General features: G+C 40.0%; 3 protein-coding genes across 4 annotated transcripts in view; 1 reads left to right on the forward strand and 2 right to left on the reverse strand.

Annotated features, from left to right (window-relative positions):
* galnt2 (UDP-N-acetyl-alpha-D-galactosamine:polypeptide N-acetylgalactosaminyltransferase 2) overlaps nt 1-11361 on the reverse strand; it is a 175233-nt gene extending 163872 nt beyond the window's left edge. Inside the window, exon 1 of the mRNA XM_062025962.1 lies at nt 10776-11361. Within this exon, the coding sequence (XP_061881946.1) occupies nt 10776-10871 (96 nt within the window). The 5' untranslated portion in view covers nt 10872-11361. The remainder of the gene's footprint in view (nt 1-10775) is intronic.
* Nucleotides 11362-14504: 3143 nt separating this feature from the next.
* urb2 (URB2 ribosome biogenesis homolog) lies at nt 14505-59040 on the reverse strand. The gene is made up of 12 exons (XM_062025930.1): nt 58784-59040; nt 57495-57650; nt 57240-57416; nt 44203-45239; nt 43976-44114; nt 37277-39569; nt 36902-37062; nt 33114-33224; nt 29594-29836; nt 26575-26674; nt 18622-18755; nt 14505-15728 (listed from the first exon to the last, which is right to left on the reverse strand). Exons 2-12 carry the CDS (start codon nt 57618-57620, stop codon nt 15531-15533), a joined length of 4719 nt encoding a protein of 1572 aa, XP_061881914.1. The 5' UTR covers nt 57621-57650; nt 58784-59040; the 3' UTR covers nt 14505-15530.
* Nucleotides 59041-71568: 12528 nt separating this feature from the next.
* The window catches only part of abcb10 (ATP-binding cassette, sub-family B (MDR/TAP), member 10), a 40797-nt gene continuing 40276 nt past the window's right edge, over nt 71569-72089 (forward strand). For both annotated transcript variants that reach the window (XM_062025932.1, XM_062025931.1), the window contains exon 1: nt 71569-72089. This exon is cut by the window's right edge and continues 300 nt beyond it. In XM_062025932.1, coding sequence (XP_061881916.1) covers nt 71990-72089 — 100 coding nt within the window. In that variant the 5' untranslated portion in view covers nt 71569-71989.

Raw genomic sequence — 72089 nt, forward strand, 5'->3', positions numbered from 1 at the left:
GAAGTCTGAGGTGTACAGGGTGAACAGGAAAGGAGACAGGACGGTCCCCTGTGGAGCACCTACACCACTGACCACAGTATCCGACACAGAGCTCCCCAGTCGCACAAACTGGGGCCTGTCAGACAAGTAATCAGTGATCCAGGAGACAATGGATGAACTGACACCCATCCTGAGCAACTTGTCACTCATCAGAATTGGCTGAATGGTGTTAAAGGCACTGGAGAAATCAAAAAACATGATCCTCACAGTGCCCTTCCCACCATCCAGGTGAGAGTGAGCATGATGCAGCAGGTAGATAACAGCATCGTCCACTCCTACATGGGGCTGATATGCAAACTGTAGAGGATCCAGGGAAGGAGCCACCAGTGGCCTCAGCTGATCCAGCACAAGTCTCTCGAGGACCTTCATGACCTGGGACGTCAGGGCAACAGGTCTGAAGTCATTTGAGCTTGATGGGATGGGCTTCTTGGGCACCGGCACTATGCAGGATGTTTTCCATAGCACTGGTATCCGTTCTAGCTTCAGACTCAGGTTGAAGATGAAGTGCAGGATCCCAGTTAGCTGAGCAGCGCAAGTCTTCAGGACCCAGGGGTGGACTCGGTCAGGGCCTGCTGACTTAGCTGGATTGACTTTCTCCAGCTGCCGTCTTACAAGTCCAGGTGTCAGACACACCGGGCTGGCTTTCTCAATGGGGGTGGAAGTGGGGGAGGGGAGAGGGGGGGAAAAAACGGCTGTGGCAGGTAAAAGAGAAGGAGGGGGAGGTGTAGGTGTGAGAACAGGAGTAGTGGGGGGAGGGCCAGTAAGGGGTGCGTTGCTAAAGAGTCCAGAGAAACATGATTAAAGTCACCCGAAATGAGAATGAGGGCATCGGGATGTTTGGTCTGTTGCTTAGCAACAGCGGCGTGAATGGTGTCACAAGCAGCAGTTTCGTCAGCAGAAGGAGGAACATACACTCCGATGAAGATTACAGAAGTAAATTCCCTTGGCAAATAATATGGCCGAATTCCAACAGCCAGAAGTTCAATGTCCGGCGTACAAACACACTCCTTTACAGTAATATGAGCACGATTAATGGGGTAATCGTCACTTTCTCGGTCCGAATCTCTCTCGCTCCATTGTAAACAATGGGGAATTGTGAGGAATACTAGCTCCTGTGACGTCACGCTACTTCCGGTACAGGCAAGGCTTTTTTTTTCATCAGCGAGCAAAAGTTGCGAACTTTATCGTCGATTTTCTCTACTAAATCCTTTCAGCAAAAATATGGCAATATCGCGAAATGATCAAGTATGACACATAGAATGGATCTGCTATTCCCGTTTAAATTTAAAAAAAACATTTCAGTAGGCCTTTAAATGTCCACTGTAGAAGACCCTGATTCGCTGGAATATACGACAAAAGACTAAAAGTGAAAGGAAACATCTGGCCCCCCGGTCCTCAGCTTTCTGAAAATATGGCCCCCAAAACGATTTAGATAAATATCCCTGATATGGGACTAGGGTTGCAAAATTCCGGGAATATTCAAAGTTGGAAACTTTCCATGGGAATTAACGGGAATATATGGGAATTAACGGTAATTAACGGTAAAAGAATGGGAATAAACATTGAATGCAATATGCTAGATCTTGCAGCATGACTATTAGCTAAAACAACCTCATTTAATGCAAATTCAGTAGAATTTCAACCGTGCATTGTGCATTCCTCCATCACATGTGCAGTGCATTCTTTCATCACATGCACAGATAATTCCCAGCATGCTGCACACCACAGCAGGGCTATTGAGGCCACACTAATATTTGAGCACAAGGACTTCATCCAGTCAGGTAAGTTTTGATGATTTTACTGGGGTAAATATATTTGATCTATGGTATTTAAGTTTAATAGAGGTGTAATTGCTTGTTACTGTATGACTGTAGACTACTCCTGCAGACTTCCACTCAAGCTAGCTAGCTTTTCCTGTACTTGTTAAATGATTTTGGGGCCAATATCTCTAGCTTGCTAGCTTTATGTACCACCACCAGTCTCATAATGAACCGAAAATATTTCTCCATTAGCCGTGATGCTAATTTTCTCTATGTTAAATCCCATTCATTTATGCTAACAATGTTAGCGATCCGAATTTACCTTTTTTGTGATCTGTAAAGTTCAACTAGCAAATACTAAATCAAAACGAGTAGTTTCCTCTGCCTTCTGTTCTGCTAGCCATTCTGTTGTCATACAAGAATGTAGGTTATAGTTTGATTTAGCATGCAGATTGAGTGTTCATTTATTCATTTAGCCCAGGGGTCGGCAACCTTTACCACTCAAAGGGCCATTTTGGAAAGTTTCACAAATTAAAGAAAACAATGGGAGCCACAAAAACATTTTGAAAATTTAAAATGAAAAACACCACATACAAAGCTTAAATTTAAGGCTGCAGCTAACGATTATTTTTCTATCGATTAATCTATAGATTATTTTTTTCGATTAATCGGTTTATCTATATATATTATTTTTTTTCGATTAATCTATAGATTATTTTTCCTTTTACCGATTATTTTTTTATTCACAATGAAGATGAAAAAATTAATGTAGGCCCGTTTTTTCAAAAGGCATGGCTTTTATTTACAAAAAAAAAGAAGTATGGCCACTTAGTCAACATTGACAACAACATGACTAAATATTCTGTAACAATGTAAACATTTAAAACTTTTAACATTTAACAAAATTAAAAGTAGTTTATTTGCTTTTTAATGTGCAAATATAAAAGTCAACATCCAGTGCAAATCTTAATATTCTGCAATAGTATAAGCATTTCAAAAGTAAAAGTATTGCTTATTTTGCTTTAAAATGTGCAAAAATAAAGATAAACATCCAATACAAAAAAGTGCAAAACGAAATATTCTGTAACAACAGTGTAAACATTTCAACAAAAGTGAAAGTATTGCTTATTTGCTAAAATGTGCAAAAATAAAGATAAACATCCAATACAAAAAAGTGCCAATCTAAATATTCTGGAGCACTGTAAACATTAAGTATTGCTTTTAAAATGTGCAAAACAAACATCCAGTCCAACACAGTACACAATAACCACTTCTACTCATTCCAGTGAGTGACTAACAGTTGTAATGAAGAAAGGTTAGCATGTGTACATGCTCTGGTTCTTTTCTTGTTTACAATATTCCCAGCAGCTGAAAATAGGCGCTCAGAAGGGGTCGATGTGGCTGGAACTGAGAGGTATTAGCCTTCACCTCAAGCCAGGACTGCGAGTGAGCTGAGCTGCAGTTTAAGTTTCTAGAAGGTCAACGGGCTCATAGTGATGTTACTAGTAGTTGACTGGGAAGTGTTTATTATCATTTGGGGAGAGTCCGCTGCCTGATGCTCACCTGCTAAATAACCTATCTGCTCCACGCTGAAGCGGTGACTACATGCGCTCTGAATACACACTGCTGATTGGCTGATAATGCTTTGTGTGTACCAATCAGATGGTTGTGTGGGTGGGACAATGCTGCGTGTGTACCAATCAGATGGTTGTGTGGGTGGGACAATGCTGTGTGCTGAGACAGAGGCAGAGGAGCGAAGCAGCTTGTTAAGACTTTAGCAGCTAAAGTTAGCTTTAGCTTAGAAACTCGTTCGGTACACCCCCGTACCGAACCGAAAGCCCCGTACCGAAACGGTTCAATACAAAACACGTACCGTTACACCCCTAGCAGATACAAATGACACATTCATGTTTTTTTGTAATGATGACAACGTATGCTCGCGCGGACGATTGACTAGTTGATGGTTTTCTTTTCAAATGTTCGTTCATAGCCGTTGTGCTGCTATGATAGGCCATTTCCGCTCGACACAGTGTGCATACAACAACATTATTAGGCCGTTTATTGAAATACTCCCACACTTTTGACCACTTTTGGCATGCTTTTCCCCCCTCGCTCGCATCGTCCGCTTTGATCGTCTGCTTTGCGCTTCGCCATGACGGTAGTGTGACGTAAATATGCGACGCGTCGACGCACAAAAACGGCGTCGACGTATTTACGTAACCGATGACGTCGACGCGTCGTTTCAGCCTTACTTAAATTGCTTTGCGCTATGTTAACCAGGGGTCTCTGACACACGCACCGGCACGCATCTCTATATGGAAATTCAATGTTAGTGCAGCCCGCGACTTTTAATTGAACGGCGCTTGATAGTGTCTTTCTTGCCAACCCTCTCAATTTTCCGGGAGACTCCCAAATTTCAGGACGTGCTGGCACTGCTTTTAGCGCCCTCTACAGTCTGCCCAAACAGCGTACCTGCTTGGCCACATGATGAATGCAGCTTTTGCTTGCACACGTAAGTGCCAGCAAGGCATACTTGTTCAACAGCCACACAGCTTACACTGACGGTAGTCGTACAAAAACAACTTTAACACTGTTACGTTACAAATATGCGCCACACTTTGAACCCACACCAAAAAAGAATGACAAACACATTTCTGGAGAACATCTGCACTGTAACACAACATAAACACAACACAACAAATACCCAGAATCCCATGCAGCCCTAACTCTTCCGCTCAACCGACGCACGGAGAGGGGGGGGGGGGGGGGGGGGTTGATGTGTGGGGGGGTTGATGTGTGGGGGGGTTTGGTGGTAGCGGGGGTGTATAATGTAGACCGGAAGAGTTAGGGCTGCATGGGATTCTGGGTATTTGTTGTGTTGTGTTACGGTGCGGATGTTCGTTAAGTATACTGGGAAAACCGGGAGGGTCGGCAAGTATGCAGCTGAGCCGCATCAGAGTGGTCAAAGAGCCGCATGCGGCTCCGGAGCCGCGGGTTGCCGACCCCTGATCTAGCCTATTCCTATTCATTTGTCCATCAGTAAAATATTTTTAAAGACTACTCCAATTGTTTAGCTGACTATTTATATCTGTGAGGGGCATTGCATTTGTGTTTTACAAGAATAAATAAATACAAACAGAATAATGCCACGTACACCATCTAATGCAGACCTGGGAATTCTGCGGCCCGCGGGCCACATCCGGCCCTTTGTACGTCCCTGTCCGGCCAGCGTGAAGCCAATTATAAATTACAAAATAAATTTTAAAAAGTATCTATGTCGAGTGTGCAATACAACGGTGCTGCTTTTGTTTTGAAAAGCTTTATTTGTATTACTTCCGTGTGGACGTATGTGTGTGCGTGATTGTGAGTAAATGTGAACAGCTGCAATCACAAATTACAAAAAAAGTTAAAAAAACATCTATGTCGTGCGCGCAATACAACTGTGCTGCTTTTATTTTGAAAAGTGTTATTTATGGGCGTATGTCCGTGTGTAACCTGTGAGTGAAGGTGCACAGCGACAAGTGATGCACGGTTTACACCAGAGACGCTAAAAAGAGAAAAGTTGATGACGAATGGCGTGTTTTCAACAAGACATGGACTGCCAAGCAACGTTCCCTCTAAGGTGCGCACCTGCGCAATTGCGCACTGCTCAAGCATCCTCTGCGCACAGCAAATATATGCCGCGCACCAAATCAAACCCATCTGAATTCTAAACAAAATAAACACATTTATTCTGTGTAATTTTGCAATGCAACTTTTAGTGACAGTGACAACAAGCAGCCCTAACGGTGTTTGTCAACACCGTTCAATTGAACACTGTTCAATTATTGTAACGTCTATCGAGATGCTTCGAGGCAAGGAATTTTATTGATCACTTTATTCAGCAAAACTGTTTATATTCGGCCATAACCACACCAAAAACATGAGTGAAACACTTCTATCTCGAAAAACTAGTCATTTTTTGCCATACAAACTAGGCCAAAACCAACTTGTCATCTGTCACCAACACGCATACCACTAAACCACTGGTGCGTTTATGGCCACACAAAAAGTCGGACAACTCAAACACCACACAAAGTTACACTATGACTCCTCAGTCATACGTGTGCTTATTTAACTGTCATTTATTATTAATGTTAATTTATTTATATTAATCATGGAATGCTGTTACTAGAGAAAGTTACAGGAATGCACACTTTATCCTATGCTTACATTTCATTGTGCAACATGAGGATGTTTAAGGGGAACTAAATGTGATCTCTGAAAGGGGTACAAATGATTTCCAAAGCAGTGCTTTTGGTATAAAGTTAAGTTAGGTTAAATGAAAGTTATTAAATTATTAATTATTATTATTATTATTATTATTATTATTTATCTTACGGTATATATCAAAAATAATATTGAGAAAAATTTAATTGAAATATTGTCGATGTGGCCCTCCAGCAGTGCTCGGGTTGCTCATGCGGCCCCCGGTAAAAATGAATTGCCCACCCCTGATGCTGGAGACATTTCACCCCAACCAATGTAGGCGGAAAGGCTGTGTACATTTGCAAATACTGTGCAAAGAGCTATGTCAAAAATGCCACAAAGATGCAGCAGTATATAGACAAGTGCCCAATAATATATCATTATTGTAATTCTCCATTCTTTAGACTTAGACTTAGACAAACTAATGATCCACAAGGGAAATCGTTCAACACAGTAGCTCAGTTACAATCATGGAAAGTGTAAGGATGGAAAGGACAATGCAGGTATAAATAGACTGATATAGCGATAAAAAATCTAACATACATACGAATATATACATAATATGTGTACAGTATATTATATATACAGATATATTATATTATGTCTATAACATATATACAATATATACCAATGACCATGTACAATATTACAGTATATGTGACAGCAGCAGCATAAAATAGAGAGTAGATCCAGCAGAAAATAGAAAATAGACATTAAAAACAAAGAGAAGTAGCTGACATGTCAGGTGTCAGGTAATAGGCAGATATCATCTATTGCTGTATGGCGAGTGATTATACAGCTCTTGAAGTTCTTGAATCGCACAGTGCGGGAAAGAGGCTGAAGTAGCCTGTTGGAGTATGAACTCCGCTGTCCCTTAATTGTCAGGTGGAGTGGGTGGGCAGGATTGTCCATGATGGCCAGCAGTTTGTCCAGTGTCCTCCTGTCCCTCACTGACACAAACGTCTCCAACTGCGTGCCAATAGTTTGGCCGGCTTTCCAGATCAGATTATCAATCCGGTTTGAGTCCCTTTTGCTGGTGCTGCTCCCTCAACAAATCACTGCAAAGTACAGGGCACTGGCCACATTGGCCATATGCTCATTCCCATATATACCCATTAATTCCCATGGACGGTGTCCAACTTTGAATAATCAAAAAATGGTCAATATTTCCAAACTTCTTGAGCTTCACTTTCCGTGGTAAATTTCCGGCAAGTTTGCGGAAATTTACCGGAAACTTTCCACCCCCTTGAAACCCTATATGGGACAACACAAATTATTAAATTATTTATTATGGGGGAAGCGCAGAAGATCTAAAAAAAATTTAGAAAACCATGTTGTTTTTCTAAACCAGCTACAACAACATTAGTTATGTCACAGTAAAAATGAATTGATTTTTAGTTTCTCCAGTGAAGAGAGTTTGGTGTGACCGGGGAACGCCGCAAAATATGCTCCAGAAAATCAGTTTTTCAGAGGGAGTGCGGGCTACAAATGTGATATAATCTGAGATAAAGCTCAGTGGGTCAACATTTTGAAGACCTCTAGTTTATAGGTTTGCATCAGCTTACAGATAAAGTGGCCAACCATTAACCAGGATGCAGTTTGTAGGTGACTGCTTCAAGTAGGAAACCTCTAATTGCTCCTAATGAACAGATTAGCATATTGCATGACAACCTCCACCTGTTCTTGTCCAAGTGTAATGATGGCTTACGTTAATGTAGCCTTGATTAGGTCCACATGCTGTAGTTCTTGTTGGCGTTATTGATTATTGATGGTGAGTTCAAGGGCCAGTGCACTGTGCTGTTAAATAGAGTTGGTTAGTTGATAGTATAGCGGAGTCATTTGTTTGGATGTTTGTCCCTAGAGGGAGGTTTTACTTGCCTCTGTCGCCAAAGTGTATGCTCAGTTGTTTTTTAGTGTGATTCTAGACCTGCCTTGAGGTAACATCTGTTGTGAAGAGGCACTATAAAAAAAACTAAACTTTCTAGGTTGACTTCATACACCTTCCACTGGTGGTACGCCAATGAATCACTCAATTAAATATTATACTAATGTGACTCGAGCTGTTATCAAATGTTTATAAGCCTTCAACGGAAGTTGTTACAATCAGACTATTGTAAGCCGTAGTCATATTCATCACAGTGTTACGGTTCAAACTGTGCTTAATGTTGCAGAGGCCAAAAATATAAAATATACTTGTCAAAAAAAAAAACTGTCTTGTTTTAAAAAATACTTAGGCCTACTACACTACTGTATTTTTCTGTTGGTCAGTATGGTGGTATGGAGAGCCAAGTGTTTTCTGAGGTGGTGCTTGGTGGAAAAAAGTTTGACCACCACTAATTTAGTATATTCTCAGTGTCTGTAAAAGCTGACACACTCCAACAATAAGCAAACACAAATTAACGTAACTAAATAAAAACATGGTCCCAGTTTATTTCTGTGGGAGATTAAAAAAATGAAAAATAATATTTGAACATGAATTATTTAGTATAGTGATTCTCAAACTGTGGTATACCTTCTACTGGTGGCACGCCAAATAGTCACTCAACTAAATATTGTACTGACATGACTCGAGCGGTTATCAAAGTTGTATAAGCCTTCAATGGAACTTTTTACAATCAGACTATTGTAAGCCGTAGTCAACACCAGAAAAAAACTTGGACACAAACAAATCTGTATTACTCAGTCATATTTGTCACAGTGTTACTGTTCAAACAGTGTTTAATGTTGCAGTGGCCAAAAATATAAAATATACTTGTCAAATAAAACCTCTGTCTTGTTTTTAAAGAATACTTAGGCCTACTAAGCTACTGTATTTTTATGTTGGTCAGTATGGTGGTATGGAGAGCCAAGTGTTTTCTGAGGTGGTGCTTGGTGAAAAAAGTTTGACAAACACTAATTTAGTATATTCTCAGTGTCTATAAAAGCGACCACACTCCAACATTAAGCAAACAAAAATGAACTAACTAACTAAATTAACTAAATAAAAACATGGTCCCAGTTTTTTTCCGCGGGTTATTAAAAAAATGAAAAATAATATTTGAACATGAATTATTTAGTACAGTGATTCTCAAACTGTGGTACACCTTCCACTGGTGGTACGCCAAAAAAAATCACTCAATTAAATATTGTACTGACGTGACTCGAGCTGTTATCAAATGTTTATAAGCCTTCAATAGAAGTTGTTACAATCTGACTATTGTAAGCCGTAGTCAACACCAAAAAAATACTTGGGACAGAAACAAATCTGTATTACTCAGTCATATTTATCACAGTGTTACTGTTCAAACTGTGTTTAATGTTGCAGTGGCCAAAAATATAAAATATACTTGTCATAATTTTATTGCATGATTTTTGTATCCCTTTAATTTAGATAGCCAGGGACTGCAGATGGAAATTAGCTATTTAGCTATAATCTGGTACAGAACATATCTGTCTTTGAGCTTAATGTTTCTGTACATTGTCCCTTCAAATAAGGACTAAACAAAAACAAAATAAAACCTGTCTTTTTTTTTTTAAGAATACTTAGGCCTACTAAGCTACTGTATTTTTCTGTTGGTCAGTATGGTGGTATGGAGAGCCAAGTGTTTTCTGAGGTGGTGCTTGTTGAAAAAAAGTTTGACAAACATTAATTTAGTATATTCTCAGTGTCTGTAAAAGCGGCCACGCTCCAACAATAAGCAAACAAAAATTAACGTAACTAAATAAAACTTGGTCCCAGTTTTTTTCCACGAGAGATTAAAAAAATGAAAAATAATATTTCAACATGAATTATTTAGTACAGTGATTCTCAAACTGTGGTACACCTTCCACTGGTGGTACGCCAAAATATCACTCAATTAAATATTGTACTGACGTGACTCGAGCTGTTATCAAAAGTGTATAAGCCTTCAATAGAAGTTGTTACAATCCGACTATTGTAAACCGTAGTCAACACCAAAAAAATACTTTGACAGAAACAAAACTGTATTACTCAGTCATATTTATCACAGTGTTACTGTTCAAACTGTGTTTAATGTTGCAGTGGCCAAAAATATATAATATACTTGTCAAATAAAACCTCTGTCTTGTTTTTAAAGAATGCTTAGGCCTACTGCGCTACGGTATTTTTTATGTTGTGTTTTCTGAGGTGGAGCTTGGTGAAAAAAGTTTGACCACCACTAATTTAGTATATTTCTCAGTGTCTGTAAAAGCTGACACACTCCAACAAAAAGCAAACAAAAATTAACGTAACTAAATAAAAACATGGTCCCAGTTTATTTCCGCGGAAGATTAAAAAATTAAAAATAATATTTTACGCCATATAAGTGTTGCCTTCACTTACTGCTCGCTGCTTATGTGCTGACGTGCTCCACACCGCAGGCGAGCCCCCCCGGCCCTGTGATCCAGGCCGGCAGCCTCAAATCAATAACCCGCCTTCTCCATCGACTACTCCGCTCTCACGTCCGCCGGCCCAGGAGGACACACTCCGTGGCGTTGACGTGAGTCTCCCCCGCTGCCACTGGCAGTATAACCAGCGGGAGGTCGGTGCAAGTTCACCGGCCAGTTCCGCGACACTGCCCCCCCCCCCCCCAACCATTGGAACCAAATCTACGCTTTTTATATGGCAACTACCGGGGCCTCCACGCCTAAAAGAGGGAGAGAAGCATCGCGTCCGCCACTCCATCGACTCTTTGTCCCCTGGAAGAACACCGGCGCGGAGCAGTGAGCTAAAAAAGAAGCCAGTCTTACCTTTCGCCCCAACGCCGTCCCGGAGTAGAAGTAGTAGGCTATCCCCAGCACCCACAGCACCGCAAAACATAACAATATCCTCGATTTTCTCCGCATGGTTCTCTTTTTCTCCCCGTGTCTTGTTCGCCTGCCGACTGTTCGGTGGCTCGGCTCAGCTAAGCTCTGCTCAGAGTTCGCTGGTGGCGGCTCGTCCCGGTCCTCCTGTGTCCGCACTGGGCGCTTCGCCGAGCGGCTTCGGCAGGCGTAGTTGCTCCGTGAATCTGTCGGTTCCTTACGAGGGAGGTGGAGGGGGCGAGGGGGAGGGGGAGGGGGGGGGGTATGGGGAGCAGGAAGCAGCTAGCCAAAAATCAAAGAGGTTAGAGGGCAAAGGCTAACTCGCTGTAATCCAATCAAAACATCGGATGACACCGTTCTGGATGGACGTTCGTTGCTGCATTGTTAAAGTAGACAGTGAAATAAATAAATAATGACGGAGAGGCCGATCATTGCATGTCATGTTTAGTTATAGAGCAGCAGCAAGCCAAGATAACTGCTATCCATGCTACAGGCTGCATGTTGCTATACTACAGTAGTACGCTAGAGGCGCTAGAGGCTCTGACACGACTCTGGACCGGTTTAAATGGGAGGAACCAAGCAGCTCTGCCTTTTAGGCAAATGCAAATGTGCACTCAAATCATTAATATTATTTAAAATAAGGTGATATTCTGACACAAATCGAATTGTAGCAGGGTGATGTAAAACGTTTACAAAACATCACAATGTTACAATTGTTCGTTCATTTTTTATTAATCTCCTTTATTAATCTCCTTCACTGATGTGCATTTTTGATCAATAAACTAAACTCTAACAACAAAACACATATTTACACACCTATGCTTGAGAAGGAACAGGATGAAGAAAATCTTATATTTCCTGCCCCCTTCAACATAAGTAGTTAATGGATAGTCCAGATTCACAAGCATACAAACCAAACAAATACATCCAAATATAATGAAAACAAACAAAAAACACACACACAAAAAAAACAAGTGCAAAAACTTCATGAAGTACAAACCAACCAAAAAATAATATACACCTCACAGGATGATACAAAACAAATACAAAACCAGACAAAAAATAAGTAAAATAATAAATATAAAGCAAAATGTAGACACTTACGGCTGTCCATATGATCTTATTGTTTTGTCTTTATATATTTTTTTCAATTGGAATATATTTCTACAATCTTTTATCTCATTGTAAAGAGAATTCCATAGTTTAACCCCCACCACTGATATACACAGTTGTTTTAAAGTTGTCCTTGAATACTGATGTTGGAAATTACTTTTTCTTCTATGCTCTTCATTCTCAGAAGTGATGACAAATATTTTTTGGTAAATTTGCAGGTAATGTTTTACTTTTAGCCTTAAACATAACATGTAATGTCTGTAACCTTACTAGCTCCTATAGTTTCAATAACTCAGAATTAATAAATAGTATGTTAGTGTGTTCTAGATAATCTGCTTTATGAATAATCCTTATAGCTCTTTTCTGTAGTTGATACAATGCCCCACACTTCCACACAGTAGCTGATATATGGCAATAAAAGTGCCACAGTTCAAACTTGTGCTAAATTTGTGTCAGAATAGTACCAGTTATCTAAAATAATGTTAATGATTTGAATGCACATGTATTAATGTGCCAATGATAGTCACACACACACTAGGTGTGGTGAAAATTACCCTCTGCATTTGACCCATCCCCGTGTTCCAGCCCCTGGGAGGTGAGGGGAGCAGTGAGCAGCAGCGGTGGCCACGCCCGGGAATCATTTTTGGTTATTTAACCCCCAATTCTAACCCTTGATGCTGAGTGCCAAGCAGGGAGGTAATAGATCCCATTTTTATAGTCTTAGGTATGACTCGGCTGGGGTTTGAACTCACGACCTACCGATGTCAGGGCGTACGCGCTAACCACAAGGCCACTGAGCAGGTTATTATATTATTATATTGTACATACTAAGCATTAGGACTCCATGTAACCGATGTGTGTGCATGTCCATACATATCCAAAGTTTTATAACAATTTGTTAATTACTTTTATCAATTTGTTGTTAATTCCCACCCATAGTCCTGCAAAGTCATTTTAGCTTTCTGGTGGCCAAATCTGTTAAAATTTTACAAGCATGTGCTCATCAGGGTCCTGTGTGTACTTAATTTTGTGGTGATTTGACACAAAAAAATGTCAAGTCATTCTGATTTATGGGGTTTAATAACAGCGCCACAGTGTGGTTTGTCAGTAAATATGAAAATGAATGCATACCTTTCACATTTAAATCGATATGGTACCAATTCCCATTGGTGCTCGTGCCTCACAGCGAGAAGGTCGTAGGTTCGTTTCCCAAGCTCGCTGTCTTTCCAAGTGGAGTTCGCATGTTCTCCCTGTGACTGTGTGGGCTTTCTCCCACCTTCAAAGACATGCACCTGCGGATAAGCTAATTGGCAACACTAAACTGGCCCTACTGCGTGAAAGCGAGTTTGAATGGTTGTCTTGTGGCCCTGCGATGAGGTGGTGACTTGGATGTACTCTGCCTTCTGCTTGAGTGCAGCTGGGATAGGCTCCAGTCACCCCAAGAGGGACAAGCTGTAGAAAATGGATGGCTAGATAGTTCTGTCCATTGCATCCACATCAAATGACTTAATTCAGTACAATTATCTTCTCCTTATGTCTTATGCATGTCACATGGTACCAAGAATCAAACACATAAGTCATTAAGAAAAATACATTATCATCATTGGTTTTGAATAATGGCATCAGTCTAAAAATAGGTGTCACTGGTGTGATAGTTACATTTTAAAAATTTGATGGAACAATAGAGAAGTTCATGAAGAAAAAGTGGAAGTGGCTTAAAGAACACAAACTATTCTCCCCTCTCCCCTTAGGCAGGAGACTACGGTCCATCCAGGCCCACACCTCTCGCCACCTGAACAGTTTTTTCCCCTCGGCCATCAGGCACATGAACAATAACAAGATCTGATAGCTCAGTTACAGCTCATGTTATTCTATTCTGTGTTATATGTGTTTTATGTTGCACGATTGCACCAAGTAAAATTCCTAGTTTGTGAACCCGTTCTCAAACAATGGCAATAAAAACTATTCTGATTCTGGTTCTGAAAAGTTAGACCTTTCCTGCCTGCACTCTTACCAGAATATCCTAAAAATAACCACGAGGGTCTCAAAATACCCCTGAAGGGTTCAGTTTGGCTGTCAAAAAAACAAACCCATGTCATCCAGAAATAGGAATGGCTACAGGGTTCTATAGGTCAATAATTAGCCTGTGTATATCATATGGAATTGAATGGGACAGTTAAGTTTGTTTTACAGAAAGACAGTGAAAGATTGCTATCTATCCATGCTGCACTGTCTGGGTCAACGACACCATAGTTATCTGTAAAAATGAAAATATAAATCTTGTAAACTTTATAAAGACTGTCCATATTACAGGGGGCAAGGTCTAATGGCATTAGACCTTGCCCCCTGTAATATGGACAACACTTTGATGCATTAGATTAGACTAATGCATCAAAATACGAAACAAAGATGTGGAGGTCTGAACAATCTGGAAAAAATGACTAACATTTTGTAAGTGACTGCACTATCAGCATTTATTTTATTTCACTCTTGTTTTTATTGCTTTGAAGATGAACACAGAACTGTTAAAGCATTTGAAAAAATTAACTAAAAGTTGCACAATAAGCCGGTTGCAGCAGGGCTCATTGTTATGCGGCCACAATTTATTTCAACGTAGAAGTGTTTATAAGGCCCTCCACTTTCTTTCATAGTTGTTGCTGTAATAAAAACCGATGAATCCTTATTCTGCCATGCTTCACTGTAGCTATGATGTACCGCTGTAGATGCAGTTTTGTTGACATATACCGACTTCACAGATAAGCCCCTCAGCTGGTTTATTATATCCGTTTACCACATTACTGATTCACTACCAGGAGGGGAACATTTTACAGTTATCCTTTTGAATACAAGGCCTCAAAGTTAATCTCATTATTATATATTTAATAGGTCAGTTCAGTATTACAGATAATCTCTATGGAGTCTTTTGAGAGGGTTTAGCATTAATGTAAGAATAAAATATGGGCTATTCTCACACACACAAAAAGTGCTGCATTGGCTCTATTTTCAGAATAGTGCAGGGAATCCTAAAAATTGATGAGGTTGGTGAGACGCGACTCAGGCGATAACAATTATTGTGCCACTACAGCACAAAAATACTCCAGCTTCAGCTTTAATCAATGTATCTTTGAATAAGAGGTGTTATTAAACAAATAGAGCAATATGGTTCTGGGACAATCCATCAAAATTGACTGAGATTGTACTAATCCCATGGATTCATTTCCGAAACACTGCTACCAATCCATTAGCTAATGAGCAGTAAAACATTTTGTCATAAATAATGCAATTTAAAAGGTTTGAAAAGGATATTTGCAGTAAACCATTCCACACTAAATAACTTTTTTCTGCAAGAAAATCATACCATATTCACATGTTATTAAGCCTGTGTGGATAATGCAGGGAAGACAATGTGCATAATGATTCCAATCATTTTTCTTTGCAATTTTATAGCAACATAAGCCTTTTTACATGATCCGTTTCAAAGCATAACATGTACAAAAATGTCAGTGTAATACATAAAATCTGCTATCCATAGAAGCATACATTGAAATGGGTCACTTGGGCCCATATTAAAAGACGCCTGTTGTCGTTTCAAACAGTGTACTTCTCCTCTCCTAGTCGCTGGGTTCTGTAATGGTTAGTGTAGTTGCTGTGGAGCTCATTAAACACCTCACGGACCCCTCCTGCCAATCCTGCCTTGAGGAACTTGATATCCGGCTCCTTGCAAAGGTTCAGTATCTTGTAGATGCCCTCTGTCAGGTGCATCTTAATGTCTGGTCGCAGAGTAACCTGAAAAGAGACAAGGGACAGGATTGTAAACTAAAAAAATATATAAAAAGAGCTGTATGGCCTTATGACTCTCCAGACATAACAGAACCCAATGTAAAACATTTACAGTAAACCTTTGTTTATTGCGGTTAATTGGAAATTTAGCAAAATAGGATTTATAAATTAAAAATGTTAATGGCTATAGCATAAAACAACTTCTACATACGATTGTAACATTATGAGAGCCCTCTAGACATACAATAACGCCCACATAGTTACCTTTATACTCAAAGGCACAACTGGGTGCTGCCTGAGGCTCAGCCAATCAGTGGCCAGAATACTGAACAGCGCTCTAATTGGTTTGGTCGAATCTAGTGGCCAATACTTTTATAGTATTGATATTTTTAGTTCATTTTGACATGTTTATGGCTGGATATGCTTAATTTAGGCCAGGAATATGTAGAATATGCTTACAAAATTATATATGTGATAGTGTGTGAAAGCTGTATGGAGGGGTTATGAAGTCTTTTGAATGCATAGAACATTCATAACAATCATAAAATAAATAGTGTCCTTCCTTTGTGGAAATTCCCTTAGCATGGAGGGTCTAGAAAGCGATAATCGAGGGAACAGTGTACCTTTAAATTTGTTTTGATGGCCCACTGGGTGTAGAGAATAGAGCCTACTTTAATGGTCTATCAGGTTGGTGAAACGTTTGAAACAGTAGGCATACATTGGTAAAATGTCTCCTCTTTGGTTTCGGGCGTACATTAGGCCAGTGGTCCCCAACCACCGGTCCGCGGCCCGGACCGATTGGTACCGGGCCGCACAAGAAATTTAAAAAAATATATATATTTTTTTCTTTGTAATTAAATCAACATAAAAAACACAATATATACATTATATATCAATACAGTCTACAGGGATACAGTCCGTAAGCACACATGATTGTATTTCTTTATGAAAAAAAAAATACACCCCAACCCCCCCCGGGACAAATTTTCAAGCGTTGACCGGTCCGCAGCTACAAAAAGGTTGGGGACCACTGCATTAGGCTACTAAGCATGCTCTATTTATTTCACCAGTATAACCATTGCTGCCGTTGGTTGTAGTTTGTTTTAGTCTTTGTTTTCTGATTGTACTGACAGTAACTATATACCGTATATTGCCAAATAGTAGCCCGGGCATTTATTTCACAAAATCAATTTTGCAGACAGGCGTTTAAAAGAAGCAGGCGGTTATTTGCACGAGGCTTTTATTTATTTTTGCACCAGCCTGCACCAGGCCATTATTTGATTACAATGATTACTGTCCAGTATTTTTTTTTTGTACAAAAACTTTAAATGTAAAAGCTATTGTAAACATACAAACAAAAAAACAATAGATCAATATGAGGTAGGCTATCAAAAGACAAGAGATCAACAAGGCCTCAACATGGCAGTAGTGCAACTATTGTCAAATAGAATACCAATACTAAAAATAAATAAACTTTTTGAATAAAGCAGGCTACCGGGAAAAAAAAAATTATGGTACCAAGTACTCAAGTATAAAACCCACCATCAAAACAGAACAATAATACTGTCAAATAAAATAAAGGCTACAGTACTCCAAGTTTTAAATAAAGCAGCATACAGGAAAAATAAAATTATGGTACCAAGTACTCTATAAAACCATAAAAACAATAATACTGCAGCAAACGCAACCCCAGTAGCATTTTAATCTAAATTATGCAAATAACAGCCCATGGGCGGCTATTTGGACATAGGCGGTTATTAGGAAGAGGCGGTTAATTCACAAAATGGGGTCAGACCCTGGGCGGCTATTAGGACATGGGCGGTTATTTGCCCAAGGGCGTTTATTTGGTAATATATGGTAATTGCCATTTGTTGTAATATTGTACGCAGGCATGAAGTACTTCTTCCTGAAAATAGCCTACTGTCTGTGTAAAATGTGTTGGTTAGAGATTTGTTATTGACAAAACACTTGTCCATTCAGCTATTGTGGTCCCAGCACCTCAACCCCTATTAAGAGGCAGTGAATTTTGACCGTGATTGCAGTACCATTTCTGGCCACATTTTTACATGTGGCTCCTTTAACTTATTTCCAGTGCAAATTAAATGCATAATGCTGTACCAGCTGTAAACTGACTAAAGTTCTATTTCGATATTATTTTGCCTTTAGAAAATAATAAAATGTTTGATTATTATGAGATACAGGTAGATAAACCAGCTTTTGTTTTTGTGTTTGTTGACAAGGCTAAATTACACTTTTCTTCATAAATGTCCATCTCTTTAAAACGCCACATTGCCAGCACACTTCAGACTGTTAAATGACTTAAACAGACACCTCTTCCCCGCCTTTTCCAGCCGCTCATCCATTCACGTATCTGTCTCTGTGTCCCCTCTACTTCTCAATGTGTTAATTCTGCTTCTGCATAACGCTGAGTCAAGTAGGCGTCACATTAATACAGTCTGGTTGCAGAGCGGAGCCATGTTCGCGAGCCAGACGTGACTCACTGCCTTGAACCAACATCTAGCTCAAAGCTTAATTCCAGCACATAGGGAGTAAGAATAATTATGAACCCCGTTTGTGGAGATTTGGGGAACAATTAAAATTCACTTTGATGGAAAAAAAACTTCACAACTCTTCTTCACAAATGTGCTAAATGTTAATGTAAGCCAAGAGTGCTAAATCTTTCGATCAGCTGAGATCCCGCTGCTTAATGTGTGTGTGCGCGCGGTTTTGTGTCTGTGTGCGCGCATATGTGTGTGTTACTCACAGCTGCAGAAAATAAACCCTTGACAGGAATGACAAATGGGGTTTGGATTAGTGCATTTGTATGACTCTGTATGTTTCCATTGCTCCATCACCTGTTTGAATTATGTTCCAATGCTAATATTGTTTGTGTATGTACCTTTTGCAGCTCTGTGACATACTGAGCCACCATGAAGGCTGACTGTCTGGTGAAGCCCTCAAAGGTGGAAGCAATGTACTGGTACATCCTTTTTACCAGCCGAGAGCACTCAAGGTGGACTTCTCCAGCATCACCTGGAGGGACACATGATGACATTGTTTGTCAATGCATTAACTATAAACAAGTAAAAACCACACTGTGTACAACTATTACAAACTAAAAGGTGTCCAAACCAAAGCCATAAATCAAAGTCATGATCAAATTGGTTTAATTACAGTAGCAAATTATGGGTTTGTGGAAAGAAATATACTAATAAAGCAAACTTGGTTAACCACACTTTCCCCTGGAATGTTTATACTAGTTTGTCAGCAGTTTATTGTCACTTTAAGACTTAAAGCAGGGCTATTCAACTGGCAGCCCTGGGGCCAAATACGGCACGGGAATGGGACACACATTTTTGCAACAAATTCCTAAAAACACTAGATCGTCCCTCTTGTATAGAAGAACTTGGACCACTGTAAAGACATTGGCAGATCCTTGCATTGACATTTAATAAAAACCTTGCTAGCAAACAAAGAACACTGATTCAAACTTGGGTTCAAACTTGTGATTTACAACTGAAGTGTTCCTCAAGGCAACCTTGTAAAGGGGAACTGCACTTTTCTTTGGAATTTTGCCTATCATTCACAATCATTATGAAAGACATGACGACGGATGGATTCTTTTTTAATGCATTTAAGTATTAAATACATTTGATCAAACTTCAGCTTACAATGGAGCCTATGGGAGCCGTTCAATTCTGCCTAAAGAGCCCCTAAAAAAAACCTGCTTAGTAGCCTTGTGGTTAGAGTGTCCGCCCTGAAATCGGTAGGTCGTGAGTTCAAACCCCAGCCGAGTCATACCAAAGACTATAAAAATGGGACCCATTACCTACCTGCTTGGCACTCAGCATCACGGGTTGGAATTACGGGATAAATCACAAAAATGATTCCCGAGCGCAGCCACCGCTGCTGCTCACTGCTCCACTCACCTCCCAGGGATGGGTAAAAATGCAAAGGGTAATTTCACCACAGCTAGTGTGTGTGTGACTATCGGTAGTACTTTAACTTTTAACTAAAACTTTACTTAATGTGTAATGTCTGCAGTCATTAGGATGCCAACTGTGAGGATGTTTATATATTATATATCATATTTTTAGATGAAAAATGTCTCACAATCCTCAAGAAAAACGGGGTGGGCTGGGGAGAGGGAGTGTGTTTGTGTGTGGGGGGGTGTGTGCTTTCGTGTCGTCCTCGCCAGTTCCAGGTCCTAAATGGCTGTCAGAATCCAAACTTGTCAGATTCTATTCTCAGCCATTTTTTTCAGGTGATAAGCATTTATGATCTACAATAAACTTGCAGGAAGCAGGGAAGCGAGGAGCAGCAGACCACGCGATGATGTAAACAAAGGCACACCCGGAAACGATCACAGCGTCACTCTAGTTTGTCTGCTTTAGCGCTTATAATAAAAATATGACTAATACTTGGTTATAATATTCAAGTCACAAAATGTAAATTGAGTTTTGTTAGTGCTTTTTGAATGGTTATTTATCAGATTTTATAAGCGGAACAGTGGAGCTCCCATTGGCTACACTGTAAGCAGACGCTTAAAGGCCTACTGAAACCCACTACTACCGACCACGCAGTCTGATAGTTTACATATCAATGATGAAATCTTAACATTGCAACGCATGCCAATACGGCCGGGTTAACTTATAAAGTGCAATTTTAAATTTCCCGCTAAACTTCCGGTTGAAAACTCCTTTGGAGGATGACGTATGCGCGCTATGTAGCCAGTGAAACAGAGGTATGGTTCCCCCATTGAAGCCAATACAAACTAGCTCTGTTTTCATCTCATTATTCCACAGTATTCTGGACATCTGTGTTGGTGAATCTGTTGCAATTTGTTCATTGCATTATGGAGAAAGAAGCTGAGCAAGCAAAGAAGAAAGTTGTCGGTGCGAAGCGGAGTATTTTGCGAGGGAAGTCAGCAACACAACACAGCCGGCGTTTCATTGTTTACATTCCCAAAAGATGCAGTCAAGATCGAAGAACTCGGACAACAGAGACTCTTACCAGGACGACTTTGACTTCGATACACAGACGCCTGTAGAGAACTGGGACAATACAGACTCTTACCAGGATTACTTTGATTTGAATACACAGACGCAGACGCGGTATCGTGAGTACACAGCTGCGCTTCCAAACATTTGATCACTTGCCCGTACGTGCGTGTCACGTACGTAACTTTGGTTAAATTTATAAGCTTTATGAACCTTGGGTTAGGTGAACGGTCCTTTGGGCTGAGTGAGTATGTGTGTTGTGCAGGTGTTTGAATTGTATTGGCGGGTTATATGGACGGGAGCTAGTAGCTAGGAGCTAGCATAACAAACACCTAGGTGTTTTTATGCGGGATTAATTTGTGGCATATTAAATATAAGCCTGGTTGTGTTGTGGCTAATAGAGTATATATATGTCTTGTGTTTATTTACTGTTTTAGTCATTCCCAGCTGAATATCAGGTCACCCCCGGCTCTCACAGCATCTTCCCTATCTGAATCGCTTCCACTCCCCACTAGTCCTTCACTTGCACTTTCCTCATCCACAAATCTTTCATCCTCGCTCAAATTAATGGGGAAATCGTCGTTTTCTCGGTCCGAATCGCTCTCACTTCTGGCCGCCATCACTGTAAACAATAGGGAACTTTGCGGAAATGTTCAACTGACTACGTCACGCTACTTCCGGTAGGGGCAAGGCTTTTTTTTGTCAGATACCAAAAGTTGCGATCTTTATCGTCGTTCTCTACTAAATCCTTTCAGCAAAAATATGGCAATATCGCGAAATGATCAAGTATGACACATAGATCTGCTATCCCCGTTTAAATAAAAAAAATTCATTTCAGTAGGCCTTTAATATTTAGAATTCATTAAAAAAAAAAAAAAAATCCAATCCATCTGTCATCATGTCTTTCATAATGATTGTGTACAATAGGCAACATAAAAAAAATGCAGTTCCCCTTTAAGTCTTTTCCTTTTTTTGTGATTTATGTATCTAAATTGTTGCTGTAGTTTGTTTACTTCAGATGCTGTCAGTAGTCATTTGTTCTACTTATTTAGTTATACTAGTAGTGTTTGTCAAGGTTCTATTTTAGGTCATCTCTTTTTCAACATTTGGTCTACGTAGTTAACTGGTGGTTCAGTTAAAAAAAACGTGTCTTACATTTTTGCGGAAGAATGCATTTGCATCCCTACAGGGGGTGAAAATATAATTTAATGTGGATGTAGCCTTCACAAGTTCCACAGCTTTTCCATCCCTAAATGTGTGGCATCATTCCAAGTGTCTCCAGTTTTCAAGATGTGGTTAGTTTTCAAGATGTGGTTATGGTTGTAAGCTATTTCGAACATGCATACAGCTACACTATGGTACATCACATATTTCCAGTTTCTCATTACAACATGTCCGAAAAGGAGTAGAAAGAAGCAGAGCTAATTTAATCCTACCCCTTTTCCGTTTCCAGGCAATTTCTTCCCCATTAGTTTGTTCACTTCCTGTGCTCAAATTGTTACACAAACAGATAAATAATCAATAAAGTTATAATGAATAAAAAGGTAAGTAAGTTGTGATTCACATAATGAGATGAATACAATTCTCATTTTCAATAAAGCTTAAGATGTTTATCAAGATTCTTCTTTGTACTTTGAATACACTGAGTACATACTCATTCCATAATTGTGTGAATGCCCAAGCATTCATACTTATACAATTATACACCTAAAAAACTATTATTATTATTCTGCCACAAAAGTTTGCCGGAGGCCAGAGCCCACCGTTTGGAACCGTTCAAATATCAGAACGTTCGACTCGACCAGGAATCGTGAGCTCCCTCCAAAAAAATATCCCAAAATATCCCAGTTTACCCAGAATTCCCAGTTTTCCGGGACACTTTGCCCATTATAAATAAAAGGGCCATTTTTCGAACTTGCACAATTCCCACATTTCTCAACCGATTCGAACCATTCCACCGTCCACACACTCCACACACCTTGGACGATCAAACTACCATTTTCAAAGTTTAAACAAAAATTCAGTTTTCCAAAGCTCTATTTTCACCACTTGCTCGAAAGCTTTCTCAGGCCGCATTTTTCAACCGTTTTTGACAATTCCACCTTTAAAACATTCATCTTAGTTGGTACAACAACATCACTTTTTTTTAATTTTCGTACAAATTACCGGTTTTCTCCAAATTCCAGGAATTCTGAAATATCCATTCTCAATTCAAACCGTTGCTATGTCAATTTTCAACTGATCCTGAAAAATCCAACACCAACCCATTTATCATCTAGGACAGGGGTCTCAAACTCAATTTGCCTGGGGGCCACTGGATGCAGAGTCTGGGTGAGGCTGGGCCGCAAAAAAAGATTTCTTAAAAAAATTTTTTTTAAATGTCTTTATTTTTATTTTCAACACAAAATAAAATCGAAATATAAATGAACAAAATGAGAATTAAGTAAATAAATCAGTCATAAGTAATAACAAGAGAGGAGAAGTCTAGCAAAACTCCTAGCCATTATGGACAACACCTCCCACCCACTACACTCGGACCTTGCGGAGAGAATGAGCACGTTCAGTGGAAGGCTCAGACTCCCAAAATGCAACACGGAACGACACAGGAGGTCCTTCATACCGACAGCCATCAGACTGTATAATGCATATGTTCTTTGACTGCACTTAAATGTAGAGTATATGTAGTATATGTAGAATATATGTATATTATATATATATTATATACATAATATATTATATATATTATATTATTTATTGTTATTCTTGTCTATTGTGAGCGAACTGTGGTGCTGAATTTCCCTCAGGGATCAATAAAGTACTTTCTATTTTATTCTATTCTATTCTATTCTAACAATAATAATTAGATTTCTCCAGTCAGCAACAATGTATACACATACACATAATGTGCAACCCGGTTCACTCTCTCATCTCCCTGGTATACTCCTCAGCATGTCTAGTTGTATAATGACGTTTTAAATTGTATTTCTTGTGCACGGCAACTTTCTCTGTGCAAATAAGACACGTCGGGGTGCCCCTGTGCTCAACAAAGAAATATTGCATCTCCCACTTTTCCTGGAATTGTCTTTGCTCATCACTAACCTTTCTCTTCACTGCACGCTTTGAAAAAGACATGTTTGGTGTTGTGGAATATATTTGTATTTAGCCGACGCACGGAGAATATTGTTATTTCCGCAATGTGTGTCGTTCCGCTTTTCCTCCCGACAGCAACACGGTGGTCGGCAGAATGTACCGGGAAAAAGTGACGGCTCCCGGAGTGATATATGGCGTCATATAAAAATATATGTAGTGTTCATCGTGTGAGGCAATGCAAATTAAACAATAAAAAAAACAAATAACGGTTTGAATTGGTCCAGGTTATCGGGGACTTTATTACTGACGGACAGGTGTCGCCGTGTGACTGCAGCCAGGCACGTAAGACAACCCTCGTCTCCATGGCAACGTTTCTGTCGCTTTCACTCATTTGCCACTTTTCCACTAACGCAGGGGTATTTTGGACCCAAATAACAAAAATCGTCTTTGTCTGGAGCCAACGGGAGGGGGAGGGGGGAGGGTGCTCGCTGTGGAGTTTACAGTTACGGTAGCACAATTAGGCCCGATCACGACTAACGTGATTCGACCAGCGACTCTCTGTCGGAGTATCAGCGCTGGGGTCCAGTGCACCACACTTTCGTATTGTCACTCGCTCCTTCGGAAGCTACCCCGCCCGGACCGGCGGGAGCGAGAAAGACACACACAGTGACAGAGAGCGAGAGAGCGAGAGAGAGCAAGAGAGAGAGAGCAAGAGAGCGAGCGAGCGAGGGAGGGGGGAAGAGCGCGTGCAGGTCTCATGGAAAAGCAGCAAAACGTTTCTCCGCTTGCATCACGCAAGTGACGTCAATGTTCGGCCCTCGAGAGCCATATACCACACCATGATTGGTAGATTCCTTGTAGCCCGGAAGAGTTAGGGCTACTAGGAATTCTGGGTATTTGTTCTGTTGTGTTTTATGTTGTGTTTAGGTGAGGATGTTCTCCCAAAATGTGTTTGTCATTCTTGTTTGGTGTGGGTTCACATTGTGGCGCATATTTGTAACATTGATAAAGTTTTTTTTATACGGCCACCCTCAGTGTGGCATGTATGACTGTTGACGAAGTATGCATTGCAGTCACTTACGTGTGACTGTTGAAGCCGCATATAATATGTGACTGTGTAGTGGATTGTCCGAAGCTTAAACAGGCAACAAAAGTAGTTTAGTACAACAAATTTATTTACCCATTATCAGAAGTGCAGGTTGAATTAAGTTGGCCGTGCAGACAGACCACATGTTACTCCGGAGTAAACAAGACACACACAAGCCAAAATCACTGTCGAGTTCCGGTCTTCTGCCATTTTTTATATGTCTCTTGTGCGTCATTGTTTCTTATCTAGTGCGTCATAATTATTTTGTTTTGGTTTTGTCTGTTCCAAAACAACCTTGTATCTCTTAGTCATATTTGGAAATTCTAAACATTCTGTAGACAGGTTGGCACAACTCCATATTCACCTTTGTCCCACTGGTCCAGTCAATGGCACAAAATGGGAGAGAATTGAAAATGAGCGGACATTCTTATTAGACATGCAATATAGGTCAAAGGTCAGAAATTCTACTACATACCCACCTTCCAGGGTCTTAAGACCCTGGACCAAAACAATTTCTGATGTAGACCACTAAGTTAAATCTCTACCACAGATAGAGGCAAAAACCTCAATGTTTTTATACGAGGCAAAAATTCCGTCTATGACCCTCCTTCAGAGCGATCGCTGTTACCAGCCTGCAGTAAAACCATCTCACAGAACACAATTAGTGGCCTACCCTTTGATTTAGTAAAGGAATAACAAATACTTTGATCATGAACATCATTGAACATAAATAGATGAATGTATATAGACTTATGACTTTAAGACATTTATGTTCAATGATGTTCATGATCAAAGTATTTGTTATTTGTTATTCTACTACAACTGTGCAGGCACATTGTTTGTATGGAGAAAAAGTGGACGCTAAACCTTGTGCCCTTAATATTGTTGTCCTCAATATTGTTGATGGTGAAAATCGGGAGGGTTGGCAAGAATGCTTCAGCTCCGCACACAGCGCTGTCAAGCGCCATTCATATAAAACTCGCGGGCCGCACTAACATTAAACGTTCATATTAAGGTGGGGGCCGCACAATAACGTCTCGCGGGCCGCAAGATTTGAGAACCCTGATCTAGGACAATTGTAGTAGAATCAATATTTTTTTAAATTCCCTGTTTTCCTGAAATTTAGATAAAATTTCCATTCAAATGAATGGATGTATTCATAGTCTAAAATGCTCTAAATTCTTAGAATTTTTTAAACCCGATTCCGACCTTTCAACCATCCACACACACTGCTCTTCTCATATATCAAACGTAAAACAGGTTTTTCCTTTACCAAAATTCCCGTTTTTCTGGTCATTTTCTCCCCATTGCCAAAGAATGGGAAATATACAATCGACTGCATATCCCACATTTCTCATCTGATTTAAAACATTCCAACATCCACACACTCCACTCACCCTGGACATTCAAGCCAGCATGTTCCCCGGTTCCGAAAATTCCCTGATTACCAGGAATTTCCCTCCATTAAAAATGAAGGGGCAATATACACACCTCTCCAAATCCCACAATTCTCAACCGATTCGAACCGTTCCAACATCCACGCACTCCACTCACCCTACTAGTATGCTAACAGTTAACGTGCGCTGGAAATAAAATCCCTGCTCAGACAAAAATCTGCCATTTCATTTCATGCAAGCCATGCTCAGTATTATTAGTGGTAATATTATAAATATACCTGCATCACTGTCTCCTCCTTTCTGCCGACCCTCCTGCATAATGGAAGCCACCAGACGGTAAAAGACGTTTAAGAAGGATGGCGCTGTGTTCACCATCACCTGAAAGCACACACACAAAACAGAAAAAGAGGACATCATGCTTCCTAAATAATACAACACAGAAAAGGAAGAAGAGAAAATTTTCAATGTTAAAAGACAAAAAACATTTGCTTAAATTAGGTATCAAATCACCTTCGTCATCTTCTAATTACTTTTTTAGAGGGTGTGAGACTATAATGTGAGATCATATTATATGTTTTTAGGGGTGTAGAAAAGTTAGAGAACCGTTGCTTTAGACATAAAACTGAAAGATGAAAGCTGCCTCACTGGATCAGAGAAAATTGATAGTTGTAATTTTGTCGGTAAGGAGGTAGCTTGGAGTGCCAAAGTCTCTTGTGTGACATCAAGCAGACCACTGATTCCACCTCTGCATTTCCATGCATCTTTAGTGGCCTATATGTTTTGCATATCTTATACATTACAACTTCACGTTCATCTTCAGGGTTTCTTTTATATTTGTGTTCCCCGAGTAGTACAAGGTAGACTGAAAAAGGGTGACGAGAGTGAGAGCATTTTGACCTTAAGGAGAAGGTGGACGGGTACAATTGATCTCTCCAACTCAAATGGTTTTTCCATCAGCAAAATGTCAGCACTCAAACTCCCACTCTTTGACCTATCACACTTCTGCTAAATCTCCTGTACCACTCAGCCTGCATTGCGCACTCCACTCACATCTTGCCCTTTCGTCTCCTGCCTCCTCCCTAAACACTGTATTCACTTCTCTACCTCCAAATTTTCCTTCTTTGTCGCCATTGCCACAGTTTAACCTCCCCCTCCCACCTTCCCGCACCATCCACTCTGCTGCAGGCTTTCACTCTGAAAAACATCTGATGTGAGTTAGCAAGTTCTTGCCCTGATATAAGTGGCTGCAGATGCACTATTTGTCCATGTGTAAACCAAGGAAAAATACTGCATAATTTTAACCCAAACTGTAGTGGTGAAGGTCAGGAACATGATTTGCAACATTGCAGACACACACACACACACACACATATATATATATACATATATATATATATATATATATATATATATATATACATATATATATATGTATATATATATATATATATAGATATATATATATATATATATACATACATATATATACATATACATATATATATATACATATATATATATATATACATATATATATATATATATACATATATATATATATATATACATATATATATATATACATATCCATATATATATACATATATATATATATATATATATACATATATATACACATATATATATATACACACACACACACACACACACACACACACACATACATACATACATACATACATATATATATATATATATATATATATATATATATATACATATATATACACATATACACACACACACACACATACATACATACATACATACATACATACATACATACATACATACATACATACATATATATATATACCGTAATTTCCGGACTATAAGCCGCTACTTTTTCCCCTCGTTCTGGTCCCTGCGGCTTATACAAGGGTGCGGCTTATTTACGGCCTGTTCTTCTCCGACACAGACGAAGAGGATTTTGGTGGTTTTAGTACGCAGGAGGAAGACAATCACACAATGATTAAAGACTGACTTTTCATATACCGGTAGGCTGGTTATTTTGATAACGTACAGGCGAGCACTTTGTATTACTTTGCACCGTTGTATTATTTGTACTCTGCACGAATGCTGTTCGCCATGTCAAAGATGTGAAAGTTTGATTGAATGATTGAAAGATTTATTGTTAATAAATGGGACGCCTTGCGTTCCCAAACAGTCATCTCTGTCCCGACAATCCCCTCCGTGGTAGCAGGAACCCCTATATACTACGGTAATTACACATCAAAACCCTGCGGCTTATAGTCGGGTGCGGCTTATATATGGAGCAATCTGTATTTTCCCCTAAATTTAGCTGGTGCGGCTTATAGTCAGGTGCGGCTTATAGTCCGGAAATTACGGTATATATATATATATATATATATATATATATATATATATATATATATATATATATATATATATATATATACACACACACACATATACACTACCGTTCAAAAGTTTGGGGTCACATTGAAATGTCCTTATTTTTGAAGGAAAAGCACTGTACTTTTCAATGAAGATAACTTTAAACTAGTCTTAACTTTAAAGAAATACACTCTATACATTGCTAATGTGGTAAATGACTATTCTAGCTGCAAATGTCTGGTTTTTGGTGCAATATCTACATAGGTGTATAGAGGCCCATTTCCAGCAACTATCACTCCAGTGTTCTAATGGTACAATGTGTTTGCTCATTGGCTCAGAAGGCTAATTGATGATTAGAAAACCCTTGTGCAATCATGTTCACACATCTGAAAACAGTTTAGCTCGTTACAGAAGCTACAAAACTGACCTTGCTTTGAGCAGATTGAGTTTCTGGAGCATCACATTTGTGGGGTCAATTAAACGCTCAAAATGGCCAGAAAAAGAGAACTTTCATCTGAAACTCGACAGTCTATTCTTGTTCTTATAAATGAAGGCTATTCCACAAAATTGTTTGGGTGACCCCAAACTTTTGAACGGTAGTGTATATATACACATAATATATACACTAGGGGTGTGGGAAAAAATCGATTCAAATTCTAATCGCGATTCTCACCTTGTGCGATTCAGAATCGATTCTCTTTTTAAAAAAAATCGAATTTAAAAATTGTTTTTATTTATTTTTATTATTTATTTATTTTTTATTTTTAATATATATTTTTTTAAATTAATCAATCCAACAAAACAATACACATACACATAAACATACATATACACATATACATATACATATACACACACTTTTACACACATGAGTAAATAAATGTATGGGAAACACTGTAAATATTCGTCTGTATATACCTGAGGGTAACACTGGAGGATGACACAAAGCATTTCGTGAAGAGCCAAAAACGCCGGCTGGTAGACGTATGGGGTCAGGTGTTCAATTGGCACGGCCTGAAGAGCTCCGAGTACCAAGACAACATGGTGGGGGTTGTCGATGTAATTCTTCCCCTGGCGCAGCATTGTCAACATAACCGTGACAATAGGAATGGTAAAAGTGGAAGTCAAAGATAAGTCCTGACTGGATGATCTTACAAGAAACTGTAACAGAGACAAATGAACAAAGTTAGGAAACTTCAACGTCTTAGATTAGTGCTGTGAAACAATGTTTTAATACAATTAATTACAGGGTTGTTGTAAATTCATTTTGACTAATCACGCTTCATGTAACTAGCACTCTCAAGGCTCGCTTTCATCCGGAAAAACACCAGCGATGACGTCAACGAAAAATGTATTTGTTTGCGACAAATTTTATTGTCCATATTTGTTGTCAATGTATCGAACCCTTAATAAATAATAAAATAAACGCACTCTCTTAACACTCATATTGCTCACGGTGCAAAAGTTGTGCACACCAACATAAGGCAGATCACAGTAATTACACAAGTTTGTAGCATTTCCTAATGCTAATAAAATTGGTAAGTAAGTGGAACTCTGAACCAAGTTTGACTGTACATTGTGCCATGACAATAAAAGCATGTCATTTCATAAGTTTTTTCACCACAGCGCCATCTTCTGGATTTGATGGCTCCCTGCCTCCACTTGATCCAAAATATAAATTCAATGAACAGTATATTAATACAGCCGCACCCAAGAACATTTTATTCTACATCTATTAAAGGATCAAATAATCTCTGCAAATGTTGGAATCAATCTGTTCTTTGTTGTGTAAACCAGCTAACTGCGTGTCTTCCTACAAACTAAGTACCAGTAATAGTAATTAATGGCAATTAAAAATTCATGCTTCGTGGAGGTATTTATGTTTTTTTAAATTATGTTTCTTATGTTAATATTATTGTGTAATGCTGCTGTGAAACCATTATTTCCCAATTGTGGCACCAATAACACTGTATTCCATCCTGTTCTAATGAGAAAATATTCAGCTATCAGGATATAACCCAAAATGTTATTTTTCTTGTCTCATGCCAGAATTCTCTACAAAGTATGAGCCAAACCTGTTTTATTGAATATTATCTTTTTAGCTTTGCTGGGATCACCAGGTAAAATACAAAACATAACGAATAGTAATCTGGACCTAAATCATGAGACTACTTAAAGGCCTACTGAAACCCACTACTACCGACCACGCAGTCTGATAGTTTATATATCAATGATGAAATCTTAACATTATAACACATGCCAATACGGCCGGGTTAACTTATAAAGTGACATTTTAAATTTGCCGCTAAACTTCCGGTTCGAAACGCCTCTGAGGATGACGTATGCGCGTGACGTAGCCCGGCGAACACGGGTATGCCTTCCACATTGAAGCCAATACGAAAAAGCTCTGTTTTCATTTCATAATTCCACAGTATTCTGGACATCTGTGTTCGTGAATCTGTTGCAATCATGTTCATTGCATTATGGAGAAGGAAGCTGAGCAAGCAAAGAAGAAAGTTGTCGGTGCGAAATGGACGTATTTTTCGAACGTAGTCAGCAACAACAGTACACAGCCGGCGCTTCTTTGTTTACATTCCCGAAAGATGCAGTCAAGATGGAAGAACTCGGATAACAGAGACTCTAACCAGGAGGACTTTTGACTTCGATACACAGACGCCTGTAGAGAACTGGGACAACAGACTCTTACCAGGATTACTTTGATTTGGATGACAAAGACGCAGACGTGCTACTGTGAGTATGCAGCTTTGGCTTCTAAACATTTGATCGCTTGACCGTATGTGCGCAACTTTTTTTTTGCGTATGTACGTAACTTTTTTAAAATATATAAGCTTTATGAACCTTGGGTTAGGTGAACGGTCTTTTGGGCTGAGTGATTGTGTGTGTTGATCAGGTGTTTGAATTGTATTGGCGTGTTCTATGGAGCTAGGAGCTAGCATAGGAGCTAGGAGTTAGCATAACAAAGACGTAGGTGTTTTTATGCAGGATTAATTTGTGTCATATTAAATATAAGCCTGGTTGTGTTGTGGCTAATAGAGTAAATATATGTCTTGTGTTTATTTACTGTTGGAGTCATTCCCAGCTGAATACCAGGTACCGTGAGTATGCAGCCTTGGCTGCTAAACATTTGATAGCTTGACCGTATGTGCGCGTCACATACGTAACTTTTTAAAAATATATAAGCTTTATGAACATTGGGTTAGGTGAACTGTCTTTTGGGCTGAGTGATTGTGTGTGTTGATCAGGTGTTTGAATTGTATTGGCGTGTTCTATGGAGCTAGGAGCTAGCATAACAAACACGTAGGTGTTTTTATGCAGGATTAATTTGTGGCATATTAAATATAAGCCTGGTTGTGTTGTGGCTAATAGAGTATATATATGTCTTGTGTTTATATACTGTTGTAGTCCTTCCCAGCTGAATATCAGGTACCGTGAATATGCAGCCTTGGCTGCTAAACATTTGATAGCTTGACCGTATGTGCGCGTCACGTACGTAACTTTTTAAAAATATATAAGCTTTATGAACCTTGGGTTAGGTGAACGGTCTTTTGGGCTGAGTGATTGTGTGTGTTGATCAGGTGTTTAAATTGTATTGGCGCGTTCTATGGAGCTAGGAGCTAGCAGAGGAGCTAGGAGCTAGCATAACAAACACGTAGGTGTTTTTATGCAGGATTAATTTGTGGCATATTAAATATAAGCCTGGTTGTGTTGTGGCTAATAGAGTATATATATGTCTTGTGTTTATTTACTGTTGTAGTCATTCCCAGCTGAATATCAGGTCACCCCCGGCTCTCACAGCATCTTCCCTATCTGAATAGCTTCAACTCCCCACTAGTCCTTCACTTGCACTTTACTCATCCACAAATCTTTCATCCTCGCTCAAATTAATGGGGAAATTGTCGCTTTCTCGGTCCGAATCTCTCTCACTTCATGCGGCCATCATTGTAAACAATAGGGAACTTTGCGTATATGTTCAATTGACTACGCCACGCTACTTCCGGTAGGGGCAAGCCTTTTTTTTATCAGATACCAAAAGTTGCGATCTTTATCGTCGTTGTTCTATACTAAATCCTTTCAGCAAAAATATGGCAATATCGCGAAATGATCAAGTATGACACATAGAATAGATCTGCTATCCCCGTTTAAATTAAAAAAAATTCATTTCAGTAGGCCTTTAAAGTGTTTTACCAAGAGGATTATTTGTAATGTGTACATTTTCAGAATGTGCTTGTTCTATTTCTGGCCAAAGTAAGCCCCAATTTTTTCTTAAAGTTGTCTTTATTTTTTAAATATTATGCCATTGTTTTACCATTCCGGCCCACGCGGGAATAGATTTTCCTCCAAGCGGCCCCTGAGCTAAAATTTGTTTGACACCCCTGTTCTGGACTGAAACGGTATTGTGTGTGGGCATTTTACTCACCACAAGAGCGGACAAAATCTGTGGTGCGAAGAACCACAGAGCTTCGGAACAATGTTGAGGTAACTTACAGCAGGACAGCAGCTTGACTATGGTGGCGGAAGCTAACACTCCCTGGAGACAAGATAAAAAGAGGCGCCATTAGATGGTGTACACTTGCATGCCATAAAATTAGGTGCATCCACACAACCTTGTCTAGAAAAAGAACAGTATCAAATAGTTTATTTTTAGTTTATAACAATTCTTAGTGCAATTTAATAATTAACCCTTTTTATCAGTATGAGCACCACAGTAATAAACATAGTTAAATTAATACATTCCTAAACAGAGTATATATCAGTGTTTCCCATTCATTAATTTTCGCCACAAATACATTTGACACTCACCTTGCTCATAAACACCTTATAACGGCAAAGTCTGTACAGTAGATGACATTGTAACTCAGCTTTTTAACACACCTCATGCTAGGGGTGGGAAGAAATATCGATATAGCAATGTATCACAATACTTTTTCTAACGATATAATCGCTTTTTTAATGAATAACAATATATATTCAAGTCCTGTTTTGGTGTAGGGTGTAACTCCAAAACTATTTTCTGCACTTCCGCTCCACAAAGTTTATCTTTACACTGTAGAAAAAAGATTTGTAAAACATGCTCACTATTAACCCTGTAGACTCTACAGGGTTAATAGTGAGCATGTCCTACAAAAAAATCAACACTAAAGAAGTAGAGAACCTTTTTTTTATATCTACGTGGCAAAAAACTTGATCCACTTTCTGTACAATTGGAATACATGGAAATAGATCATTGGATTTACATTGTTTTTGACTCAGTTTGTCTAGTGAATTATTACTGTCATCTAGTGTAGGGTTCCTTAACCTTTTTGACCTTGGGGCCCAATTTGGCCCACTAGGATCCCTCTTTATGTTTGTGAACTTTATAGTCTATACATTTAGAGTGGTGTGATAATCAAACACTCTAGAAGTCTAGAATGAAAGAGTATATAAGAGAATTGACAGAGTGTGTACCTTCAATGATGAATGATGAGCAGAGGCCGAGTTTGGAGTGTTTTCTTTAACTCGCTTTCCATGTTTATGTACTCACTGTCCAGGTACTCGGAACATGTTTTCCGTGCCATTTGCTTTTTGATGCCAGTATCATGCTAATTGGCTGCCTGAAAGTGGGTGACTCCACTGTAGAAATAGCCTGCATGTCTTCTAGCACATACACTGCAATGGCTCTATCAATGTTGTCCTGGCTAGCAGTCCCTCCGTTAAAATCCTTAAGTGGAGTTGATGTGGCATCTGAGTCTGTGTCTCTCTTTACTAGCTTCGTCGAAGCATGTTGCTTTTGTAGCTGTTTCAGCACATTTGAACTGCTGTTTTGGGCAGTATTCCTGGGCGTGGTCACTGCTGCTGCTCACAGCTCCCCTCACCTCCCAGGGGGTGATCAACGGTGATTGGTCAAATGCAGAGAATAATTTTGCCACACCTAGTGTGTGTGTGACAATCATTGGCACTTTAACTTTAAGTAGATGGGATCTTTGATCCAAGACACAACTTACATTTAACTAAAATGTTATTTTCTTTGTGCTCGACAAAAGAAAAGAAGTGAGAATGTCTCCATGTTAAGAAACTCGACTTCTGGCTTTGCCATGATGTCTTGTTAGTTGTTGTGAGAGTAGCGTATGTGTGTGTGTGGCCCTTTAAGATATGACAGCATGTGAGGTGAGTGACGTCAGTGAGTGAGTGGGCGAGAGAGGTGAGGGAGCGCAACAGTGAGTGCGTGCAGGTCCTCTAGCTTGGTAGATGGCTGTGTGCGAGACACCAATAAAGTCACAAAGTTGCAACAAACCGCCGGCCTCGTCATTCACCCTCGAGTCCGGAGCTGTAAAGACCCACTGCCGGGTAAAGTGAAGGTTGTTAGCCCCGAAGTACATAGGCCCTGGAGGAATGTCTCCCCTGCGCACCTCGACTACGGTATGGAAGCCCCCCCCTCCCCCACCCACACAAAGCACGCCTTTTCTTTTCCTTGTGACACAGAAAGACGACACCGCAGCGCTCCAATAAAAAACACTCAGATCTTCCGTTTCTAGCCGATACTACATAAAAAATAACGTAAAATAACGCAGTAACGTATCATATAATAACGGTAACTGACAGACTCAATATAAAAAATAACGCGTTAGATTACTAGTTACCGTCAAAACTAACGGCGTTACAGTAACGCGTTACTTTGTAACGCGTTAGTCCCAACACTGGAAATAACTGATAAATATTACATCTGAGGACCACAGCTGAGAAAACAGATTTTTGACAGCCCTCTAGGGGACGCTCACCGCCCAACAACGGCCCTATTGTTTAGAAACACTGATCTAGCGTACATGTATGCAACTTGTATTTTAAGCTGCATGAACTATGTGGTATATCGTCATATCACAATACCATATTGTATTGTGACCCAAGTATCGTGACACGTACCGTATCTTAAAGGCCTTGCAAAAATCCCAGCCCTATTTCATACCAACCTGGGACCTCATGTATCAAGCTTGCGTACGCACAAAATCATGCCATACACCCTTTTGCACGACAAAGGTCAGATTTATCAAAACTGACGTAGAAGGTGGGGAATGTGCGCTGCATATCGGTAACTACATAACAGTCGTACACACATTTATACAGTCTATGGATACTTTAGGTACACACAAGTGATGCTGGGTCATAGTTCACATAAAAGAGTGCCAACTTTTACTCCTCAGACTGATTAATATGGCCGTCAGAGATATATGAACAATTAAAGTTAACAATAAAAGTTTTATGTATCATTGTAGAAACTATCTTTTCAAACGAGGTGCAGCACTAACTTCCCCTGAGTCAGTTTTGACCATGCACATCTATATTCTTCTTCACTTTCTTCCTGATCCACCATTTATTTTTGTATTTCCACCTGTGTTAAATTCTCAGAGACAGAGCTATGCCATGTTGACAATTGCTCTGTTTGCTTCAAGCACAAAAAAAGCACCTCCTCCTGACTTGTGATTGGCGAGACCATGCGGAGCTCAAGCACATGGCTATTTTCAATGTGATTTGTATATGCATAAGTGAGTGTGGTCTGGGTGTGCCAAGCCATGCACACTTCTGTGGAGGATTCGAAGGAGATTGCGATGTAACAAAGAAATGTGCTAGGATTTGTGTGTGCAAACACTTTTATACATCGGAAATTTTACTTGCAAACACCATTTTCTAGATTATTCATACGTCTATATTTTGTAGGAAAGCCATGCAACTCTGTACATGAGGCCCCTAGACAGCCAGAGAATAAGAAGATGTAGCAGGAGGGTTCATTGTTACCAATTTAGCTACAACTTTGTTGCTACATTTAGTAAGTATACAGTTCACTTTTGTATTCCAAAAAGGTGACCAGTGACAAATCTAATTACATTTTATGGTCTTATTTGACACTTTTGGAGACTAATATGAAACATGCTTTTCTCAACAAGCAACCGGTTTTGTCATCATCGCACTAAAAGGTGGCTCAGTCTGGCTTGTGAGTAAAAAAATACCCCAAAACAGCAACAGAAGAAAACTCATTGGTTTTTCTAAACTGATTTGTTTTGGTGTTCATGTTTTTGGCTCACTTTTTGTCGCTCACTGCATCCATAAAAATTACATGGACATGCATCATGGCCCGTTATGCAAATTGGATGGTGATGTCATCTAGCCTAGATTGCAGTCCTGTAGGAAATACTTATATTCACTGCAAAAACACATTTGAAAAGAACATCAAACCTTGTCATTTCCAGCCCACAGCTTGCAAGTGTCCAGCCCGTCTCTGATCATCAGCAGAAGCTGGTTGAACTGGCAGGAAGTGATGTTCTCCACCAGGTGATGTAGCAGCTTCTGTACAGCTGGCTCTAGTGCACTTGTGTCAGATGAAGACAGCCAAGGAGCTTCAAATGAACACCACACAAATCATTTAAATTGCTGTAAATCAATCTTGGAAACAACAATAGGTTAGAACGAGTAAAGGATGTTACACATTGTCAAATTTATACAGCCACGTAGACGATAATGCAGAATTACCTTAGAGAAACATGAAATATAAACAGAAGTATTGAGAAACACAGTTTTAAGTGAATAAAGTTAGAATGAAAGTGGATTTACCTGACAAAAGTATGTGTACATTGTGTAGGATCTGACTGAACAATACTGTCTCGCTATTGTCTTCTTCTTCCTCCTCCTTTTTTCTTCCAGACTTTACCACGGTCTTACAAAACGTTGCCAGAAAATGAAAAGAGGAAACCAGGAAGTCCAGGGGTCTTGCTGCACAGCTCATCTCTTTAAGAACCTGCTGTGAAAAACTCTGATAGAACATCTTGTGTCTCAGGGAGGTCTGATCGTTGGAGGACAGCTCACACCGCAGCATGGTGGTGACGTTGTCCACCACAAAGGCTGGATTAAGGTCGGTGACACTCTGGGTCTTTAGGACTGACTCCACAACAGGTTCCAGTGAGGATGTCGTCCTTGTGAGCACCTGGGTCAAAGTGGCATCTGTTAGTTTACTTCTCCCCAGGCTAGAGGTTATCGCTTTAAAGAAGGAGGCCAACGATGCCAGCAGAAGCTGAATAGCAATGGTGGACACTCCGGTTTTTGCCACCTCTTCCTCACTGGCAAGAAAGGAGGCAAAGCTGTCCAGATTGAGGTGCATGGAGATGTTACAGACAATAATCAGCTGGACCATACACATGATGAAATCCTGCATGGCTGTAATCAAATCCAACCAGTCTGAGCTGCAGGTGGAGCTAAACTGTTCTTTCCTGCTGCGCCATAAGAGGGAGGACAATACAGCCTGCAGCAGAGTGCTTCCGTAAATTACCTTCAGAACACTTCCGAAATTTCTACCCTCTACTAAACAAGCAAGTGTCCTGAGCAGCTTCACCAACAATAGTGTGCAATCCCCTGAATCTGGAGCCTCAGAACGACAAGAGGCTGACGTAAGTATGAAAGTAAGGAGAAGAAAAAGGGACTGTAGATCCCTGGGGTTCAGTCCATCCGGGTTTAGGCTTGATACGATCTCTAGTAGGTCTGTGAGCTCTTTGATTTGAGCATCACTTAAAAGTACAAACATTGGCCCAGACTGAGAGGACACTTTTATATCCTCCACTAACAGTGGGGACCAAAGCTCAGCCGTGATCATCTCCCCCTCTTGTATTTCCTGGTATTTCTCGAGTGTCGAACAAATTTTGGGGACATGTGCTGCTGTTAGAACCCTCAAAATCCTTTGTGTCAGGGAGCCAACTGTAGCTGAAAACAGTGAAGGCAATTCGACAAAAACGGCGCTTTGGAGGAGCTCTGAAGATATGAGGGAGACAGTTAGTAGATCTTTTCCTCTAACGGACTGCTTCCTTAGCAGTGAACTAACCAGAACGTCCACAATACAGCTCACGTCTTCTTGACTCAAATGAGGGGTAAGCAAAGATAGGTTTGTTGTGACGACATACCAGTGTGCAACACGGCAGGAGCTAGAGTTCACAGTGTTCATCTGCCCGTCCCACACACCATCTTCTTCAGAACACACTTGGAGCTCATCTGGAGCTATGATAAACCTAGCTGCACTGTTGAGGCACTCAGCTGTACTCGCTTCTGTAAATGAGGCTGAATCATACAACACTTTCTTTAAGTGTTGCAAAGTAAGAAGCTTGAGATGCACAAAGCTGACGGGGCTGCAGGATGGAGAAGCGGAGGAAGGATGGAGAAGATTCTCTATGTTGGTTAAGGCCGAAGCATCAAAGAGGACTTCACTTTTATCTAAAGATGTGTATTTGCTACAGTGGAGGTAAAAAAGTGTGTCTATTTCCCTCCAAGTGTATCTGAGCAGAAGAATCGCCTCTTGGGTCTTCAGCTCCCATAGCGGTACTGTTTCAGATGCTTTCAGAGACTCTTGCTTTTTCTGAACTGAACTTGTTGCTGTTGTTGTATTTTCTGCAGAAAAAAGCTTCTGCAGGTTGTTAAGAATATTCCGCATCTCCTCCATCAGGCTTTGAGCTTGTCCGACTAAGGGACGAGGGGAGGCATTGTCTATTGACTTCAGACTGAATAGAACAACGTGAAGGAGCTGGCTAAGTGAAAAAAGCATTACTGATGCATCTTCTTTCTCCTGATCCCTTTCTTTGTTGTTATTATCTCCATCCACCATCATCTCTGCTTGGTTTTCCTTTGACAGGATAGGTATAATACATGTTGTCATTGTTTCCAGCGCTGTGGAGCAGATCTCAAGGCTCTGGGAGGGAGGTGTGTCGAGAACACTGGTTCTGATTGAGGCGGATATTTTGTCACACAGCAGAGGAGGTCGGAGGTTATGCAGGGATGGCCGACAGATCACATACAGCAGCTCAGAGAAGAAGCGAGGCAACTGACGCAGCTTAGTGTAAGTCTGGAGAACACTACACAGCATCAGCTGTTGGGGAACAACAAAAAAAGTGTTACTTTCCATAGGAAAACATTTAAACTGTGTATCATACATTAGCTTGTTTCTACCAATCAGCACAGTCTGGCCCGATTTGATTTTCCATTAAAATTCCAGTAAAAGATCCTAAATATCCAAAGTGCCCTTTACTGGGGTGAAACAAGACACTAAAGTGTCAACAACAGATGGAAGCCACGTTTTTTGTTAACATTCTTAAGTACTCACCTGTAATCATTGTGCCATATGACAACACAATGCATATCTACTAACAAAAACATAGCCTACAGAGTGGCGACATTACTTTCAGGTACTATTGCTTGCAGACAGGACGTCCTCGCTTTTATTTGCATTTCAGCAATTGAGACCTTGCATATTAATTATTAATTAATAACTTATGTTTTTAAATTATGGTAGCTTCAATAGAAAGTGGTTTGATGTAGGAATGGGCAATATGGCCTAAAAGCTATATCACAATATAGTGCAGCTTCCTGTGATAACGATATATATCACAATATATTAATTGGAATATATAAAATATAATAGAATCATTTAAAAAAGCTTAACCTTACAAAGGCCCCCAATTCGGCTGTTGACTTAAGCATGGTCTACACCAGACCTGGGCATTCTGCGGCCTGCATCCGCCCCTTTGTACGTCCCTGTGCGGCCCGCGTGAGGCCAATTATAAATTACAAAATAAATTTTAAAAAGTATCTATTTCGAGTGTGCAATACAACGGTGCTGCTTTTGTTTTGAAAAGCGTTATTTGTATTACTTCCGTGTGGACGTATGCTCGTGCGTGCAGCGGCTATCACAAATTACAAAATACATTTTAAAAAACATCTATGTCGTGCGTGCAACACAACTGTGCTGCTTTTATTTTGAAAAGTGTTATATGTGCGTATGTCCTGTGAGGGAAGGCGCACAGCGACAAGTGATGCCCGGTTATCCCCGAGACGCTAAAAAGAGAAAAGTTGATGACGAATGGCGTGTTTTTAACAAGACATGGACTGCCAAGTAAAGGTAAAGCCGTGTGCTTAATTTGTGGTACACAGGTTGCTGTGTTTAAAGAATATAGTGTAACGACCTGCTGAAGTAGATGTTGTCTTCTTGAGTTGCGTAAATGAGGAGTGAGGAGACGTGCGTGTGGAAGGAACGAGATATGTTGAGCTGTGTTAGTATAGCTTGCTCAATAAAAGTTTAAAAAGAGCGTCAGACTTGGTGTGCACTTCTTCTGGACGCTACAATTGGTGTCAGAAGTAAAACTTTGCGCATACTGCACTGTTTGGGTGCTACAACATCGGGAGGTACGTGCCACGTGAGGAGCTCGCCGCAAAGAGAGAGAGAAAGAGAGAGAGAGAGACAGCGTTTACAGGTGCAGCCACGCTGCTTGCCACAGGGGGAATTCCGTCCTCAATGAAGACTCCCAGGTTTGATGGCAAGGCGAACTGGGAGGCATTTCATCCCACTTCGGACATCAATTGTAGCGTCCAGAAGAAGTGCACACCAAGTCTGATGCTCTTTTTAAACTTTTATTGAGCATGCTATACTAACACAGCTCACCTTATCTCGTTCTTTCCAAAAGGAAAACCAATCCTCACTCCTCATTTCCGCAACAGCAACGCTTCCTCCTTCTTCGCCAATCACCTTACAGGCGTGCTACGTTCACAACAAAGAGGCGGCAGGATAAAGTGACAGAAATTGAAATTTTTGCATTGTATTACACATCAGGAAGTGTTGTGTAAGAAAGTGTTAAAAATAAAACCATCAAAAGCCATCTGCTTTTGTATAAAGATAAGTTAGGTTAAATGAAAATATTATTATTATTATCTATCTTACGGTATATCAAAAATAATTTGAGCAAAATTTAATTGAAATATTGTCGGTGTGGCCCTCCAGCAGTGCTCGGGTTGCTCATGCGGCCCCATACTGTCGACATCCCAATCGTTGCTGTTGTGTCCTTGGGCAGGATACTACGTCATCGAACTGGCACCCATTATTATTTAAAAAGTATTGATTTTTAATTGAGAATCATTTTGAATCGAGAATCGATTCTGAATCGAATCGTTACCCTCAAAAATCGAATTAAGTCAAATCGTGTGGTGCCCAAAGACTCACAAGCCTAGAAAACAGAGATGAGCGGATCATTACAAATAACTAGTAACTATACCAAGTAAAGTGTGCGGGGCAGCACCTGACTAAACCGAGCAGAAAATAATACAACCGGAAATTACGCAATATGTTACCGCATACTGTACATCACCAGCCATATTAGAAGTCTTTGTAACCCAGTTTTAAATGGTTCTATTGTCATTTATATGCCTAATACAAAAAACATAACCAGTGAAAGAGCCATCAATCTGTCAATCCTTTCCGTGTCCGGGCCAGGTAAGGTTCCCCGTGTTGAGTCAAATTAAGCCGCAGGCTCCACTCCTGGTGGTGCCCTTCCGTCAATTCCTTTAAGTTTCGATCGGTGAAAAGACAGCCAATGACGCAGCAGGAAACTGTATCTACGTCACATATTATTGGATTGTTCATGTTGTTGCACACATTCTTTGCAATATGTTCATTGTGTCTTTTTTGCAACTCTATTTTTTTCTTTGTGTAAATTCTTTGTGTAAATCATGAATAAAAACAAAATACAATCATTAGCAAATCCTTTTCAACTTATATTCAATTGAATAAACTGCAAAGACAAGATATTTAATGTTCGAAATGAGAATTGTTTTTTTTTTTTTGCAAATAATCATAAACTTAGAATTTAATGGCAGAGACACATTGCAAAAACGTTGGCACAGGGGTATTTTTACCACTGTGTTACATGGCCTTTCCTTTTAACAACACACGTTTGGGAACAAAGGAGAACAATTTTTGAAGCTTTTCACATGGAATTATTTCCCATTCTTGCTTGATGTACAGCTTAAGTTGTTCAACACTCCGTTGTCGGATTTTACGCTTAATAATGTGCCACACATTTTCAATGGGAGACAGGTCCGGACTACAGGCAGGCCAGTCTAGTACCCACACTATATTACTGCGAAGCCACGCTGTTGTAACACGAGCAGAATGTGGCTTGGCATTGTCTTGCTAAATAAAATAAGCAGGGGCGTCCATGAAAAAGACGTGGCTTTGATGGCAACATATGTTGCTCCAAAACCTGTATGTACCTTCAAGCATTAATGGTGCCTTCACAGATGTGTAAGTTACCCATGTCTTGGGCACTAATACACCCCCATACCATCACAGATGCTGGCTTATCAACTTTGCGCCTATAACAGTCCCGATGGTTCTTTTCCTCTTTGGTTTGGAGGACACGATGTCCACAGTTTCCAAAAACAATTTGAAATGTGGACTCGTCAGACGACAGAACCCTTTTTCACTTTGCATCAGTCCATCTTAGATGAGCTCGAGCCCAGCGAAGCCGTCTGCGTTTCTGGGTGTTGTTGATAAATGGCTTTCATAGTAGTACAGTTTTAACTTGCACTTACAGATGTAGCGACGAACTGTAGTCACTGACAGTGGTTTTCTGAAGTGTTCCTGAGCTCATGTGGTGATATCCTTTACACACTGATGTCGCTTTTTGATGCAGTACCGCCTAAGGGATCGAAGGTCACAGGCATTCAATGTTGGTTTCCGGTCTTGCCGCTTACGTGCAGTGATTTCTCCAAATTCTCTGAACCTCTTGATGATTTGATGAACAATTAGCCTGTTCACCTGTGGGATGTTCCAAAAAAGTGTTTGATGAGCAGTCCTCAACTTTCTCAGTTTTTTGCCACTTGTGCCAGCTTTTGTGAAACATGTTGCAGGCATCAAATTCCAAATTAGCTAATATTTGCAAAAAAATAAAGTTTACCAGTTCGAACGTTTAGTATCTTGTCTTTGAAGTGTATTCAATTGAATATAGGTTGAAAAGGATTTTCAAATCATTGTATTCTGTTTTTATTTACGATTTACACAACATTTAACATCAATTTAGTATAGTATATATCTGTATCATGAATCAATTTAAGTGGCCCCCGACTTAAACAAGTTGAAAAACTTATTCGGGTGTTACCATTTAGTGGTCAATTGTACGGAATATGTACTTCACTGTGCAACCTACTAATAAAAGTCTCAATCAATCAATCAAATGCCAACTTCATTGGTTTTGGTTTTTGTATATCGTGATATATATAGTTTTTACAAGAGGTTGCAATATACTGTATATGGCCATATCACCCATCTCTAATTTTCGTCAAATCTAACTAGTATGCTCTGATTTCACCCGATAGTTATCCTCCAACAAAAATGCAAGTCATATAAGAGGTTATTTGCTGCAACAAATTGAACTAAACTGTACCGCTTGGTGGCTATATTCTACATTAACGTTGTTATAATAAAACAGAGGACACGATCAATACCTGTCTGGCCCGTTGGACTCGTGCGTCCATACATTCAGCAGCAACCCAGGCTGAGGATAACAACTTGTCCAGGTCTGGTTCAAGAATCAGGTGGTTGAGACCCAGTAGCACCTTCAAACAGCGGTACCACGCAGGTATGCTAAAAGATGTGTTAAATCACAATGTTACCTGCTGAACAACAGATTTTAGCTCTAACATTAACTAGAAGTTAGAAAACTGCTATTTACCTTGGCTGGGCCTGATTGAAGAAGATTTGTACGAGGCTTCTGTAAAATTTAAGCTGGACCTCTCTATGTCTTATTTTGTCTGATGTCACGTTGTAAATATCCGCAGACAGCACCTGGCTGAGCAGTGATTCCGTAGCTAGCAGGGCCAGACTCCAGCTTTCTGGGAAACCGGACGAGCTGGAGGGGGACAGATCTAAAGCAGGAACCAATTGCGTGAGGAAATTAAAACACAGCAACCTCTGATCTTCCTCGTTTTCTCCTCGAGTTTTCCTGTAGCTTTCCAGAAAAAACTTAAACAGCAGCGGTATGGTGTTTGACATCACAGAATAGGGGAGCGGCGGCTCACAGGAAACTAGTTTGCAAATTAAATCATTGGCAGGCCTTAAGGGGCTTTTTGTCCAAGGGGTGCCACGTTTCTTGGAAACCTCCCTCGAAGGAAGCAAATCCTCCTTGTAGTATGCCAGGTGCTCAGCAGAGAAGAGAGAAAACTGAAGAATGGAGTCTATCTTAACACGCACATCTCTGCAGAGCTGCTGACTGACACACAGATTTGTGTGGGAAGGAACATAGTCAACAGATGTGAGCATGTGTCTGAGGAGCACTAACGGTTGGATCATCTGGCTGGTTACCAAAGTCCAGACCCTATTCGGATTGGCTTGTTGGCGCTGAACTGATAAATATGCCGTTAAAACCTGCAGCAACAACTCAAATAAATGAGCTGAGAGGTTATTTTCCTTTGGCTTGTCCTCCTCCAATTCCGACTTAGGGGTGCCATCACCTTGAGGGTAAAAGTCACTCACAGTGTCTGTTGTGGGTTCAGGCTGATGAGATCCTGCACGTGAAGCTTGCTGCAGTTGAAGGCATGCGAAGGAGCAAACCTTGACCGTGAGACTGACCATGAGTTCGTATTTGGTGGTGAAGATAGAGGAGACAACAGAAGATGAGAGGATACCCTGACATACACTCAGCAGGGTGGGAACACCAACTGACAGCGTGGTGGGGTCACAAGCACTCTCTTCAAGGAGGTCGAGGAGCAGCTGGAAGCAAAGAACAATGGGAAAAAAGATATGTTTTAACTCACAACCACTAGAGGCATATTACATACCACAAAAAGACAGATACACATTCACATTTAAGCAGTCATTTATCTTCTCAAGGGACAAGATGATGGAAATTAAACTTGGATATATTTTAAGCGTAGTCAACACAGATGTCCCGATTGTGATCATTGGATATTATCCTTTTTAAACTGATGTTTACCACAGCTGGATAAAAATCGTACTTGCATAAAAAAGATTCCTTCAAAAAGGATGCATGCTCAGGGAGGCACAATTCTATTCCCATATTTCTTGTTACACACATACAGAAGTTGCAATAACTTCAGGAGGGTGCGTGTCTTAATGATAAATGATAAATGGGTTATACTTGTATAGTGCTTTTCTACCTTCAAGGTACTCAAAGCGCTTTGACAGTATTTCCACATTCACCCATTCACACACACATTCACACACTGATGGAGGGAGCTGCCATGCAAGGCGCTAACCAGCAGCCATCAGAGGCAAAGGGTGAAGTGTCTTGCCCGAGGACACAACGGACGTGACTAGGAAGGTAGAAGGTGGGAATTGAACCCCTGTAACCAGCAACACTCCGATTGCTGGCACAGCCACTCTACCAACTTCGCCACGCCGTCTTGCCAGAATACTGTCTCGAATTTGAGAGCAAGCTGTAATGAACGCGTCGTGTATCCACAATGGGGAGCCACTTCTAAGATACTAATCCTCACTGCCATGGTGGAAAACAAACTACGTTTCTTCCATGTAGCATTATCACTAGAGGTCTCGAGGAAAAGGAATGGCTCAGCATGCTACACACACACACAACGAGCAGGACGAGACAAACAACTAACCGCTTAAGAAGGGGTAGGGAACCTATGGCTTGCGAGCCAGATGTGGCTCTTTTGATGACTGCATCTGGCTCTCAGATAAATCTTAGCTGACATTGCTTGAAACGATAAGTAATTAATAATTCCGCCGGAAATCACAGTGTTAAAAATAACGTTCAAAATACAAAACGATTGTAGCTGAAATAGGCTCCTGCGCCCCCGCGATCCCCGAGGGGATAAGCGGTAGAAAATGGATGGATGGATGGATATAAAACATTATCATGCATTTTAATCCATCAATCCGTTTTCTACCGCACATGTTCAAGGCTCAGCCAATCCTAGCAGTCCTTCGGGGTACAGGAGGGTCCTTTATTTATATTGGATGATGCGGTCGCCCCACGGATCATTGTGAGGCCAAGAAGTAAACTTCCCTTCCAACTAGCTAGCTAGGTAGTTCATGCAGCGCAAACCGCTTTGACAAAGGAGTTGGCGAAAAGAAAAAAAGATGAGGAGTACCGTACATTTCAGGAGGAATGGACAGAGGAATTTGCCTTTGTGAAAGAGCAGGTTCTGCGGTGTGGCTAATATGCAGTGATAATATTTAGTCGATGAAACGGTCAAATATAAAGCTGCACTTCGACACACGCCATGCTACATTTGCATCGAAATATCCAGCGGGGGACAGCAGGAAGAAAAAATGCCAAGAGCTACAGTGCAGAGTGCAAGCTAGTCAGCAGCAACTATGTGTATGGACCAGACAAGGTGACTTCAATTAGGCTAGCTTTGCTGGTTCTTTAGCAATAGCGAGGAACGGAAAGCCATTCACAGATGGCGACTATGCCAAAACATTCATGCTTAATGTGGCCAATTAACTTTTTAACAACTTTTCGGATAAAGGCAAGATCATTAAACAAATAAAAGACATGCCTCTATCAGCAAAAACTGTTCACGATCGTACCATCATGATGGCAAATCAAGTGGAGGAAACACAAGTGAAGGACATAAATACTTATTTTCCCTCTATTTGGATGAGTCAACAGACGTAAGCCATTTATCCCAGTTCAGCGTGATTGCACGGTGTGTTGCCGGTGACATTCTGCGCGAGGAAAGTCTTGCTGTTTTGCCAATGAATGGGACAACAAGATTAAAACCAGACAAAAACACAGGATGGGGGTGTACGATATCCATTACATTTTTTAATTCTGAACGACTATTGGCTTTGATTTAAATTCGTTGGAGGATTTATTCAAGTCTTTCATTGAGTTTGCTAAAGAAAAACATCTACCGATGGATAAGCTTGTTTCGGTGTGTACGGATGGTGCTCTGTGCATGGTGGGGATAAACAAAGGATTTGTAGCGCTTCTTCGTGAACATGAAAATAGACCCATCCCAAGTTTTCATTGCATTCTACATCAGGAGGCGCTTTGTGCTCAAAGGTGTGGCGAGCAGCTTGGTGAGGTGATGTCGCTGGTCATTCGAGTAGTTAATTTTATTGATCGCCAATTTAAAACACTGCAGGATGAAGTTGGGAATAATTATCCTGGTCTGCTTTTGCACAGCGATGTGCGTTGGTTGCCAAGAGGGAAGGTTCTCAGCCGCTCTGCGGCATGCCTGAGCGAAATCCTGACTTTTCTTGAAATGAAAGGCGTCGGGCATCGTGAGCTAGCTAACACTGAGTGGCTCCTGAAGTTTTACTATCTCGTAGATATGACTGAACATCTGAACCAGCTCAATATGAAAATACAAGGCATCGGAAATACAGTCTTATCTCTTCAGCAAGCAGTGTTTGCATTTGAAAACAAGCTGGAACTCCTTATTGTGGATATTGAAACAGGTCGTTTACTACACTTTGAAAAAAAGAGAATTTAAAGATGCATGCACAGCAAGTGACCGAGCTCAACATTTTGATCTCCAGCAGCTAGCTGGCTTCACATCTGATCTCCTGCAGTCATTTAAAGCAGTGGTCCCCAACCACCGTGGTCCGTGGATCGATTGGTACCGGGCCGCACAAGAAATTAAAAAAATAAAAAATAAAAATAAATAATTATTTTTTATTTTTTTAATGAAATTCAACATAAAAAACACAAGATACACTTACAATTAGTGCACCAACCCAAAAAACCTCCCTCCCCCATTTACACTCATTCACACTCATTCGCACAAAAGGGTTGTTTCTTTCTGTTATTAATATTTCTAGTTCCTACATTATATATCAATATAGATCAATACAATCTGCAGCGATACAGTCCGTAAGCAAACATGATTGTATTCTTTATTTTAAAAAAAAAATTTAAATTTAAATTTTTTTTATTTTTTTTTAAAATTTGTCCCCCGGTTCGGGGGACAAATTTTCAAGCGTTGACTAGTCCGCAGCTACAAAAAGGTTGGGGACCACTGATTTAAAGCACGCTTTGGAGATTTTCGTGAGCGCACTCGTCTTTTTAAGTTCATCACCCATCAACACGAGTGTGCAGTGGACAAAGCCGACCTGAGTTGCATCCATGGTGTCTCCATCAGAGATTTTGAGCTACAATTTGCTCTAACGTGGGTGAATAAGTTCAAATCACTGAATGAAAATTTTGAAAGACTTGCACAACAGAAAGCAGAGCTGGCCAGCAAGCACAAGTGGACAGAAATGAAAAAACTTTAACCCGAAGACCATCTGATTGTGAAAACTTGGAACGCGCTTCCCGTCGCATACACACATTGCAGCGTGTGAGTATTGCCGTATTGACCATGTTTGGCTCTACGTATGCATGTGAGCATTCATCTCACATCTGAAAAATATCAAGACCAACCTACGATCACGTTTAACGGATGGAAGCCTCAACGCCTGCATGAAGCTTAACCTCACCACGTATCAACCAGACTACAAAGCCATCAGCAAAACCATGCAGCAACAGAGGTCGCATTAATGGTAATTTTATTTATAATTGGTTAGCTTCATAATAACAATGTTACTAAAAATAATAAAAGACTTATTATACTCTAAAAATGTTGGTCTTACTTAAAAATGCACGCATGTAGTTGTATTCAGTGTTAAAAAAAAATTATATGGCTCTCACGGAAATACATTTTAAAATATTTGGCTTTCATGGCTCTCTCAGGCAAAAAGGTTACTGACCCCTGCGCTAAAGCTTCAATGTAAATTAGGGGTGATTCATTCAGATGTTGGTGCAATTCATATCTAATATACAAACCCCGTTTCCATATGAGTTGGGAAATTGTGTTAGATGTAAATATAAACGGAATACAATGATTTGCAAATCATTTTCAAACCATATTCAGTTGAATATGCTACAAAGACAACATATTTGATGTTCAAACTGATAAACTTTTTTTTTTTGCAAATAATCATTATCTTTAGAATTTGATGCCAGCAACATGTGACAAAGAAGTTGGGAAAGGTGGCAATAAATACTGATAAAGTTGAGGAATGCTCATCAAACACTTATTTGGAACATCCTACAGGTCTGCAGGCTAATTGGGAACAGGTGGGTGCCATGATTGGGTATAAAAACAGCTTCCCAAAATATGCTCAGTCTTTCACAAGAAAGGATGGGGCGAGGTACACCCCTTTGTCCACAACTGCGTGAGCAAATAGTCAAACAGTTTAAGAACAACGTTTCTCAAAGTGCAATTGCAAGAAATTTAGGGATTTCAATATCTACGGTCCATAATATCATCAAAAGGTTCAGAGAATCTACAGAAATCACTCCACGTAAGCGGCATGGCCGGAAACCAACATTGAATGATCGTGACCAACGATCCCTCAGACGGCATTGTATCAAAAACAGACATCAATCTCTAAAGGATATCACCACATGGGCTCAGGAACACTTCAGAAAATCACTGTCACTAAGTACAGTTGGTCGCTACATCTGTAAGTGCAAGTTAAAGCTCTACTATGCAAAGTGAAAGCCATTTATCAACAACATCCAGAAACGCCGCCGGCTTCTCTGGGCCCGAGATCATCTAAGATGGACTGATGCAAAGTGGAAAAGTGTTCTGTGGTCTGACGAGTCCACATTTAAAATTGTTTTTGGAAATATTCGACATCGTGTCATCCGGACCAAAGGGGAAGCGAACCATCCAGACTGTTATCGACGCAAAGTTCAAAAGCCAGCATCTGTGATGGTATGGGGGTGCATTAGTGCCCAAGACATGGGTAACTTACACATCTGTGAAGGCACCATTAATGCTGAAAGGTACATACAGGTTTTGGAACAACATATGCTGCCATCTAAGCGCCGTCTTTTTCATGGACGCCCCTGCTTATTTCAGCAAGACAATGCCAAGCCACATTCAGCACGTGTTACAACAGCGTGGCTTCGTAAAAAAAGAGTGCGGGTACTTTCCTGGCCCGCCTGCAGTCCAGACCTGTCTCCCTTCGAAAATGTGTGGCGCATTATGAAGCGTAAAATACGACAGCGGAGACCCCGGACTGTTGAACGACTGAAGCTCTACATAAAACAAGAATGGGAAAGAGTTCCACTTTCAAAGCTTCAAAAATTAGTCTCCTCAGTTCCCAATCGTTTATTGAGTGTTGTTAAAAGAAAAGGTGATGTAACAATGTGGTGAACATGCCCTTTCCCAACTACTTTGGCACATGTGGCAGCCATAATATGCTAAGTTAATTATTATTAGCAAAAAAAAAAAAATTTATGAGTTTGAACATCAAGAAAATATCTTGTCTTTGTAGTGCATTCAATTGAATATGGTTTGAAAAGGATTTGCAAATCATTGTATTCCGTTTATATTTACATCAAACACAATTTCCCAACTCATATGGAAACGGGGTTTGTAGTATCAGTACAGTATATAAACGATTAAACTAAAGTAATTAGATCTACATTTTTCTTTTTGTTTAGTATTGTTCTAAAATCATTTGGGTGGTTTTGTTATCGTTTACAAACTCAAGGAGTAAGTCTCTGGATACAGGAAGGCTTGGAGGGCAAAACCCAAACCTATGGAGGTAATTTGTGTCTATTTCAAAATATTTTTTGACACTGAATTTATGAAACTTAATTTTTTTGCGTTTGTATTTTTTTTTACATCACATTATGCTGACAATTTAATTGAAAAATAAATCTTTGCAAAATGAGTGTGTTTAAAAATGTTGTGTTTCAAAATTCAGTGCAGAAAATTTGCTGCTTTAAAATTAAGTGAAGTATATTTATATAGGGCTTTTTTTCCTCTAGACACTCAAAGCGCTTTACATAGTGAAACACATTATCTACATCTTTAAGCTACATTTAAACTAGTGTGGGTGGCACTGGGAGCAGGTGGGCAAAGTGTCTTGCTCAAGGACACAACTGCAGTGACTGGCATGGCGGCTCTAGCAACCGAGCCGTACTGCCCCACTTCCAGTAAATTAAGACTGAAGCAATTGATCCCGTTTCAAAACCAGCCAATGAGGTGTCACCTTTGATGTCACGTGACATGGGTCTTACAAAGAGGCAGGTAATGCGGCACTAAGTGTAATCTGCTGTATGTTCATAATTTTATGTAATAAACATTCAGTTTACATAATTCAAACTAAAAATTCACTCCAAGTATATACATTAAATATCAAAAAAGCAACAAGTTATACAGACACAAATTAACCTCCATTCAAATATTTTAAACCGGAGCCAAAAGTAGTTTTTGTTTCTTTTCAGCTATTGTAGCTACTAGCCACTTCATTAAAGGCCTACTGAAACCCACTACTACCGACCACGCAGTCTGATAGTTTATATATCAATGATGAAATCTTAACATTGCAACACATGCCAATACGGCAGGGTTAACTTATAAAGTGCAATTTTTAAATTTCCCGCGAAACTTCCGGTTGAAAATGTCTAGGTATGATGACGTTTGCGCGTGACGTCGATGGTTGAAACGGAAGTATTCGGACACATTGTATCCCAATACAAACAGCTCTGTTTTCATCGCAAAATTCCACAGTATTCTGGACATCTGTGTTGGTGAATCTTTTGCTATTTGTTTAATGAACAATGGAGACTGCAAAGAAGAAAGCTGTAGGTGGGATCGGTGTATTAGCGGCTGGCTGCAGCAACACAACCAGGAGGACTTTGAGTTGGATAGCAGACGCGCTATCCGACGCTAGCCGCCGACCGCATCGATGATCGGGTGAAGTCCTTCATCGCGCCGTCGATCGCTGGAACGCAGGTGAGCACGGGTGTTGATGAGCAGATGAGGACTGGTGTAGGTGGAGCACTGATGTTTTTATCATAGCTCTGACGAGGTCCCGTAGCTAAGTTAGCTTCAATGGCGTCGTTAGCAACAGCATTGCTAGGGTTCGACAGGCGGCACAGCATTAACCGTGTAGTTACAGGTCCAGTGTTTGGTTCGGTGTCTCCTGATAGTAGTATTGATGATCTTCTGTCGATGATCTTCTGTCCATCCTTCCAGTCGGGGGCTTATTTATTTTGTTTCTATCTGCATTTAAGCACGATGCTATCACGTTAGCTCCGTAGCTAAAGTGCTTCACCGATGTATTGTCGTGGGGATAAAAGTCACTGTGAATGTCCATTTCGCGTTCTCGACTCTCATTTTCAAGAGGATATAGTATCCGAGGTGGTTTAAAATACAAATCCGTGATCCACAATAGAAAAAGGAGAAAGTGTGGAATCCAATGAACCCTTTTACCTAAGTTACGGTCAGAGCGAAAAAAGATACGTCCTGCACTGCACTCTAGTCCTTCACTCTCACGTTCCTCATCCACAAATCTTTCATCCTCGCTCAAATTAATGGGGTAATCGTCGCTTTCTCGGTCCGAATCGCTCTCGCTGCTGGTGTAAACAATGGGGAAATGTGAGGAGCCCTTCAACCTGCGACGTCACGCTACTTCCGGTACAGGCAAGGCTTTTTTTTTTATCAGCGACCAAAAGTTGCAAACTTTATCGTCGATGTTCTCTACTAAATCCTTTCAGCAAAAATATGGCAATATCGCGAAATGATCAAGTATGACACATAGAATGGATCTGCTATCCCCGTTTAAATAAAAAAAATTCATTTCAGTAGGCCTTTAACCTACTCAGTGGCCTAGTGGTTAGAGTGTCCGCCCTGAGATCGGTAGGTTGCAGTGGCGTGCCGTCACTAGAGGCAGGGGAGGCACGGCCTCACCTGCCATCATGGAAAGAAAAAAAAAGGAAAAAGGAAAAAAAATTAATTAAATTGTTATATGTATCCAGTGATTATACTAAAGTTATTTTCCATTTAACTTCACCATTTTTAGATTATTTTTATTTTCACATTTGCCGTTCAAATACTGAGAAGAGACGGTGTGGTGATCAGCAGCCAGTTGAGGCACTTGTGCCTCACCATGGATTGCGACTCGGCTAACTGCTGGCCTGCTGTGCAGTGAGACCGTATTGCTATATGAATTATATTATACATTTCCATAATTTAGTTAGCTGAGGTATATAATGTACTGTGTATTTTGTCAACAACTGTATGTGTGTAACTTATTTTTAGTGCTGAGCGATCATAAATCTGCTGCTAGAGACGCACTGTGTGAGGCTCGTATCATAACCCCGCCTCCTGGTGCCAAGCACCTCCACCGCAGAATGCACTGCCCGACGGGAGCGCCGCGGCCACACCAACCAAAGCCCACACCCAAACCCTCCACGTGTAAGACCGAATCCACCCAAAAAAAGTCACTTAACAAGAAGCCAAAAAGTGCAAAAACAACAATGCTCGCGCTGCAGGAGCCACAAACGACCGCAGAGACACAACATTAGGTACACCTGCACTGCAGGTTCATATGTTTTTAAATTTGACTGTGATGATGCAGTCGTGCCTCACCAGACATTAACCTCACCGCACGCCACTGGTAGGTTGTGAGTTCAAACCCCAGCCGAGTCATACCAAAGACTATAAAAATGGGACCCATTACCTCCCCGCTTGGCACTCAGCATCAAGGGTTGGAATTGGGGGTTAAATCACCAAAAATGATTCCCGGGCGCGGCTCCGCTGCTGCCCACTGCTCCCCTCACCTCCCAGGGGGTGATTAAGGGTGATGGGTCAAATGTAGAGGACAAATTTCACCACACCTAGTGTGTGTGTGACAATCATTGGTACTTTAACTTGAACTTAACTTTAATTTTGTCAAAAATAATTGTAGCATTCAATACCACAAAATTAATACATCTGATTTGCAATAAATGTATGTTATTGTGTTTACTTTAGTTATTTGTTATAAAAAAATGTCATTTCTTTAAAATATTGTCAAAGTAATGGCTCGGAATCAAAATTGGATCGGATCTGTGGCCGAAAAAATCACAATGATAACCATAAGTATTGATCGGGACATCCCTGTTTATTGTGTTTGCTTAAAGAGGAACTGCACTTTTTTGGGAATTTTGCCTTTCGTTCACAATCATTATGAAAGACATGCAACAGATGGACTTTTAAAAAATGCATTCTAAATATTAAACGTAAATAAAAGTCCGCTTAAAGCAGGGCCAATGGGATCTCCACTATTTTGCGAATAAAATCCAATAAATGACCATACAAAAAGCTCCAACATTACTCAATTTACATTTCGTGACTTGAATATTAACCAAGTATTAGTGGTATTATTATCATTATAAGCGCTAACACAGACAAACTATTTATAGCGGCGCTGTGATCATTCCGTGTGTGCATCATCGAGTGGTCTGCTGCTTTCTCGCTTCCCTGCTCCCTGTAAGTTTATTCTAGATCATAAATTATGCATTTCCATGTACAGGAGATGTTTGAGTAGGTAACCCGACAAGTTGGGACACTTTGACTGCCATTTGGGACCTGGAACTGGCGAGAAAGACATGAAAAGTGCTTGGGAATATATGAACATCCTAGCAGTCGGCATCCTAATGACATCATACCTTGCATGGTAAGTGATGTTTTATTAGGTTTGTTGGCTCTCATAAAGTCTACAGTGAGCATAAATCAGTGATAAAAAAAACGCGATGCGTTTTTGAAATAATGAGCCAGGTATGCTCAAATTGATCAAAATACGTAAATATTAAATGTTATTATAAATATGCCTGTTACTACATTACATATATACTTACATCATGTATATAAAACCCTAATGGAGGTGTTTGGATGTATTTTAGGGGCTCTATAGGCAGAATTGAACAGCTACCATAGGCTCCATTGTAAGCAGATTTATTTAATATTTAGAATGCAAAAAATATATATAAGTCAACGTCATGTCTTTCATAATGATTGTGAACGATAGGCAAAATTCCAAAAAACGTGCAGTTCCTCTTTTAGTTAAGTAACTTGCTAGAAAACATTTTAACATCTATAATAGATTGTCAAAGTATCAGAATCGGGTTAAAGGAATCATCTCATCACCCAACAACAAGACAGAATAGAGGAGGAACGGAACATTATGAAAGCACTGAGAACTTGCAACTACCCAAAGTGGGCCATAGATACAGGGCGGCAACAATATAAACAAAACATCCTCAAGAGGAAACAAAAAACAAACAAAAGTAATGAGAAACAAAACAGGGCCATTGTCATACCTGCATACATCGGGGGTGTCACAAGAGAGGGTGCAGCGAGCCATGAACAATCACAACATCAATACTCCGGTCAAACCTCACACTAAACTACAACAGTTAGTTCACCCCAAGGACTAAATAGACCAACAACACGAATGCAACGTAATATTTGAAATACCTTGTTTGTCGTGCTACAAATCATGTGTGTGAGAACCTGGCAGAGCATTTAACATCACAAAAAAAAAGAGCATAGATAAGAATGTGAAAAAGAAACATCAAAAACGTGCACACGAGCCACCAGACAACAAGCAGAACAAGAACAGCTGAAGTCTGTCATATCAGATCACTGCAAGAGGGATAACCACCACATGGATCGGGACAATGCCCATGTCATCGGCAGTGAGAGCAACAAATACCACGGTTGGTTCAGAGAAGCCATCGAGATCCGAAAGCGCGTCAACCAGACTGTGGACTGGGACAAGGGGGCGTACCAACTTTTCTACACCTGGGACACAGTTCTGAAGAAGTCAGACTGCAGATGGCGCTGTCAGCCTGCTACTACAAGCAGGAAGACAGCGTCAAAAACTGTTTAAATCAGCTGACCAGACACAGCACATTAACGTCACGTGACAACCTCTGAGGCAGGACCATACTTGCCAACCCTCCCGATTTTCCAGAGGGACTCCCGAATTTCAGTGCCATTCCCGAAAATCTCCCGAGGCAACCATTCTCCCGAATTTCTCCCGAATTCCACCCGGACAATAATATTGGGGGCGTGCCTTAAAGGCACTGCCTTTAGCGTCCTCTCTCACCTGAAACCTTCACCCCTTAACAGCCGTATGCTGTCCAGGCGTCCGCTTTTCCTCCATATAAACAGCGTGCCGGCCCAGTCACATACTAATGTAGCGTTGGACGGGTTTAACAATGGTCTTTACTCGAAGATGTCAAGAAATGCTGACACGTTGTATGATCTTTTAACTGGTTTAATGATAACGTTAATTTCAAGCGCACACACACTCACACACACAAGGGAATGCAAGCCATACATGTCACACTGACGGTGACCGTATAGACAACTTTAACACTGTTACTAATATGCGCCACACTGTCAACCCACACCAAATAAGAATGACAAACACATTTCGGGAGAACATCCGCACCGTAACACAACATAAATACAACAGAACAAATACCCAGAACCCCTTGCAGCACTAACTCTTCCGGGACGCTACAATAACATCTACGGCTTTTGGAGCTCAGTGCACAACTGCACACACAACAAGAAGGAGACGAAGCAGAAGAACGAAGAAGAGACATGGCGATGACGAGTAAGAAGAAGAAATATGCTTGCAAGTTCCAAAATGATTGGAAAAAAGAATTTCATTTCATCCACGACAGCTCGAAGGGGAAGGGATAGGCTGCCTGCACCTCAACCCCCCCCCCCCCCCCCCCCCAGAATTCTGAGGTCTCAAGGTTGGCAAGTATGGGCAGGACACAGTTGTAGCCAAAACCGTCAGGTACAAAAAGCAACACACAGATCTGGCTGTAAGAATGAAAAAATACATAATTCTTAGAAGACCTAATGAACCGAATTGGACTGGTCAAAAAAGTTGATCGGGACATCCCTATACAGAACTATTGAATTAATCACCAACCTGTGCCATGTTAAGCCTCACACTGACAGTCTTTCCTTGCTTGAGAGCGGTGTGGAGCTTACGGCTATGAAGAAAGTCATCAAGGTAATGCCACAAGCCCTCCACAACCTCTTGTGAGAACTGGTGTTTCTTACTGTACCAGCCGCTCAAAGCATTTGTGCACCAATCCAGCAAAACCTAAGATGACACAAAATCAAGATAATTGGGTACAAATATGTAACGTACATGTACATATCACTTCATAATGATGTTTACCTGTTCTTTGTTGGGCAGCAAGCACTGACAGGAGATCCAGGCAAACCGTGCTAGCTTCAACTTGTCCTCCCATGGTGTCTGGGTGCTCTTTAGCTTCAGATGGATGCCAGAATATATGGCAGCCATCCTTGCAGGAAACTGAGCTGCTTCTCACACCTAACGTGGCATTCACACAGTGAAATTACAATTACATACAGATAAAATATTACTGCTGCCAGGACAAATTAATAATTGATTGATTGATTGGGACTTTTATTAGTAGGTTGCACAGTGAAGTACATATTCCGTACAATTGACCACTAAATGGTAACACCCGAATAAGTTTTTCAACTTGTTTAAGTCGGGGTCCACTTAAATTGATTCATGATACAGATATATACTATCAGATATATATTATCATCATAATACAGTCATCACACAAGATAATCACATTGAATTATTTACAATCCAGGGTGTGAAGGGGGGGTTAGGTTTGGTTGTTATCATCAGTCATCAACAATTGAGAACAGAGAAATGGATTTTGGAAGAGGGAGAGAGAGATAGAGAGATAGAGAGATAGAGAGAGAGAGAGAGAGAGAGAGAGAGAGAGAGAGAGAGAGAGAGAGAGAGAGAGAGAGATCGGAAGGCATAAGTAAAAGTATCTGCATTTGATTGTTTACATTTGATTATTAACAATGCGGGGAGGGTGTTAGTTTAGGGTTGTAGCTGCCTGGAGGTGAACTTTTATTGCGGTTTTGAAGGAGGATAGAGATGCCCTTTCTTTTTTACCTGTTGGGAGCGCATTCCACATTGATGTGGCATAGAAAGAGAATGAGTTAAGACCTTTGTTAGATCGGAATCTGGGTTTAACGTGGTTAGTGGAGCTCCCCCTGGTGTTGTGGTTATGGCGGTCATTTACGTTAAGGAAGTAGTTTGACATGTACTTCGGTATCAGGGAGGTGTAGCGGATTTTATAGACTAGGCACAGTGCAATTTGTTTTACTTATACTTATCACAATGAATAAAGATACGTGCCTGCATAAACTAGTTCAACCCGTTGGCCTAAAAACAATAACGATGTATTCTCAACATGTTTAAAGTATCTTGTAATACTATGTGATCGATTATTCTTGAATTAGCAGGACCTAAACGTACTATGCGTTCATGCTATTGCGGCTAACCAGACAACACAATTAACAAACACGCTACTTGGCTAACCTTACGATTCAGTTCTCGTCATGTAAGCCATTACTGTCCTAACATATCCATGTTGGTCCATATTTAAACATTTCCAAACTATAGTAACTCACCAAAATTACAAATTCTCAGTTTGCACGTGTCTCCTTGCTTCACAGTCGCATGCCCTTTCAACTTTCCGCCTCTCCACCAAGCAAAAGCAATCGAGAGTCGATTAAAACGCCAGACAATTTCTTGGCGGTAGTTGGAGCTCCGCATCTTAAGTCAAGAAACTTGGGTAACATCATTTAAATATGTTTTACGCTTTGTGTGTTGTTTTACTGCTTTTGTTAAATCACGTGTTTCAAACTCGTTTTCATTGTGAGCCACACTGCAGTTATGGTTGCCCCCGGAGGCCCGCTTGAAACAGGGAACAATATATGGATTTGACGAGTATATATATATATTTTTTTTTTACGTACTGTACACTATATATAAAAAACGATGTAGATTTGACAGAAAAAAATAGCGACTCAGTCAACAGAATTTTTTATTTATTTATGTAACCTATTTTTATGGGCTTGCCTCTTTATGATGTTAAGTTCCTGTTATAAGATGTTATACAGTATATGCCTTGAGCTCTTATTTTGAAGGCGTCAAGAGCGGAAGGGATGACACGTTGTAGTGGAGCAGAGGTTTTTGAAAGAAAGAAAATAAAATGGTCCTCGTCTTTATTCCACATAGCAGCAGCAAAATGAAATAAGTCTTCGTGCTTTCTGACAAGACGACGCTCCGCCGTTGCTAGCTGCAGCTAACTGAGATGAAGCTAACTGACTCTCAGAACTTTGCAGTAATTAGACGTCTTTTTTTTGCGGGACCTTGATCCCACCGCTGCCACCAATGTAACCGAGGGTTTATATAAGTCGCCTATACTGTATGAAACTATAAAATAACAAACACGGAGGCTCCAGTTTTACACGAGGACCACTTTATTTTCTTTCTTTCAAAAATCTCTGCTCCACTACAACGTGTCATCACTGCCGCTCTTGGCGCCTTCAAAATAAGAGCTCAAGGCATATACTGTAAAACATCTTATAACAGGAACTTAACATCATAAAGAAGCAAGCCCATAAAAATAGGTTACATTTATTTATTTTTTTGAATTTTATAAACGGGCAGCACGGTGGAAGAGGGTTTAGTGCGTCTGCCTCACAATACGAAGGTCCTGAGTAGTCGTGAGTTCAATCCCGGCCTCGGGATCTTTCTGTGTGGAGTTTGCATGTTCTCCCCATGACTGCGTGGGTTCCCTCCGGGTACCCTGGCTTCCTCCCACCTCCAAAGACATGCACCTGGGGATAGGTTGATTGGCAACACTAAATTGGCCCTAGTGTGTGAATGTGAGTGTGAATGTTGTCTGTCTATCTGTGTTGGCCCTGCGATGAAGTGGCGACTTGTCCAGGGTGTACCCTGCCTTCCGCCTGATTGTAGCTGAGATAGGCTCCAGCGCCCCCTGCAACCCCGAAGGGAATAAGAGGTAGAAAATGGATGGATGGATTATATAAACCTTTATTTATAAATTGCAACATTGACAAACAATTGAGGAATAATAATAATCAAAATAAGTACAAAAACAGTACAAAACAGCGCCAGTAAACTGATTGTAAACTCAATCAAGTAACTATAATAGAATACAATATATATATATATATATATATATATATATATATATATATATATATATATATATATATATATATATATATATATATATGTGTATATATATATATATATATATATATATATATATATATATATATATATATACATATATATATATATATATATATATATATATATATATATATATATATATATATATATATAGTGCAAAGCCATAGGCTCACACAAGTTCCGTAAATAATTTACATTTGGAACACAGCATCATCGTTTTCACAGCTTTTTGGTTGTTAGAGGTAGAGAGTGTTTTAACGTAGAGTTGTAATTCTTTTTTAAAGGCACAAAAAAACAGGTCGGGTATTGAGAAACTTACATTTATGAATATAAAACTTAGCCAATAGCAGTCACCAGAATTTCACTGTAAAATATACTGTAGCGGCTGGCTACGGGGTGTTAGCCAATGACTTTGGCTGGGGGGCGGGACTTCCGGGGAGCGATAGGGAAGTGACGTTGTTGATAGGAAGTAAGGCGTTCAATCAATCAATCAATGTTTATTTATATAGCCCTAAATCACAAGTGTCTCAAAGGGCTGTACAAGCCACAATGACATCCTCGGTACAGAGCCCACATACGGGCAATGAAAACTCACCCCAGTGGGACGTCAATGTGAATGACTATGAGAAACCTTGGAGAGGACCGCATATGTGGGTAACCCCCCCCTCTAGGGGAGACCGAAAGCAATGGATGTCGAGTGGGTCTGACATAATATTGTGAAAGTCCAACACATCAGTGAAAGTCCAGTCCATAGTGGGGAACCATCCCGAGTGGAGACGGGTCAGCAGCGTAGAGATGTCCCCATCTGATGGACAGGCTAGCGGTCCACCCCGGGTTGGGAGCAGAGTAGAAAAGAAAAGAAAAGAAACGGCAGATCAACTGGTCTAAAAAGGGAGTCTATTTAAAGGCTAGAGTATACAAATGAGTTTTAAGATGAGACTTAAATGCTTCCTTTTTTATTTTTATTTTTTTAAAGTTTTATTTATACATTTCAACAATCAAATAAGTACAAAAGTAGTACAAAACAGTACAAAAAGAATACAAAGCAGCGCCAGGGGGTTATAAATTCAAAGTAACTAAAATAGAATGCAAAAAAACATATATATAATATAAACAAAGTGCAAAGCCATAGGCTCACTCAATTTCAGTAAACAACTCAAATTTGGAACACAGCATAATCGTCTTCACAGCTTTCTGGTTGCTAGAGGTAGAGAGTGTCTTAATGTACAGTTCTAACTCTTTTTTAAAGGCACAAAAGACAGGTCGGGTATTGAGAAACTTACATTTATGAATATAAAACTTAGCCAATAGTATAATGAGGTTGCAAAGGTAAAATTCCTTTTCAAATTTTTGTTCATATAGTGTAAAACCAAATATCACATCTTTAAAACAAAGCACAAATTTGTCAAGAATATTGTCCAGGATGAAGCGACAGATGCCCTGCCATAGTGATCGAGTGCTTTCACAAGTCCAAAACAGGTGGTAAACAGTCTCTGGATGCATGTTACATAAGGTGCAGGTAACACCAATGTCCTTCTTGTATCTAACCATCACAGTCTTTACAGGGTAATAACGATGAATGATTTTAAAAGATATCTCTTTAACTTTGTTGGTAAAAATACCTGTTAGGAAGGGACCATGTTTTGACCCAGCAGATGTCATTCACAATATTATTCCAGAGCGCAATTACGTAGGAGACAGACACACAATCATTTTGGAATAAGCTGCAGATTTTTCTGTTATCTTTCTGATCAAAGCAAAGTTTCCCCACAGGAGTGTCAAGTGGATCATTCACAATTTTTACAGCAGAAAGAGGAGATGAGTAAGCCCTGTACAACATAACAACACCTGTTGGAATGGCATCAAATACAATGGCAAATTGTTTGGGAGTTACAGGGACCTTAAAGTGGTTGAGAAATTCTTGGTAATTAAAAAGTTGACCTTCCTTATTGAAAAGCTGACTTACTAAAATAATATCATTGTTGAACCAATTGTTGAGGAAAAGAGATTTCCTTTTGTAACATATATCTTTATTGTTCCAAATGAAGTATTTGGTAGGTGAGAAATTGTGCTTGTATATAAGAGAGCATGCCAGAAGGGCTTGTTTGTGGAAGTTTGAAAGAGCAACAGGAATCCTATCAATGCTGTAGTTACACAATAGCAAAAATTGTAGGCCTCCAAGGTTAGAAAATACATGATGAGAAATGAAGTTCCAAATTGAGGTAGGGTCTTTCAAATAGGGTCTTATCCAATTAATCTTGAAGGTGTTGTTTAGTGTAGTGAAATCCAGAAAGTTTAGACCACCCTGATTATAATTGTTCATTATAACAGATTTCTTAATATAATGAATTTTGTTTTTCCAAACAAAGTCAACAAGTATTTTGTCAATAGTTTTACATATTTTTTGGTTAACATCTAAAGAAATAGCCGCATACGTAAGCCTGGAGATACCTTCTGCTTTGGAAAGCAAGGTTCTGCCTTTTAAGGATAAATCTCTCTGTAGCCATTGGTTAAATCTTTTCTTAGTTTTTTCTACAATTGATTAAAGTTCAAGACCGATCTAGAACTCTGATTTTTAGTGATAAGTATTCCTAGGTAATTAATACTATCCTTAACTGGAATTTGACATATAGACATCATTTCACATCTCTTCACAGCCATTAGTTCACACTTATTCACATTCAGACGGAGACCAGAAGCCAAGGAAAAACATGAATCACATCCAAGGCAAGAGGAATTTGAGAAGAGTCCTTCAAAAAGAGTGTTGTGTCATCAGCCAGTTGGCTGATAGTTATTTCTCTGTCTAATATAGAGATCCCCTTTAAACAGCTAGATTTTATATGAACCGATAGCAATTGGGTGGCTAACAAAAATAAATATGGAGAAATAGGACAACCTTGCCGTATCCCACGTTTTAATTCGAATCTTGGGGATGTACCAGATTTTAGCTTTATCGAACTATTGCCATTGCAGTACAAAGTCTTGATTGTTTTGCGGAAAAAATTGCCGAAGCCAAATTTGTCAAGTGTCCGGAAGATAAATTCATGTTCGATCGAGTCAAAAGCTTTGTAGAAGTCCAGGAAAAGCAGGAAGCCTTCATCATTAATGACCTCTGGGTAATCCAGTACGTCAAGTACAAGCCTGATATTATTCGAAATGTGTCTCCCTCTCATAAATCCTGACTGTGTCTCATCAATTATGTCATCCAGAACCAATTTTAAACGTTTAGCAAAAATAATAGCTACAATCTTATAGTCATTGTTTAGGAGGCTAATTGGACGCCAATTATCAATAATCAGTAAATCTTTGTTTGGTTTGGGTATAAGGGTAATGAGGCCTTGTGTTAAAGTTGGAAGGGGGCACCTGTATCAATACTTTCACAAAACCCTTCTAGTAAGAAAGGAGCTAGCTCTTTTGAAAATATTTTATATAATTCAGATGTAATACCATCCACCCCAGGAGATTTTTTATTTTTTAAACTATTAATTGATTCCACTACTTCCTTGAGACAGATTGGACGGTCACAGAATCCCTGGTCAGCTGTGCTGATTGACTTAGTTTCAGTTGAGGCATCCATAAACGAAATAGCATCACTTTCACAGTACTGACTATTGTATAATTTTTTTGTAAAATTGAGAACAATAATTTGCAATCTGTTTTGCATCATTGCAAATCAAATCGTTTATTTTCAGTTGATCAACGGTGTTGTTTTGAGCCTGCGATTTTTCTAAACGAAAGAAATACGCAGAATTTTGTTCACCTTCCTCCAGCCATTGTTTTCTAGATCTTACAAAGGCTCCTTCTGCTTTCGATTGATACATTTTGTCTAATTTATTTTGGTTTTCTAAGAGACTTTCTTTTTCTTCTGCTGACATATTATCTGGACATAAAGAGGATAATGCAGTAATGATGGAAATCACATTTTCTTCCTCAGAACGCTTATTCTTAGTTAGATTACTGCAATATTTTCTAATAAATTTACCTACCTCATATTTAAAGAGTTCCCAATTACTACCATAATTGTTTTGGGTTTTGGCTTTATTAAAAAACAATTCTATTAGATCTTTAATTTTTATTTTAACTGCTTCATGACATAAAACCGAACTATTGAGTTTCCAGTATGAGCTTTTTAAACGATTGTGAGAGGGATGTAGAGAGATGTGAATCTGTATAGCTCTATGATCAGTCAAAGGAGTGGAGAGAATTTGAACAGTAACATTGTTTTGCAGTGATTTAGAAATTAACCACATGTCGATTCTAGTTTTTCTTGAGCCTGACTTGTTAGACCAGGTAAAGGATGTCTTATCAGGATTTTTATATCTCCAGGCATCAATTAGATCAAGCCTTTGCATTAGTAACTTTAGATTTGAGCTGACACTATTTTGAGAGCCTGGTGGCCATCTATCAAGTGAATTGTCAATGACAGTATTTAAGTCACCTCCTACAAGTATATAAGCATTTGGAAATTTGGCAAGCCAGTGTAGAATTCTATTTTCCACCTCATTATATAAAATAGTATTGTCGGGCACCGAGTTCTATCCATAAATGTTAGCAACTATAAAGTTAGTTTTCTGAATCTCAAAAACCTGACAAATATAATGGCCATTTTTATCATAGTCACTATGATGCAATAGGACTCCTGTAATATTGTTTTTGAAAGTGCCAACTCCACCAGAGCGCTGTGATGCATGAGAGCAATATATCTCATTACCCCATTGAGATCTCCAGAACTTTACATCATCATTCATACTGTGTGTCTCCTGTAAAAAACATAAATCTGTTTTACATTGTTTAAGAAATAAGAATAAAGCTTTGCGCTTCAAGTTCTGCCTTAACCCCCTGGCGTTGAGAGAAACTACAGATAAAGACAAGCTTAAACAAAAATGATTTAGAATTAGAAATTGCTTTGAGTTAGAAACAAAGCAACTAGACGCTGCAGGAACAACATCATATTAATATTCAGAAAAGTGCAAAAAACTGGCTCCTTCGTAAGTTGTAACTCTTCATCTATCCATCCTCTTTTAACAAAGTAAAGTCCAGAGTAAGTTAATGTCTGAAAGGTGTATCTTCAAACTGGAAGAGGGATTAGTTTTTTCTCAATAAATGCCCGACCACCTACAAAGTAGGCAATTTTCCCTGCCTTGCGAGCTTCATCCACCAGTGGCCATAACTTCATTCTTGCTTCTCTGTCGACTTTACAGAGATCCTCGGCGAAGCGCAGCCCGTTGCCTCGCAGGTAAGAGGAATTCTTTGCAGCGGCCCAGATAGCAGCTCTGTGCACCCGGGAGGAAAACTGCAGTAACACACACCTGTTACCTTTCGGCTTCTTCACTCCAACGCGGTGCACGGTGTCGATAACATTCGGGAGCCGTTCAGCATCAGACGGCAGCAGAGCCTGGCAGACTCGGATCACCTCTTCACGTACATCTCGGTCCTCCACACGCTCGGCCACACCATGCAGTCTCAGATTCCATCGTCTTGAATATCTCTCCATCTCTGTGATGCGTTCTTGAAGTACATTGATTAGCTTCTTGTCCCCCTCCACAGCCAGTTCCAGCCCAGAAACTCTCCCCATAATCTCGCTTACTTGTTTGCAAACTTGTTCCACTTTAGCATTTCCACTAGCAATTTGAATGGCATTGGCCTGGATCAACTCCTTCAGCTCATCTGAGCGGGCCTCCGAGCGGGCGCTCAGCTCGTCCGAGCGGGAGTAAGGCGTTCGAGTTTTGCCGGGAAAAGAGGGAGCTGTCACGCCAAATTTCTTCCCCCTACAAAAACCTTCCACCCCCCCCCCCCCCCCCCCCCATTTACTTCCGGGGCTGCGTCCAATAAAATCACAAAGTTGCCGGGGGTCCTTAACCGGCACGCGACTGTCCTGTTTCACGCCTGTACAAAAAAAAACAATAATCGATTTCTTCAGATTCCAGCAGCTGTCAAAGACGAAGTATCCTTCCAGCGACGGGCAGTCAAAGCCGAAGTGCTATCGATCGCTGTCAATGACATGAGAGGAAACATGACCACGGAAGTCAATGGGGGGGTGTTTGTAGGGGGAAGAAATTTGGCGTGACAGAGACACATTGGAGTTGTTGTGTGGTTGAATTGCATCTTGTACAATAAAGACAAAACAAACAAATCGTACGAGCCTACATTACTGGATTATTACAATACAGTGTTTTGCAACATATTACGATGAATGAAAAACCAGTAAAAAAAATGTTTTAAATAAAATTAAGTAGCAGCTGAGTCGCCAGCATTTTACCACTGTTTTTGTTTGACAGTTTTTTTTACCGTAGAAAATCTGGTACCGTTTTTCCATTTAAAGTTATACACTGTAAAAAACAAAACAACCATAGATGTTACGGTACAATTTGGAAGCTCAGCCGTCAGAATTTTTACCGTAAAAAACAATGGTCGCTAGATATTAAGGCTGAAACGACGCGTCGACGTAGTCGACGTCATCGGTTACGTAAATACGTCGACGCCGTTTTTGTGCGTCGCCGCGTCGCATAATGACGTCACACTACCGTCATGGCGAAGCGCAAAGCAGACGATCAAAGAAGACGAGCGGTACGAGCGAGGGGGGAAAAGCATGCCAAAAGTGGTCAAAAGTGTGGGAGTATTTCAATAAACGGCCTAATAATGTTGTTGTATGCACACTGTGTCGAGCGGAAATGGCCTATCATAGCAGCACAACGGCTATGAACGAACATTTGAAAAGAAAACCATCAACTAGTCATTCGTCCGCGCGAGCATACGTTGTCATCATTACACAAAAACATGAATGTGTCATTTGTATCTGCTAGGGGTGTAACGGTACGTGTTTTGTATTGAACCGTTTCGGTACGGGGGTGTACCGAACGAGTTTCTAAGCTAAAGCTAAAGTCTTAACAAGCTGCTTTGCTCCGTCTGCCTCTGTCTCAGCACGCAGCATTGTCCCACCCACACAACCATCTGATTGGTACACACAAAGCATTATCAGCCAATCAGCAGTGCGTATTCAGAGCGCATGTAGTCAGCGCTTCAGCGTCGAGCAGATAGGTGTTTAGCAGGTGAGCATCAGGCAGCGGACTCTCCCCAAATGATAATAAACACCTCCCAGTCAACTACTAGTAACATCACTATGAGCCCGTTGACCTTCTAGAAACTTAAACTGCAGCTCAGCTCACTCGCAATCCTGGCTTGAGGTGAAGGCTAATTAGCTCTCAGTTCCAGCCACATCGACCCCTTCTGAGCGCCTATTTTCAGCTGCTGGGAATATTGTAAACAAGAAAAGAACCAGAGCATGTACACATGCTAACCTTTCTTCATTACAACTGTTAGACACTCACTGGAATGAGTAGAATTGGTTATTGTGTACTGTGTTGGACTGGATGTTTATTTTGCACATTTTAAAAGCAATACTTAATGTTTACAGTGCTCCAGAATATTTAGATTGGCACTTTTTTGTATTGGATGTTTATCTTTATTTTTGCACATTTTAGCAAATAAGCAATACTTTCACTTTTGTTGAAATGTTTACACTGTTGTTACAGAATATTTTGTTTTGCACTTTTTTGTATTGGATGTTTATCTTTATTTTTGCACATTTTAAAGCAAAATAAGCAATACTTTTACTTTTGAAATGCTTATACTATTGCAGAATATTAACATTTGCACTGGATGTTGACTTTTATATTTGCACATTAAAAAGCAAATAAGATACTTTTAATTTTGTTAAATGTTAAAAGTTTTAAATGTTTACATTGTTACTGAATATTTAGTCATGTTGTCAATGTTGACTGAGTGGCCAAACTTCTTTTTTGTTTGTAAATAAAAGCCATGCCTTTTGAAAAAACGGGCCTACATTTATTTTTTCATCTTCATTTTGAATAAAAAAATAATCGGTAAAAGGAAAAATAATCTATAGATTAATCGAAAAAATAATAATCTATAGATTAACCGATTAATCGAAAAAAAATAATCTATAGATGAATCGATAGAAAAATAATCGTTAGCTGCAGCCTTACTAGATATGACCAATCTAAGTCTATGAGCACGAACTGATGAAGGCTACTCGGATGAGCGGCGAAACGTCTTCTAAGACAAACCAAACAGTCCACTGAGATAACAGTGGTAAGGTTTTTTTTCAATTTACAGTAATGCACTGCACAGGAATTGTTCTTATTTGTTGTTTACTCAACGTCTTGTAGCACACAGTAATATAAGCTTGGTACACTCTTCTAATGCCAAGTGACGTAGGCAGGTATGGCGTCACATTAGTACCAAAAATCCAAGCGCGTAAAAACTGTTATCGCGCGCTGATTCTCCACTTCGTGCGCGACACCCTTTTGCGCGCGCGTGGTGCCTTTTTGCGCGCGCGCGGCGCCTTCTTGCGTGTGCGCGGTGCCTTTCTCCGCGCGCGCGGTGCCTTTCTGCGCGCGCGCGGTGCCTTTCTGCGCGCGCGCTGTCTCGGTCTGTGCGCTGTCATGTTTCATTTTGGTACTTTGGGGGCGGGCATGCTTAGACCGCCCCTTCTTTCTGATTGGCTTTGAAAAAAAAAAATGAAAAAAAAAAGAAGAAAAATACAACTTCAAGTAGGTTGTAAAAAAAAGGCAGATGAAGTGAAACTATAGCAATGCTTTTCTTTCCACTCTCTCATGCACTCCACACAGATACTCATGTTATGAGAAGTATATTGTTTCAAAAATATTAACATTAATTGTTGATATTTTAAACATCTTTCAGATTACATTGCTCGAATTCAAAAACCACTTTACTACACAAATATTAGGCCCAATGTGCAGGATTATTCTATTAGTATTAGTTATTTTTATGTTTTATCATATCTTATCTTATTTTTATGTTTTATCATACCTTAGCCTATTTTTATATGGTCTTATTATATTTATATTTCAGTTTTTATTGTATTTTATTTTATTTTATAGTTTTTCATATTGTAGTTTATTTTTATGTTTGATTATATCTTATCTTATTTCATATTATTTTTGGACTTTTACCTGATGTGTATTTTAATTATTTTTAATCCATTTATTTGATCATGGGGTGTGGGTGTTATTTCTCATTTTGTTTTTAACTATGTAAAGCACTTTGAGCTGCATTTTAAATGTATGAAAAGTGCTTTATAAATAAAAATGTATTATTATTATTTTTAGTAATAGTACCCTTACAATCACTCCAAAGCAGTTCAATAACTTACCTCTTTTTCAGCCAACATTTTTTTATCCACTTCTTCCTCCGTAAATCTTGATACATATTGACGATGACCCGCCCTGCTATACTTCTGATTGCTCACAGCCAATCAGAAAGAAGGGGCGGTCTACGCATGCCCGCCCCCAAAGTACCAAAATGAAACATGACAGCGCACAGACCGAGACAGCGCGCGCGCAGAAAGGCACAGCGCGCGCGAAAAACGAGACAGCGCGCGCGCAGAAAGGCACCGCGCGCACGCAAGAAGGCGCCGCGCGCGCGCACAAAGGCACCACGCGCGCGCAAAAGGGTGTCGCGCGCGCGCACGAAGTGGAGAATCAGCGCGCGATAACAGTTTTTACGCGCTTGGATTTTTGGTACTAATGTGACGCCATAGGCAGGAGCCAACCTAACAACGAGTGCGTCCTCTATTGGCCAATCTAATCTTAAGTGTAATTATCTCTCAAGAGAGCCAACATAAATGTATACATACTTAAGTCGGTTAATAAAAGATTAGCTACGATACTGCAGTGCTGTAAAACACATTGTCAACTTCACTGTAAAAAGTTAATTCATTTTTACAGTGTACAATTTGGTGGATAAGATGCATTGGAATCATAAGTCAGCGCAGATATTAAAATATTTATTTTAAATTTCACAAAAATAAATGTTTGGAAAGTATGCTAATATATTATTTTGAGCAATATGTGTTATTTTTTTAAATACAAAATGTATGCAATTCAACACAGTACAATTGTTTCTGTCAAAATGGAAAGAACCAATTATAAGTGTAGCGTACCCAGATGTAAAACATATTTTGCACAATCAGCCTTTTCATATAAAGCGATAAAGGAATGGAACAACCTCACAACAAACTTGAAAAGTCTAACAGATCACTCTTCATTCACAATTGAAGTTAAAAAGTGGCTTTGGAGCAATCAAAGCTGCTCACACGGTCACTAAGGTGGGCACTATGATTGACACAGGTGAAAACAGGTGTAAAAGAAAGGGCATCTCTATCCTCCTTCAAAACCGCACTAAAAGAACACCTCCAGTCAACTTCAACCCTAAACTAACACCCTCCCTTCCACATTCTACCTCCCCGGATTGTAAATAATCAAATGTAGATACTTATTCTTATGCTTTCTGATCTCTCTCTCTGTATGTCCACTACTTGCTGTACATATCCTACCAAGTCAGTCCTACACTGTTTCTCTGATGATGCAATTGTTGATGACTGAAGTGTTGATATATCAATACTTCAGTCATCAACAATTGCAACTAAACCTAAACCACCACCCCAGCCCTCCTCCACATTACACCCCGGATTGTAAATAATGTAAATAATTCAATGCATGCTCTGATGATTATCTTGTGTGATGACTGTATTATGATGATAGTATATATCTGTATCGTGAATCGATATACGTGGACCCCGACTTAAACAAGTTGAAAAACATATTCGGGTGTTAACATTTAGTGGTCAATTGTACGGAATATGTACTGCACTGTGCAATCTACTAATAAACGTTTCAATCAATCAATTAATCTACACATCAACTTAATGTGTATTATATTTATCCATGAGAGCATTTTGTTGTAAACTGTGAGGTGTGTCTGTTAAAATCATGGTTGTTTTTGTGAAACAAAGAGCATGTATTGTCTTTGTGTGATAATGTAAATGAGGTGTGGTTTTATTGTATATTAAGTATGAGTCAATCAAAGGGCATTTTATGACTTTTATTATTTTGATTACATGCTATTGTATGATTTTTATTGTTATAATTTTATTGCATGATGTTTGTATCCCTTTAATTTAGGTAGCCAGGGACTGCAGATGGAAATTAGCTATAATCTGGTACAGAACGTATCTGTCTTTGATCTTAATGTTTCTGTGCATTGTCCCTTCAAATAAAGACTAAACTACTGCTACTAATATTGAAATAGTTTCTGTGAAACACCCACGGAAGCAATTCCCTGACTCTGGGATCGTTTGCTTTTGCCTGACAAAGTGTGCTTGCATGGTCAGCCATTGGATTTCCTGATTCTAAGAGGGAGTGGAGGGTGTTCATGCAAATGCAAACAGGGTCACCTTTCCTTGACGCCGCTTTGGATACTTTTGTCTTCTGAATGTCTCGTTTGGTTCGAAAGGCGTTATTTGTTTTGAATTAGACTCCGAGACCAGCTAAGACGGTGTCTCGGCTTGTTGACAAATAGGCGGTAGCAGATGACAGTGACAGGCGGGGTGTTGTCGATAAGAGATAAACTTCTCCAAGCGTGTGTGAAAGGCAGATAAACACGCACTGTAACGGTCACGACTTGACCATGTAGAGGCAACCAGCTCCCGGAATCACTCGGCCATGGAGACGTGACTGCCGGAGGGGTGACACATTTGTTAGATTGGAGTTTAAACCTGGACTGCAATGAGTTTTCTAATCCACATGTCAAGATGCACACACGGAGTGTCCTCACCCAAAGCCCCACACCCCCGGTTGTTGTCGCTGACGGTCTCCCCTGGTCCGC

The sequence above is a fragment of the Entelurus aequoreus genome, linkage group LG02 (assembly GCF_033978785.1).
Source record: "Entelurus aequoreus isolate RoL-2023_Sb linkage group LG02, RoL_Eaeq_v1.1, whole genome shotgun sequence".
Lineage (NCBI taxonomy): Eukaryota > Metazoa > Chordata > Actinopteri > Syngnathiformes > Syngnathidae > Entelurus > Entelurus aequoreus.

Excerpts from the sequence above, each read along its gene's own strand:
- urb2 (XM_062025930.1), bottom strand. The coding sequence starts at position 57,620 with ATGGCTGCCATATATTCTGGCATCCATCTGAAGCTAAAGAGCACCCAG. Across the intron at positions 57,417-57,494 it reads TGCTGCCCAACAAAGAACAG|GTTTTGCTGGATTGGTGCAC; the intron begins GTAAACATCATT and ends GTGTCATCTTAG. Across the intron at positions 26,675-29,593 it reads TCCTCCAGTGTTACCCTCAG|GTGATGGTGAACACAGCGCC; the intron begins GTATATACAGAC and ends GTGTGCTTTCAG.